Source organism: Telopea speciosissima, chromosome 5 (assembly GCF_018873765.1).
Source record: "Telopea speciosissima isolate NSW1024214 ecotype Mountain lineage chromosome 5, Tspe_v1, whole genome shotgun sequence".
NCBI lineage: Eukaryota > Viridiplantae > Streptophyta > Magnoliopsida > Proteales > Proteaceae > Telopea > Telopea speciosissima.
The window spans coordinates 1,339,817-1,411,687 of record NC_057920.1 but is presented as its reverse complement, the minus strand read 5'-3'; the positions used below and the strand labels follow the sequence as shown (position 1 = coordinate 1,411,687).

General features: G+C 37.5%; 4 protein-coding genes across 8 annotated transcripts in view; all 4 read right to left on the bottom strand.

Moving 5' to 3' along the window:
• The window catches only part of LOC122661587 (phosphatidylinositol/phosphatidylcholine transfer protein SFH8-like), a 15,317-nt gene extending 4,492 nt beyond the window's left edge, over positions 1-10,825 (bottom strand). The window contains exons 1-12 of one of the 2 annotated variants that reach the window (XM_043857032.1): positions 10,650-10,825; positions 10,460-10,570; positions 7,614-7,908; positions 6,481-6,580; positions 4,940-5,206; positions 4,760-4,837; positions 4,546-4,647; positions 4,406-4,455; positions 4,188-4,287; positions 3,968-4,066; positions 3,765-3,875; positions 1,155-1,287 (exon numbers count right to left, since the gene is read on the bottom strand). In XM_043857032.1, coding sequence (XP_043712967.1) covers positions 1,155-1,287; positions 3,765-3,875; positions 3,968-4,066; positions 4,188-4,287; positions 4,406-4,455; positions 4,546-4,647; positions 4,760-4,837; positions 4,940-5,206; positions 6,481-6,580; positions 7,614-7,908; positions 10,460-10,493 — 1,369 coding nt within the window. In that variant the 5' untranslated portion in view covers positions 10,494-10,570; positions 10,650-10,825. The remainder of the gene's footprint in view (positions 1-1,154; positions 1,288-3,764; positions 3,876-3,967; positions 4,067-4,187; positions 4,288-4,405; positions 4,456-4,545; positions 4,648-4,759; positions 4,838-4,939; positions 5,207-6,480; positions 6,581-7,613; positions 7,909-10,459; positions 10,571-10,649) is intronic. The other variant, XM_043857033.1, reaches the window with a different exon arrangement.
• Positions 10,826-16,498: 5,673 nt separating this feature from the next.
• On the bottom strand, positions 16,499-22,366 carry LOC122662481 (bifunctional nuclease 2-like). The gene is made up of 11 exons (XM_043858120.1): positions 22,176-22,366; positions 21,112-21,421; positions 20,639-20,809; positions 20,448-20,497; positions 20,279-20,335; positions 20,104-20,169; positions 19,924-19,998; positions 18,007-18,125; positions 17,405-17,496; positions 16,772-16,830; positions 16,499-16,676 (listed from the first exon to the last, which is right to left on the bottom strand). The coding sequence occupies exons 2-10, from the start codon at positions 21,410-21,412 to the stop codon at positions 16,775-16,777; spliced, it is 987 nt and encodes a 328-aa protein (XP_043714055.1). The 5' UTR covers positions 21,413-21,421; positions 22,176-22,366; the 3' UTR covers positions 16,499-16,676; positions 16,772-16,774.
• Positions 22,367-29,220: 6,854 nt separating this feature from the next.
• On the bottom strand, positions 29,221-35,836 carry LOC122660912 (transcription factor bHLH110). Of its 2 annotated transcripts, XM_043856168.1 has the most exons (8): positions 35,378-35,836; positions 34,347-34,951; positions 34,273-34,292; positions 33,663-33,791; positions 33,504-33,569; positions 32,128-32,193; positions 31,752-31,814; positions 29,221-29,669 (listed from the first exon to the last, which is right to left on the bottom strand). In XM_043856168.1, the coding sequence occupies exons 1-8, from the start codon at positions 35,509-35,511 to the stop codon at positions 29,532-29,534; spliced, it is 1,221 nt and encodes a 406-aa protein (XP_043712103.1). In that variant the 5' UTR covers positions 35,512-35,836; the 3' UTR covers positions 29,221-29,531. The 2 variants fall into 2 exon arrangements, with proteins under 2 accessions (XP_043712103.1, XP_043712102.1); XM_043856167.1 differs by having other exon boundaries at positions 34,273-34,951; positions 35,378-35,832.
• An 8,745-nt stretch (positions 35,837-44,581) lies between these two features.
• LOC122662650 (cyclin-T1-4-like) lies at positions 44,582-66,569 on the bottom strand. 3 transcript variants are annotated; one of them, XM_043858350.1, is made up of 8 exons: positions 66,453-66,565; positions 62,010-62,352; positions 61,615-61,696; positions 59,326-59,460; positions 59,069-59,244; positions 58,818-58,969; positions 45,269-45,825; positions 44,582-45,118 (listed from the first exon to the last, which is right to left on the bottom strand). In XM_043858350.1, the coding sequence occupies exons 2-8, from the start codon at positions 62,252-62,254 to the stop codon at positions 45,002-45,004; spliced, it is 1,464 nt and encodes a 487-aa protein (XP_043714285.1). In that variant the 5' UTR covers positions 62,255-62,352; positions 66,453-66,565; the 3' UTR covers positions 44,582-45,001. The 3 variants fall into 3 exon arrangements, with proteins under 3 accessions (XP_043714285.1, XP_043714286.1, XP_043714287.1); XM_043858351.1 differs by having other exon boundaries at positions 45,419-45,825; XM_043858352.1 differs by lacking the exon at positions 62,010-62,352 and having other exon boundaries at positions 66,453-66,569.
• Between the last annotated feature and the right edge of the window lie 5,302 nt (positions 66,570-71,871).

The following is a 71,871-nucleotide window of genomic DNA, read 5'->3' as shown; positions in this document are numbered from 1 at the left end:
TCTTTCCCATCTCTCCCTTGTTGTCACCGTCTGACCGTCATTCACATTTTTCTATTCCCCCCCCCCAACCAAAAAAAAGAAAGAAAAAAGAACACTTCCTTCTTGCTAACATAACTAAGGCATGAAGCATCATTAGTCCAAAAAATATTTTTCCCACTATTACCCTTTTCCCTTGGTAATACTCTTTTGCTATTCTTGGGTAAAATATGATCCAATTTTTTCATACGTTTTGTATGGAAAATTTTTTTTGCAAACTGTTTCATCTGCCAGCCAAATTCATCTTCATAATAAATGTCCTCAATTATTCTACGAAATTAACTATTAAAAATTTTTTGTTCAATAGCACCACTACAAAGAGCTTTTGGTTTCCTTGTATAGCTGACTCCACAGTTATCTAAATCTAGTTAATATGCACATGCCTCACATTTGGCTGACACTATTTTTTTCCAAAAAATATTTTCGTCAACCATTAAGAAAAATAATACTTTGGAGGCATGGATATTTTTGAATTATATAATATATCTAGTGTAAAACTTAGTCGTCATCCCCATGGCAGGCTAAAGTGGGCAGTCATATTTGACTATCCATTTCTATTTATACTTGAATGCTGAATTTATAGGGGAGAGGGTGTTAAATTTCACAAGGGTTTGTGAACCTTCTCTTCCATCACAACTTGCCACATAGCAAACATGGGTTGCTACATGTAATAGAAAACCCCACTCATCTCAGTGATCAAGTTTCAGCTCAAAACAAGTAGTATAAGTGCTCTACAAGTGAGCAGAAAACTATGAAAACTTGGAATTATTTTTTCATTTTTCAAGGATAAATACCTTAAAACTTACTGTTGGTCCCTTCCTGTGCTTGTTTCAGGCTGTTTGACCAATGAGATTAGAGGATTGTCTTATAACATGCCCCCTTCCCCAGCAGCAACCATTCAAATTTGACACTGGTAAGAGAGCATCACCTCATGGTGTAGACAGTTCACAAAACCTTGTGACATCTAGTTTTTTCCTTATTTCCAGAGAATTTTCACCATGAAAAGAAATTTCTATTTCCCAGGCTAATCAGTTTTCGAGTTTGGAAGGCTTAACAACAGTAGTTCATGACACTTAACAAATTAATCTTTTAATAGAAGCCATAATGATGTTGCTAACCTTTGGAAGAATAGGCCCTCTGAAGGGACACTTGTTTATTCCATCCAGCATCGACAGCTTTGTCAACCATTGGAACATATTCATCATACTCTGAACACCTACCAGCGAAGCTTGCCTTCCCAGCCACTTTGGCCTGTACTTTGATCCCAACATAATTAGCATCGTCAGTAACTGCTATGAAAAACTACGAATTTCCAATCACTCACAATGCAGTCAACATTTTTACGAATGCAAACAACTTAACACAACCACTTCTGACAGACAGTCTGACCACTTCTTGGAGAAAAATAAGAATCCTATTTTACACAAATAAAAAAAAAGAAAGACAGTAGTTGAGGAAACTGCACAACTGTCACATGAATGCATCAGACACTTGATTAATGGTCTTCCTATTATTCCTCCCAACACACAAAGATACAGAAAGAAAAACAGGCAAATGCTAGCATGCGTGTTAGTGTGTAAAAGAGAGAGAGAGGCTGTAATTTGTAAATATGAATTTTGTTATCAGCATTTACAACAGGCATTTTACACACAATATCTATTAATCCATGTTTAACTTTAGAGTTTTGGAAATTCAGAGTTATGGGATAGTGCACAGGCGTGGACGATGTACCGTATACATAGAGATGCATGCCAATACACAAGGGAGTATTTGATTGAATTAGGCTCTAAATGTCCCATCCAACAGTCAAAATTTGATACGCTGCTCAAATGAGTTTTTCCCTTACAAATAATATTCAAATACCAGCAAGAAAAGCAATAAGAAACATAAATCAAGCTGATTACAGTACAGCACATGGGTATTGTTTTTTAGATCCCCAACAGATATAATTGAAATTTGACAAAACGACGCACTCTAACTTAACTAAGTCGACACAGATTTTTCTTTTTAATCTAGACTAGAAATGTTTCCTATTAATTTCTTTCAGAATAGAAGACTAAGCTAAATACAAATAAGATCCCTGCTAAGAAAGCAAGATTTTCAAATAATTAAGACAATAATAATAATAGCAATATGCAATAATAATTAAGGATATTTGCTATACTACAAATTGTAAAATCAGGATAAGTTTCTAAGAAAGCATAAAAATGAATTCAAATAAAATATTTAAAAGCTCTCATTTCCTGGATGGTCCACCAAGCAAGGCCTTCTTATACGGCCCACATGTCAAGTTTCAACCCAAATGGAGTTATTTGCTGGCTAAGAGGCAAAATAAAGCTTTGAAAATTCAGGACCACCAAGAGGCTGCATGCCAATAGATGTAGTATTGAGAGGGTGTAAGCCAATGCATGGAAGGATATTTGATTAATACGCCAAGGGCTAATTCCAGTACTGTCCTATCTATCAACAGTGGAATGCCACATCATCATACCGCATGAAACAACTAGGTGAGCCACCGAGGAACCCCCTTCCAGCATCAGTCATGCAAAAAATATTTTGCCTGACAATGAATTAACAAAAATAATTGCAAAGAAAAAGCGAATCCACACTGACAATTGACTATTTCTGCCACATTAAAGTAATGGCTCATCTCTTGATTCAACACGTCAAATATAATGGCTCATCTCAACTGTATTGCCCATAATGTCAGGGCTCTTCCTCTGGTTTCTTCAATGGTCGAGAATTGAATTTCTCAAACAATTTTTAAATCATTAACCTAACATGTGTAGATATTGGATCAGACTGAAAATCAACATACAATAGATAGTGACGGGTACAAAATGTTCATAATCAAAACATCAACAAATTGTGCCATGCCACGGAAACTGACAGTTTGGCAATCGGGTAGGACCATCGGAGTGGACTCCATCCCCCTAATTACAACAATGCCTCTAAAGCAGCATGAATATATCCAACAATGGATATAAAAGTAGTGGATTTGATTCTTTACTTTCCTGAATGAAAAGAGGTTCAGGTACTTCTTGATATCTTTTCTCACTGTGGTACTTCTTGATATCTTTTCTCACTGTGGTCAAGGTATTTCAGGGTTAGTTTCTTCGATATTCTAGACTTTCTTCATCTATTCTTGACTACGTCACTACTCATTAGTTTCAAAGACGTTACCTGTGTCAAATAATCCTGGGTTGTTTCAAGATCTGATTCTTTCAAGAATATTTATCATGATTGTTTCTTTAATTCTTTCTACTGTTGATCATGAAGAATTTCTGTGTTGAAAACCATATCCCTCCACCAGCCAGCCAAAGAAATGAAAGCAACTTCAGTTCATTCACCCTGACATTATGTAAAAACCTACCGTATTCATGTGTCAAGTTTATATCATTTGAACCACATTTAAAGAAGGTATTTGGTTTCTCCATCCCATATCCTACTTCTCATGTTGCTTACATTCTCTGAAATTCTTTCCCCAGGTTTACCTCGAATATTAAAACCTTCCAACCCTAATTTCAACTAAAAATATCATAAATTATATCCTGGTCCAACAGTCTGCACTGTCATACCTCAAAGTTGTTAGATCTATCCAGCATTATTCAAGTAGAACAATCAAAGAACCAAAAAAATTGGAAATTCTTCCATTGCAAATTCTCCAAAAAGTAACTGATATTCATTAACTTGCTAATGAATCCATCCACAGAAAAACGAGCACCTACTTCTTCACGAACAGGAGTCAAACGAAGATGTGAGTAATTCATTGATTTAGGGGAAGTAATATCTTCAGCTTCAGAGCCTGACTCGGCAGTTGATGTGTCACCACCTCTTAACTGCTCCAACAAGCAAACAGATGGAAGAATCAGAGAATAAAAATTGGCCTCCATAATGCAAAGTGTGAGATGATTGAAAAATTCTTTCTTACTGTTGGGTACTGTGGCTTAGCATAAGCAATAATCTTTCCCTCACTGTTGGAAACTTTAACAATTTGTCTAGAACATCGTGCTTCGCCATTAAGAACCATCTGCATTACAATGCACAAGCAGGTAATTATAACCATTTACCAATAACTAGTAAAGAGACTACCACAACAACTACTCTTCAACAATAAAAGAAGCAAAACATTCCCACGCAGAATACAGAACCTTCAATATGTTTGGGTCTTTCCATGGCCCCTTGTCAGACCTTAAGCAACCCCCTTGATCCACACAGGTACATGTACCACCCAGAAAATCTGGCAACTCACTGGATACATTGCAACACTTTTTAGAAGTTTAAAAATGGATAGCTTAAATACAACGTGTAACAAGTAACATGTTATTATTATAAACCTGAATTCAGTTAAAAGATTATAAGTAATTACCTGGCATCAATTATTTCAAGCAACTTGGACTGGTACTTGTTCCCAATAACCTATGGAGATTTCGAAATACAATTGATGCCACAAAATAGTAAATTAAAAAATAAAAGCACTTTAAATAAATGGAAGGTATTAGTGCGTACATGAATCTTCGAAGATGTCTTGGGGTCAAGGAAAGTCTTCACAGTGTTCCAGAGAAGCCTAAAGCCAGGACCAGCATTGATGATAAACATACGGCAGAGTGTCTGCACCAATGTATTCCCATGTCACAAGAGATTACAGATGCAGTGGTCTATTAGCATTTCAATGGCTGAGGAGCTAGATTGCATTATTTAGAGGGTCTCAATCACTACATACCTCTGGGTAATTGTCACCATCAATCTTCTGTAGCCGCACAATGAGCTCCCGTGCAACCTTGCTGAAGTTTTTCAAACCCTGAAAGCAGATAAATGGAACATGTGAAAATCATGATAATATAGTCCCTGTAATTAAAGCCATGCCAGAAAACTAAGAGAAGGAAGAGGACAGAAGACCTACCACGCCTTGGACATCCAGAACTGTTGTGCTTGAATCAATATGCCTTTTTGCAGCAATTGAGCAAGCTGGAAACTTGACTGCAAAGCTCCTCTCAAACTCCTGCACATGGTATCTGACATACCTATCCATTGTTGTTACTTGCATGAGTTTGTTTGGATCAACCTTTCCCAGTCTTTCAATGTAAACAGGTCTTCCCTCTTTATCCACACCATGATAACCATGAGGATAGTACTGTAGAACTTCATCCAACTCTTTGAATTCAAAATCCTGATGAAAACAACATAGTAAACATGTTGATCAACCTAGCAACAAGAAGGAACCACAATCTGGACTCTGGAGTTCACTTAAAGCACAGGTTAAAGACTGAAAATCAAAGGCACAAATCATGGGAAGAATAAAAATCCAAATGCAGCCTTACCAAAATTCCTCTTTTGATGAGGACATCACTTAGAGATTTAGGACACACTGGAGGAGATGCAGACATACACAACTAAACATCACTTCATTGTGGCTAGATGTCCCTTATTAACTTATGTGGATGCATTTTTCGATTTACTTATGTGTAGTTTGTTTTAAGTTGCTGTGTTCTATTTTATTTGGTATCAAACTGTTACATATTAATGTTGTGATGCTAAGTGGAGAAGTTATTAGGAAGTTATTGTTGGAGTAGTAGTTATTAAGGAATTATTGCTGGAGGAGTAGTTATTAGGAGTTATTTCTCTATTTTTCAGTTTGGGCTTTAAAAGACTACGTATTCTGGGATGGAAGGCAATGAAAATATGTTGGAACATGTGAGATCTTCTCACATGCTCTGCAGCATGAGTGCTTCCCTGGAAACCTTGGTTCTTGGAGCGAATCCAAGTAGGTTTGAAGTTAAGCTCCCCCTCTCTCCCCTAATTCTTCTTTCATAGGCTACCACCCCTCTCTCTCCTATTCATTTCTCCTTGGGCTAGAATAGGGCTGTTTGTGGTTTGATGCAGATTCCTAGACCTGTTTCACCATCTTTTGATTTAAAAACTTCAGCAAATCCAACTTTCCTCACTAGCTTAAATTTGATTTACACCAATTTTCATACTAGTCCCAGTTTTTCCCACTCTAGGCTTAAATTACAGCCCGAAACAAAATGGGGATTCATCAATTAATTAGCAAAGAGGCATTGAGGCATTGACGACACATTCTTTGGAGTTCAGAAGCGACTTAGCACTTGATCACAACTCCAAGTTGAAGGACAGCAAATGAAGATACTGACCTATCATGTATCATTTATTAAATTTCCATGAATTCTCAAAATGAATTTTCTGCACTTGCATTTGAAAATTTCCATCATTTATGGCTGCTGTTAGACCTGATCTTCTGCTTGTCTATTATGAATTTTGTGTTAGCAGACCTTCTCAAACCCAAATTCTCTCAATCCTTGGACTAGCATTAGATTTCCCAAACCTCTCCTACACCATCTTGGGTGGTATCTCAACACAACAGCAGGTATTTTGTTAATAAATATTTCATCAACAAACAAAAGGAAAAACATCGATCAAAATTACCTCCAAAATAGTATCAGTACCAAAGTCCTTCCTCCATTGAATCATTTCGGCCCACATTTGCTTTGCTTTCTCAATATCAAACTTTCTTGCCTTCAGAAATCTGCAAACAAAGAAATTTTAAGCATGTTAATCTATTGACACATATTAAAAGGTAAACAAGTTAAACATAATGACTTAAATGAAACTAGCAAATAAATAATTTAGGTCACTGAAACATTTTAAGAACATCCATTATGTCTCCCCTTAAAAAAATAAGAGAACTCAAAGTCTCAAAGAGCCAAGAAAACAAAACCAATGAAACCAATATAAAGTAATTAGTGTGTATAGATCTTCAATCAGGCTATAGAAAGCAACTAAGAATAATTGAGACTCCATTGATAGACCACTAGGATTGGTGACCTTTGCAAGTTCACAGCTTGCCACTTGGCAAGCAATTGATCAACATTATGGTGTGTCCACGTTATAAAGGGCTCTTCATCCATCACATTGGTTAAGTTTCAACAGAAAATAAGCATGTTAAAAAGTGTATCCAAACCAAAGTTGTAGAAAATTACAAACATGCCAATACAACTCAACTCAACTCAGCTTTATCCCAAGTAAATGGGATCAGCTACATGGATCCTTTTTCTCCATTCAGCTCTATTTTAAGCCATACAAACATTGCACTAATCTCCATTATTACAAATTAGACGTTCATCACGTTTTTATAATTTTTCATAACTTTGAACCATGTCCACCATTCCTTGCCATTGTACCATGGAAACTGATGAACTCTATACGTTTCACCCTACCTTGGTGAATGTTATCATTTCCCGATATTTTTTTAGGCATCCAGAATTCTCAATTAAAACCCAAGAGAGCTCAGTTAGCATAAATTAAATTTTATATGCTTACAGCTAGTAATTTAGAGAATTTTAAGTATTTAGATATTGGTACAAAAAGGCTCACACAATATTTAGAAAAACTGGAACACAGGCTCAATTATATTATGCAACAATTGTTGTGTCCAAAAGATGAAAAAAGCACAAATTGTTCCAACATGTACTTTTCACAAACAGATATCACTAAACAGCTGAAAGATATATCTTATCATAACTATAACTGCAGATGAGAAATAGATGGAAAAGAAGCACCTTAACATCATATGATAATCATCATGCCTTGCAGGCAGCAATTCATCCAAAATCAATGCTTGCCGAAATGCATCAACAGCCTGTAGCTCCTCAACATCACGAACATCTTCAATAGAAATAACCCGGCTATCACTTTTCCTTCTGCCCTTTTTCTTAAGAGAATGCCTAAACTTTGTAGAAGCATTAATAGCCTTCTTCTTCAGAGACCCAATTCTCGTCCTCCTTTCATCCTCTGAATTTTCAAAATCAAATTTCCTTTCTCTTCTCTCATCATTACCTGAGGACCCTTCAAAGCCTGTAGCATAGTCAGCAAATGAAATAATGAATAATGGGTAGTTCTTGCAGTCTCAAATTCATGTTAAGGTACAGTAACAAAAATCATTATGCAGTAAACAATATTTAACAGAAAAATAGTCATCAGATATCCATTGTCTAACAGAAAGCGGCACAGGGAAGTACTGGTGCACAAATCTCCCAAATAAATGAGGAGGAAGACAACATCCCATTTATCTGCACTAATCCTCACTAATATCACTTCAATTGCCATAAGATATACATATTCTTGATAAAATGTCACGAGATATTTATATCTGATATATCGGAAACAAGGAATCTCACCTCTCTCATAAGATTCACAAACTTCAAACAAATTCCATTCCCAAAACAAAGCCAAACCCATAAGCCACAACAATAGTTCTGGTTACAATTACAGCTCGGAAATCAAGAACTAGCAAAGAAACTGAAAATAAAACCCTATGTGATAACTAATAGACACTCCTACTACAAATAACACTTAAAATAAATTACACATAACAGAGTAGAAAAACATCCAGAAATTCCTAATGACTCCAGGACTCAAACAACTCCACTCATCAAAAGGAAAACAGTAACTGACTCAAACTAACCCCACAATGACTAAATAAACTCCTACTAACACCAGGAAAACTAGCCCCACTCTAGCCGCCTCTTTGCTATGGATTCCCAGAAATCATTTTTCCTCTCTCAGAAAGAGATTTTAAAACCCGTTCTAAGTCGGAAGGAGAAATAATTGGCATAGCAAATTCCGACTCAGAAATAGAAGTGAGAACCCCCTCACCACCACCACCCCTACCAAAAAAAAACAGATAATGAAAAAAATAGGCAGAGAAAAGGAATTGCAAGAGAGTGAAGAGCATGAAATCAGTGAGAGATAAAGAAAGGAAGGCGCAGGGTTCACACAGAGGCACAGAGAGGGAGAGCATGATGGGAAGAGTGAAATCGGGGGGGGGGGGGGGGAATAAACAAGGAGAGAGAGGCCTTAGTCAATGGTTTCTGAGAAACCATACCAAAGAGGCCTTTAGTCTTTTTTAAATTCAAGATATGGAGACATCTTCAGCATTCAGATTGCTCTGTTTTCCTACTTCATAACAACAACAACTCAGCCTTATTCCAACTTAATGGGTTCAGCTACATTGATCCTTCCAAAGTCAATAAAATAAAATTAATAGTAAAAAAGACGAGAGATCAACAACATTAACAAAAGCTCGGGGAAAACCCACCTAAATGGAGTCAGCTACATGGATCTTTGCCCTCCAATCAGAGCTCTATTCGAGGCCATAGTTGAGACAAGGCCCAAACAAAGCATGTCTTTCCTCACTACTTCTCCTAGGGTCATTTTAGGTCATGTTTTCCCACTTCATCATCAATCAAATATTGCTGTTTAGGACTAGAATTCTACTGTTTACTTTCAGAACTGTGTTAGACTTCACAACTCACACCCATTCATCTAACTTCAGAAACCAACACCCATCCACTTTAAAGGACTCATTTATCTTCCTTCCCAATCTTCCTGACGTTATCCAACCTGACCCCCTAACCCTAGAAAGCCCCAGCCTACTGCCATATTTTTTGTCATTTTTTTCATATTTGAAGGTTGTACATCTCAGACCGGAAAGCCAAAAGCCACCTAGCAGCATCACTTAGCTACCCTATCCCATCACTCAACAATGTCCTCTACCCTAATCCCCAATATCCAAGAATGTTACAGTAATATTCTTGTTTACCCGCAGCACAGTTTTCTATCATCCAAAAACAGGAAGGACTAGGCCCAATCGGTTTAGCGGTTTATTTCACTTTTTGTTTGACTGATTTTAGTAAATAACCTCTTACTATGCCATGAAACTAAACACATACCCTATCTAGTTCATCATCGCCCACGACAAGCCTAATGGAATAAATTTTCAGCTCCTACTAGAGTGCAAATATGCATATAAAAGATCACAGTAAAGCTTGGCTATCAACACCATGGATGACAGAAACAAATCAAAAGGCCCATGTCATGTCTAGAAGAAGAGTATTATTCACTTGTAAATATTTTGAATCCATGCAACATGAAAGAGAGAATGGGTTACTAAAGCATGATTAAGATGATTGAAAAACAATGCTCATTGAGCAGCTCAAATTCATGGTGTGTGAGGTATTGTGAACAATATAGCAATCGATTATGTACCTAGTACCAAGTCCCCATCGAGATCAATTCCAAGACAACCCAAGCTTCTAAAGATTTCCGTTTTTTCTAATTTTTGGTAGGGAAAAAAACACAATTCGTCATATTCAGAAAGCTTGTCATCGCGATATTTTAATCACAAATCCTTTCCAAAATGCAATCGAACGAGAACCTCAACCAAATAACAGCTTCTAGTAGCCAACAACAATCAACAATTCAACAGAAACAAAGTTTTTTCTTTTCTTTTTTGGGGGTTTGAGGTGGGGGGGAGAGTAACCGTTTTCTCACAAAATCAGGCGAGAAATCGGAATCACCAAAATAAGAATCACCGACACAGAAGGATCAAAACAAAAATACTCACAAGGCCTCGCAAATCGATCAAGTGGTCCTGACATCTCCTCGAACTCAAACCGTAAGAGGAGATCTCAAAGCTAATACGATCAATTAAGCATCACCGCACGAAGCTGAAACCCTAGAAAACGTTCATTCTGTTAAGAAACTCCGAAAACCATCACATTAAACATAAATATCCAAAAATCCACAAAAAGTACCTCGAATCGCCCGCCCCTCAAGATAATACGAGCAAAACTATAGAATAAATTCCAAGACTTCGATACGAAACTGAACCTCACAAAAAATCAATGGCAGGCAACTCCCCGTATGCGATCTGCCCGGGGAGCTGGTGAGATTACGAGGATGGAAAAGGATTTATACACAAATTAATAAATAAAAACACCGCTAAGCTAAGCAACAATGGCAAGATCAAGGGAGGAAGAAGAGATGGATCGTGAACTGTGAAAAAAAGAGAAAGAGAACACGGAGTTTAATTTTTCATCCAAAATAAACACGGAGTTTAATTGCAAACTTCGAGGTGTTCTACAGTATTATTATTATTATTTTTTATAATTTATTTATTTATTCCTTGAAGTGGGACATATCTCGGTAACGTATGCCACGTGGAATACGCCGTCTGTCAGAGAATCTTGACTGTTTTTATGCAAACGGTCGATTTTATTTTATGGTGCTGCCACTCTTGACTATACATTCTATAATGAAACAAGCTATCATTTCGAGATGATGGAATGGATCATTACGATAATGCCGCCAAAGATTGTGTAATCACGTGCGTCTCTAAGAAGGAGATTCTAATTCAACGGTCATTCCTTGTAGAGTTTAAATTCTTTTCCATGGGGCCAGCTGTACATGGAAAATGGGAAGGAAAAGGAAAAGGAAAAGGAAAATGGAAGTCCTCGTTGTTAATTTAGGTATTTTTATTGAAAATTAATTTAGGTATTGATATCTGATTTGCGGATGCATATCGGTGTGGCCGGTACAAGATCTTTAGAGTTCACTGCCAGGGTGCATGGCCTGCACTAGCATGGGGCCAATCAGAGATTCAGAGCACTTAATCAGTTTAGCTATCTTCTATCTTCGGACTCCGGTCTCCTGTGAATAACAATATTGGGGATGGGCTTGCTGCATTCTGCTAGAAGGACATATTGTTTTGGTTGTTATAGGTTGTTTGGATACATGACATTCTTTGTAGTCGACGATTATAAACATGTTAAAGGGTTTTGATCTTATTGTAAAACTAAATATGAAGATTAAGGAGGTTTGGTGCTTGAACGAAGGGATGCTCAATCTTCTTCTTGTTCCCAAATTCCTATGACTTTGGCATTTGGTTCCATTGCATTTTTTTAAGATCTCAGATATTACCTTAGGAGTTCCTTTCTTATTTCATTAGAACCTTAACTTGTTGATTCTCAGTAACTTTTTGATTTATTTTAGCTTAACATACAAGCAATAGTTTGTATTCTAAGGAGACAATGTAGATGGTTCTCTTGCTTAATCTATTTACTTTCTATTATCAAATAAAATATATTTATTAGCGATAGGTAAATAATGGGTCAAGAATGACCACTCTTGTAACCTGATTAGAACTCAAAAGCTTACTTACGCTTGCCAGTCCCATAAGAGAATGAATAATAGAATAACTGGCCAGTACTACCATACACTCAAAGAGGTCTCTGACCAATGAAAAAACTCCAACAACACAAGCCAGTAACAACGGAAGAAAGAGACCGGGGACCTTCCAATAACAGTGCCTCCTTCTTCGATTGCCAAATAGTATGTAAAATCCCCTGTCACTTCGATCCCATTGGTCGTCCTAAACGAGTAAGGTCAGATTTCATCTTCTATACCTTGATTTACGATCAGCCTGTGATCGAACTAGTCTTCAAAGACATCAATATGTGGAATTTTCACATTTTCAATGATGAGGCTATCATTTTCGCCGCTTGACCCTTGTGTCTGGGCACCTGTGTTTTTTTTTTATTTCATTTGATATTGGACCGATATGGCTTGATACCAAACCGATACAAACATATCAATATTAATATAATCGAAAACCGATACAGCCTTTGGTACCAAATACCAATACCCATAACCTTGGTTGTTCCTCTCTGGATCCATATCCTCTATGGTGCGCTGCCCATAGCGGCCTGTGCGGCACAGATTGAGCCGTGCGTGCAAAGATTGTCTTACCCATGCCCAAACACCTTACCCGAGTAGAGGTAAGGTGGTCATTACGTGCGCAGCCCAGTCTGCACCGCACAAGCAGCTACGCCATAGACGATCTGCATTGGTTCCTCTCTCTCTCTCTCTCTCTCTCTCCCTATTAAATATACTCTTTCGTGCTATATGTACATATGGTGGTACTATGCAAATCATCTACGAAGGCACGGCACGCGGGTTGACATAATATTTGGGGCATTGTTATTTTATGTATGGTACTACGCATCCTATTATTATAATCAAACCCCAAGGGCACGCGTGTAGACATTTTTATTGTCAATTTAATAAATTTTAAGAGCCTTGATGATGTTGTCTTGTGTCCATTGTCCAGCATGGTCTTAAAAATTGGGTCGGAATTGATTTGATGGTGTCATGGATTCAAATTGGACTAAGTCAACCTTGATTTTCTGATTAATGTTGATTTTTACAACTTAAAATGTTCTTAAAGTTTTATTTTTAATTATTTTTGTAAATAGTGAATAGTAGAAAATATGTTTACTGAAAAGAGTAGAAAATATAAAAAATAACTTTTATAGTAAAATCTACCCGCTTCTCATTTATAAATCATAAATTTGTAGAAATTTTTGTTTTTTTCTTTTCAATTCTAATTTCTAAGGTTCCAACTGATTTTGATCTAATTCGCATCAAAATCAATGGAGACTAATCCTATGTTCAATTCTAGGGTTTTAAACTGATCCAACTATCCTCTTTTGGTCGAAAACCCAAGATTGGTTTTTCGTTTTTGAGAAGCTCTCAATAATTGTATGTGGAACCAATTGCCTTGCAACGATTATTTGATCGAATACCATTAGACTCTATGTCAGCAACATTTTTTCTTCTTAAGATATCATCTTAAAATTTTATTATGTTTTGATGACATGTTTGCAACTCTAAATATCATCCCATTGTTTCTTGGTTAAAATTTTCCTTCACTAGTATAAAATTTCTTTTTCACGATGACCCTATGCTTGTACTTTGGATTCATCGTTAACCACCACATCCTATTATTTATGGTCACAAATACCCTTCATAAGAAGCGACAAAGGATTTAGATGCTATAGTGAGAGGATTCCTCATTCACCGTGGTTAAAAATAAAAACTTGATCCTTGCTGTTTTTATAAAAAATAAAGAAATTCAGATTTTTCAACGGATTATTATTATTTGTTTTTGTTTTTGTTTTGGCCTTAATGGGTGCAAGTAACAGACTAATAGGTGGAGTAGTGGTAGCTAACCAGCTGGCCAAATGCGACAGATTAGGAAATTTGGGTCAAACGTCCCATCATAGGTGAATTAGTCTTTCCCCTTTTTTTTTTATATATAGTTTCTATATTAAAATCAAGGAAACAAAAAACCAAAAATTTCAAATCACTAAAATCACATTTGGAACTTGAAAGGTTGATTAACCCTTATAATAAAACCAACCAAACAAAAAACAAAAATTTCAGATCATTAAAATGACATTTAGAACTTGAAAGGTTGATTAACCTTTTTGAAGTGGCGTGTGCACTTGAAAAAAATATAAAAAATAGATATTTAGAAGAAACAAGTTAAATTGAAATATGATTATTAAATAATTAATTACATTGACAATATATTCACAAAATTTAAATTCATGAAACACTATATCATATAACAGAAATTGCTTAAATTGGAAAATCCACTTACTTAGAAAATGGAATTTAAAGAAATAAAGAAATAGCCAAGAAGATTGACGATTTTTTTTTCTTCTTCTCTTCATCTCTTTTTCTTTCAACTATAAAGATTCCATAAAGGTGCAAGTTTGGCCGGCAAGCCCGCCCAGCTTGTAAAGGGCTTGAGTTGAGATCCCTTGGCTGTGAGGGCAGGTCATGGTTGAGAATTTCCGATCCTGAGTTAGTGTCAAGTCGGGTTGAGGCCTCAAGATGAGCCTAGCCTGACCCAACCTTACCCTATCTTCTTCTTCTGTTTTTGTTCTTCTTTCTTTTTTCTTCATCTTCTTCCTAGTTTGGCCAGCCCATGCATCTGATCTTCCTTCTCCTCATGATCAGGGCCAATCAGGGTCAAATCAGTCCAATCTAAGGGCAGACAGGTCAGGGTTGGATTTTTTTAGCCCTGAGTCAGGGTCGGGTAGGGCCTAAACCCAACTAAGGGGACTTAGGGTTGGACTGCGGTTTTAACAGACTCGGCCCAACCGGACCCTATTGCACCCCAGATTCCAATATATTGACTTCTATTCATGAAATTAAGTCTTTTTTCTTTAACATTCGTCCTTTTATGAACCATACATAATATAATTAGGGCCAGACTGAGGAAAAAATCTAACCACATGATGAGGTTGATATCCTCCATAGATGGCAATTGCATCATGCGCCATGATGTTACTTCTTTTAAAATAAAAATTAACCATCCAAAAATTTTGAGTGGAAGCCAATTTGCAAAATTTTGCAATATATTTTTAGTCAAATATCTATGGGGAAAAGATTGTTAACTGGTCGTGTGGCCTCTGTACCTAGACATAAGAGGGTGTGAAATGACCGTCTCACCCTCATGGAAAGGTGGAAATCACATCCTTCAAAATGCTTGTATGCATGTTCTCATTGGCCGCTGCATTGGCACAAGAACCACGCGATTAGATAGTATTCTCTTGCCCAATAATTATAGATTTTATAAAATACAACCTTTTTACATTTAAGCAATTCCTATAAAATAATCTTTCTATAATCCAAGTTTTCCTTCCATTCTCACCTCCGAGATTTGTTTAGTTTGTTTCGTTTGGACTTTGGTGTATATTTTTCTTGTAAGCTGGGGAATGGGGTGTGCTTGTAAGTCAATGCGTTTGATTGTGGCCTCTACTGCAGTATTTTGTAGAACATTGATAGGTCAGTAATCTGTTCCTGTCTTTCATGTAGAATGTGAAGTTATCCTGTTGAGGTTGATGGCCGGTGGGCCCTTGAATTGCAAAAAAAAAAAAAAAAAAAAAAAAAAAAAAGAGAAAGAGAGAGAAGAAGAACAAGAAGAACAAGAAGAACAAGAAGAAAGTAAGTTATGCTGAGCTCTTTTAGAAATATCTTGCCACCCATTTTGCGGTTGGGGTAGTAATAAACCCTTAAACTAAATGTAAAAATATAAATTCAAAATAAAGGTATTTTGCGATTTTTTATTCATGGGATATAGGGCGTTACTTGCACAAGCTCCTTTGTCTGTGCTAGCTACAAGACCAGGATGCGTTCTTTTTTCTTCCCTCTTGACACATAATATTGGAGACATTATTTTCTGGGGGGGAGGGGGGGGGGGGGGAACGCAGGAGCCACACCCCATGCGGTGGCACAAAAAGAGACAGAATTTCCACCATATATGGGGGAATGGCGGTCATTCCAGCCCCTGTTGTGCGTGGGTATGGACCCTGCACACCACGCATCAAACATTCTCCCTATAATATTTAATCCTTTTGAGCTGGCTTATGCCTTTTTTTGAAAGTTGAGAGAGGCAGTAGGGTGTGAAGGCGCAAAGGCACCAGATGAAGACAGCAAAGTCAAACCCGTTGCAAGCAGCGATAACAATTGTCCTCTTCTCCCGAGTACTTTAACCATATGGAAAAAAGATCCCCACGCATGGGGTACCTTTGGTCTGGTTCATGACGCATAAACAATTCAATACCAAGTTACTATTTAAGGGAAAATAGGATTACTGACAACTGAAATATGAAACAAATAAACATAATAACGACCAAAGACAACAGAGTACAAGTAAGGCATCCATCCATGTGTGTGACATTCACAATCTTTCTACTTGTTGAGAAATGGAGACTATGCACGGTTTACTACAAGAGATCGACAGGGTAAGGGGGGCAAAACAAAAGATATGTTCATGTTCCAACATTATATAGATGTGTACCTATACATATATTCACAAGCATCCATACACAACACAAGGCGACCGGAAGATGCAATGATACATCCTTGCTAATTGGCTGATCTTCTCTGCTTTGAACAGTAACTTCTATTTACATACTTGCATGCCCCCCACCCCCCGGGTCAATTGAAAAAAAGGAGAGATGGTCCGAGTCCATATGATTCTGACAAAAAACTGAATGGTGGGGAGACGATGAAATTTCTCTACCTGTCATGCCCAGTTCTTCTTTCTGGAACGGAGTTGAGAAAGCTTGTCCCTCCACTGAGCTGTAGTACACAAGTATGACATCAGAAAAAAACCAGACTTCTTCTCTCCCAACAAACAAAAAAGAGGGCAGGGGTGGGAAGGGTTTGGGGACATTTCAGGCCTCAATTTAACCACTGCGATGTCAAGATAAAAAACTCCAACTACTTTCCACGTGAAATTAATAAGGTCCAACTGAAACAATGAGTCACAAAGATTGAAACTCCAACTACCTGAGCAATCCAGTGCTGCATTGGTGGGCTAATTGTAATTACTAAGTTGATCATTCATTTTCATATTAAACAAGAAGCAAAATGAAGAGAAGGAAAATAACTCAAATGGATCAATTATTTTATGGGTTAGGACCAACAATCATATGATTTTGAGGCCACAGAACAGGCCTTCCTGTTAATGTGCACCAATCGTGTGCACAGAGGCAGGGCCCTACCATAGAGTGGTTGGGGTACAGGTCTGGTAATACTTCTTGTTCCTTTTCTGCATACAAATCAAACTACGCTCCTGAACACAACTCAAGAGTTGAAGGTTAACAACCCATGTAAAGGAAAAATGTGGCCAGTAAATGACAACAAAGCATACCTGCATCTCTGTAACGTTCTTCGACAGCAGCAATTAGCATGTTGCGGACCAGACCAAACTCCTTGGTTTCAACACAAGGCTGCCCATCAGGCCTGCAAACATCACTCAGATCAGAGTCCATTTTCTCCAACCAAAATCTAGGCATGATTTGCAAACACCCAAATAGACACAGTAAAAAAAGATAAAAGGGCCCCCCCCACCAAAAAAAAAAAAAAAAACCAAAAAAGGCGCAAGACTAGAGTGATTAACATTCTACAGTAATGACTAATCACAAGTGTTATGGTCCAATTTCGTGGCATCCATAAATCTTAAAATCCGACTCTATGAAGATCTAGTTTGAAACTTTTTTGCAAGGGTTTTCTGAAGGATAACTTGACGGATCTTAAGATCTTGGAACAAATAGTTTATATGCCAGGTTTAGGCACCTTATATTGTAAGAAAATGACCCCCTTTTTCCTTTTATGTGTGCTCACATATGTCTGTGTATGACATAAGGTTTGATTTAGACAGAAAAAACAGGGCTTCCCCCAGCGATTTACAAATTTATATGGTAATTCCACGTTAAATGCAAGCTTTTGTTCTTATATCATCCTCAATTTTACCTATCCAGTTCTGTGAACAAGAAGCCATCTGAAAGAGGGGGCTGTGCTGCCATCTTTGCAGGTTCAACAATCCTCATTCCATCACTGGATGCCAAGTACTTGTTAACTTGTATGGGCACCTGCATTAGATCTGAAAAATCAGCCCTCGGGAGCAAAAAACAATTAAATGCGTAGACAAGCTTTGAGTACCAAAGATAGAAAAAAAAGGAAAGTGGAACAATAGAAGGGTGGGGTATGGAACAAGGTTAATGTATGAGACCTGACAGAGATGCAAAAATTGATTTAGGAAAAGAGGATGATACGACTCATTTTTTGAAATCCAAAACACTTAATGTAAGACAAAAACCAGTAGAAATAAAAATAAAAAAGAAACTCCAGAAGATCCTGTACGGTATCTATTTCTCTGCTCCACTTAATATTTGTATATAAAAAAAGCGCGTACCTAGAGCATGAGGCTCCTGCCATTGTGGGGTCTGGGGAGAGTCATACTTTAATATTTGTATATGTACATCATAAATGCAGGTACATTGAAAATGTCAAAACATCCATGTAGTATAGTGGGTAAATTAATTTGCTTGCTCGCAATTACCTATGTTACATAGACTGGTTATCAAATTGAATGGGGCAAAGGAAGCAAAACAATGAGCTTACAATAATTTAATGACATTGCAAAGGCCTGACAATAATATGCCACCTCTTTGAAAGCCAACAGGCAGCCTCCTAATTTGGGTCCATGGCTAGGTCCAGTTAGGGTTAGAGTAGGCTTTATTTTCTTTATTGCCATGAATGTCTATGCAGCAGCACTGCAATTTTATTTTATTGTAAAGGGAGTCTATGATCCTGATCTGGGTTGTGTTGTATAGGTAACGTTCCTCTCTCTTAATTCCGATTCATATTCACTTCTTCCTTGAGTCTTGCATCCATTTTCTATTCTTTACTTACTTGAATGTGCTGTTCATCTTCATCAGTCCACAACCTACCCCTATATTTTTTCATTCCAATCTTTGTTTTTCCCTAATTTTATTGTCCTTTAATATGTCTTTAATGAGGGATCTCATGAAACAACTCGGACTCTCAAAAAACTGTGGTCTTAAAAGTAAACAATAAGTCTCAAAAAACTGTGGTTTTAAAAGGTAACAATAAGGAATGAACTTAAGTGTAGGTAAAATTCAAAAGCAATTGGAGAAGACATAAAAGTACAAATCACAATTTAGATAACTAGGGACGCCAAAATGGGTGAAAATGTAAGGTACATGCAAGGGTGATAAACCCGGGAAAATTATCAGGAGCAGCTTGGGTAGATTGGGAAAGGTATGGCAGCAGTAGGTTTGCCACTCCAAGACTTTTGGGTTGTGTTGAGGCTAGAATTGAATTGGCTATGAAAATTTTGATGAACTCGAATAGGTATTTTTAAGTTATAATGAAGAACAGAAGAGGTTTAAAGGCACTACACAAGAATCTGTAAAACAGAAAGAAGTAGTAGCAGCAGCAGTAGCAGAAGAGGAATACCTAAAAAGTCAGAGATTATGTTTAGATACTCCATACTAAGAAGAAAAGCATGAACTAACACACAAAATGGCGCTAGGATTTCTCAGATTCGTAGTTTGGCAAGAAGGAAAAGAACATGTAATAAAATTTCCCCCTTGGATAAAATTGGTAATCCATGATAATTTTCTTCAATTAACCTTGGGGTCCAGACGGCCCGGACCATTTTGACCCTTTAAATTGTTCTTACTTACATTGTCTTTGCAGCTACTCATTCTACACAACAATGAAAATTATCTAAGTTTTTTAGTATACTAATAAATGGATGCCAGTCTACCTGGATTTCAACAGTCACACACATCATGTACATGAAATAATAAAATAAAATAAAATAGAAGATCATGAATGCATCTGGATATACCAAATGATTACCTGGCATCTTACTGCAATATTAATAGCATCTGAAGGTCGGAGGTCAAAGCTGACACATTCTGTTTCCTCGCCAACCTGCGAAATCATCCGAAATATTGTCAATCAGAATTTATTTAATGTCAAGTTCTCTTAACATACTCTGCAAGCTAGTTAAAAAGCACAGGAAGGTTAAGTAAATGCCTTTGTAAGGTACAACTGAGCAAAATATGCCTCATGAACCCTCTTGGTTACTCGAACAAGTTTTACCTGCAAGTAAATGACAATATCACAATCAAAATCCAAAATGGCAGAAGACCTTATACTGGTAATCATGCTGTAATGATGAAAGTGAACCGAGAAAACAGAACAAACATACTGCATATCCCATCTTCTCGATCATTTCCTTCACTACTTGATATAAAGTGGGCCTAGCCTGTGGTACAATTATAAACAATTGAATTTTTTAACAAGAGATTTCAAGATAGTACTAAGTTTCAACTTATCATGAGCAGAAGCAAGACTGTCAAAAGAAGAAGTAAACATACAATTTGGACATTGCGAACTGCAGCCATAAGTAGGACACTCGGCATCTCCACTAGAATCAAGCATAAACCATCAATCATTACAAAATAAACCCAAAAATAGAAAATAAAATAATAAAGAAACCAATGTTGGACATAAAGAAGAAAATAATCTGACAATTACATGCAGACCACATCCAAAGACATATACGTACAGACAATTATAGGAAGAAGAAGATCACTTCCATCCTCCATCTTCAGTACAATAGCAGGATGTGGAGCATAATCCGGTAGATGACCACCTTGAGGATTGTTATGAACACACCTTAAATGCCTTCCATCTCGCATTTTTATCATGAACCCCTCTGGGCCACTTTTTACCTCAACTACATGAATGTAAGTAATCAGTTTAAGGTGCACTGAGCATCCCAAAACAATTAGCAAAAATCAATCGGCATATGTGCAAAATTTGTGGACAACAGTAAGATCAACAGTTTGCACAAGCTTTTATTTGAACTAGAACAAGGACACTTATAGGTGAAAACTGTACTCCCTGGGTAAGTTGTCTGATCTATAAGTTAAGACCCACAGACGAATATAAAAACAAGAAAAAGAGAACAGGAAAACAAATGCCTTAAGGGATGAAAAGTGAAAACAGAAAAATAGGCCACCTATTAGGAAAGCATACCGGCTTCAACCACACTGGAGTTTACATATTCTTCATCTTTCTCGTTGAAATTCTCCGCCATGCTGCCATTTCCATTTGAGGAAGAACTGAAACTGCATTGTATTTTCCAGCACTTCTCAACTTGGCCTTGTTGGAAAAATGTTCTCACCTTAACCCCATCTCTGCATCTTCCTTTAAAACCCCATAATCCATTTCTTAAAGACCTAGCCTGCATGAAAGGCCCATTCACTGGCAGAGTACAAACTCCAATTTGCTTCGAACGAACTGCAGGGCAAACAACTGGACCTTGTAGAGTTCCCATCCGGCCACCTTTCATATTTACACCAGGATAAAAGATTAAATTGATTTAGAAATATAGAATGCGGAAAAGAGATTCTAGAATTCACACAGTAAACAACAGAGAGACACGCAGACAAGGGAATCGACACACACCTCTATACTTCAACAGTGTTAAAGTGGGGGTGGATGGAGAGCTGTGAGGGCAAGAAGATTAAGAGGATTGAAAACAAATCTTCTAAATAAAAACAACAGGTCAATTCACGCATCAAACTTTCAAGTGGAAACGATGGTTTTATCGAGATTCCCTTAACACTGTGATCAGTTAAAGGACGCTTCACATAACAAGGTTCCCTTCAGATGAATGAGAAAAATCCACACATACATTCAACCGAAAACACACTAGGAAGTGTCTCGGACAGCACAACGATGTCTGGTTGATGGGTGGAAAAATGACGATACGTTGTATCAGCAATTTGAACTTTATAGCAACGGCGATCGAATTCCCACAGTAGCACAGCTATGTAGAGAGCAGAAATAATTTCGCCGAACAAAAAATTGACTATCGAAGTTAAAACGGGGGAACTCGAAGTGTATATAGTGCATTTAACATTGAAGTACCACAACTAAAGCATGGAATCGGAGCGATGTCAGCAGAACATTTAACTACACAATGAGTCTCCAATGTATTCGTAGTTTCGCACCGAAACCGTATAGATAGCGGCGATCATTACTTTGGACTCATTCACAACAGTTATGCAAGCAATCGTAAAAAAAAAGCAACATACCTTAAATGTCAAGACCTCCACAAGCTGTGAATCTCTGGAAATTTCAAGTCCGCCGCTCTTCGTCGAGGATCGCAGGAAGAACGAACGATTTCTTGAATGGCTCAAGATATTTCCCGCAGAATTTCTCGAGACAAAAAGAAATTCCGGCAAGTCGAGTTGGATATCTCGAGATTAATATCACTAGGGTCCACGCAAATGATATAAAACCTAATAAATTCTACTTAATAACAACCGATCTGCATCAAATAATCCTACAAAGCGACAGATCTCGCGGAATTGAGCACAAATTACGGAAGCAAATAGTTTGCACTTTGCAGAGAAAACAGTGGAATCACAGGAGATTAAGCTTGGAGTAGAAGAAATAGGGTAATTGAGCTCCAAAGCGATTGATGAAATGAAGAAGGGAAAAAAAATTAGATAGAATTGAACTATTTACTGACTGATAACATAATTTAAGATTTGAAAGAAACAAAATGAAAACCAGAAACCTTCAGAGGAAGAGGGAAGGCCGAGGAGAGCCGAGACACAAGAGGAGTCTGAGTGAAGTGGATGAGGATAAAGGAAAAACTGAGAGAAGAGAAGATATTATTACACGTTGTAACTGTTTGTTTCTTAAGTACAGAAAAAGGGTATACTCCATGGTCCATGCTCCATGTCTCCATAGGCCATGGAAATTACATGTATGCCCTTGTTTTCATCGCAAGCCATGTAGGCGGTTTTGGACTTTTGGATAAACAATGAGCTTATAATTTCTCTCTTTCTTCTTTCTAGAAAGAATGTTCTCTCACAGGGAGGTTTTGGTAAATGCACAAAACTTCACCGATACGTCAGAAGTGACGTGTCTCTTTAAATGGTCTATTCTTAAACGTCAGCTTTACTAAATAATACCCGTTCTATTATTGGTCACAGAGCGGCCCACTAAAATCACCCAAGGGGAAAAGCCGAAAAGGTCTCAAAACGGTCGGTTTGGTCTGGTTGGTTTTCTTTATTCAAATCAAGAACAGACCGATAAGGTGTTTCCGAGCCGGTTTATAGGCTAGTTATTGGTTTGATCTCGATTATATATGTATGTGGATATATATAAATATAAAAAAGAAATTGATTATCATAGAATTTATTTTTTTTTGGGTAATACTTTTGATACAAATGACCAGTTCGATCTTATCGATCAAATTGATCGTTTCTGTTTTATTGGTCTCTAAAATTCAAAATTAATACTAAACCCATGAGGAGTTCGATGGATCAAATTTGATTAATTAATCAGGTCGATCTAATTTTGACACCCCAATCCTTACGGAAAGGGTGGAAAAGGTTTTGGGTTTGAATTCTTCTTACGCCCATGTTAGAAGTGTGAACAACCGTTAGTTCGATTGATTGGAGTCTTGCCTGTGAAAGTTCAATTAGAACACGTAAAATTAAAGCACTTTCACTTCTCCTACGATTAAGAAAAACTTTTATTTCATCATGGATGTGTTGAGAGGTGTGGCCTCAAATTTGTATGAAACCAATGAAAATGTGCACACCAGTATTCAAGGGGAAGGACAGGGGTCATTTCATTGCCAATGTGACTATGTGAGAGGGCACAAGGAGAAATTACTAGGCAAAAAAAATTTTCCCTTATTTTTTATAGGATAAAAGTTTTCTGGTCCGTTGATCAACTTGGGACATACCACTGAAATGGAATAAATTCCACCCCTATAAGGACGAATCATCGAAACTATCCTCATTTTTTTATTTTTCTTTCTCTTTTATCCTTAAAATTGCATGATGTGCTGACGAGTGAACCCTTTATATATATATTATGAGATTTTTTTCATTTTTATTTTACTATTATTTTCATTTTAATGTTACTATTATTTTCATTAATATAATGTGTCATTATGAAAGTGATACATTTGCAAATGGGAATATCCATAGTCTGCAATTAATTGCAAGGGCAATGGAAAAGGGAAGTAAAGGGAAATATTTGCATTTTCTATAAATTATATGGGTTAATGTTCTCTGCGTCGCAGCGCAGGCCTGCCATTCAGGGGGTAGGATGATCATTTTGCCCACTCCCATGTGTCTAGGCATAGCCTGTGCCTCCGACACATAAAACATTCTTTCAAATTATATTTTACTTCTTAAAAAAATATTTGTATTTCTTTTGTAATTAAACATAAAATTATATATTTAACTTTATAACAAATATTTGCATTTTCCTTGCAACTAAACGGCTCTATAAAGACCTTATGCCCACATGGTCATAAATGACAAGTATCTCTTGGATCATGAGTGGGTCCCACCCAAATTTGGCAGCTTCACGGCTTCACCACACCAAGCCCCAAACCATTGTCATGGTCACGAAACAATGGTGGGCTAGCTAAACCTCAGTTTTTCAAGCCCACAAAGGGAATCCCATCGGAGAGCCAACAAGGAATTCCATTAATAATTGGCCGTTTTGATCCTTTGGCACAACTCGATGAATTTAGTAGATCCTTTTAGGAGGCCACAATGACCATAGATCGAACCTATCCAATTTTTACAGTGCGATGGTTAGTTGTTTACGGACTGGTTGTACTTACTTTTTTTTTTTGGGGGTCAATATCCGCAATGCAGTTCATCCAATGATAAGCCTAATCCGAATAATAGAGCTACGACATAATCAAACCCGCATGAACAAAATGCTGAATTAAATTGTATTAGTTTCTAAAAGGGAGGTTATAAATGTAATTGTAGATGCCCTGGCAAGGAAGGCCTGTCTATCTTGTGTATGACAGATTGGCCGATTAGCACTCCGTGACTTGATGATCTTTGTTTATCTGAAGCCTCTGGCTGTACACATGATTCTCATCAATAAATCTTCATCGTACCAAAAAAAAAAAAAACACACACACACACACATTTCCTCCTTCAGTGGAAAATTAATTTCATAATTAAGCTACAAGTCAAATTTATTGGATGATCTTAACCTTAATTATGACTCACAATCTAATGGGTTATTTCTCTTATTATTATTTTTTTAAAGTTATCTATTTTTTCATAGAAAAAGGAAAAAAGAGAATAAAATTCTCAACGATGCATTCAATCAATTCTGACTCAAATGCAACTTGACGCAAGTAAAGGATGATTTCATCTACAAATTTTGGGCTTCAATCAAAATGTCCATGATGAAAAATATCATGCATTCGGTATTAGAGAAATATTCTTATTTATTTAATGAAAATTATTTAAAATCCAATAAATAGTGAACCTTAGTGGATAATCTGATTCAAATGGCCCTTTCATTTTTGAAAAGTGGCTATTCTGTCTAACATTGGATTGACAAAAAGGAACGGCACAAATGTGCTTTTAAGGAGTGACGTTTTTCCTTATTTTATCTACAAGAAGTGTGTTTCCTTCCCTAGCTATTAAAATATCTAAACATTTAAAATAACAAATAATGTAAACAAATCCAAAACATAGAACCAAAATTTCAAAACATTAAATTGACAAAAGACGTGCTTCAGACTAACTGCCGCTCCATTTTAATAATTTAGCATACCATAGGTTCTATTATTTATAGTAGAGGATAAATTATTTTATCCATGATTCTTAAATACAATAATTACTATGTAGGAACTGAATAGGAACCGGAATCTAATTGGAACCGTACAGGTTCGGTCTGAGTATCAAATTTCAAAATCGAGGTGGGACTTGGTTCAGCTCCGGATCATACAAATACTCCTTGGAACCAAATCGAATACTCAATTCCAGACCAATTTACACTCTTATATCAAAATACCAATATTTTGGTGTTTTACACTCTTTGTACTGATACCACCGCTATGGTATTGAATTAGTATTAAGTACTAGCAATATCGATACGGTTAATCCGATACCAATAACTTGAATCATGTCAGAGAGGAGCTGGGGTGGGTGTTTGACTTTTGAGGTTTTGGAATTGTGTGTGAATAGGGTGTTCTTTTTTTTTTGGGGGGGGGGGGGCTGGATGTGTAGGATTGAGCTCCTCTCCAGGGAGCCCAGCACGCCCAGGGGGCATCCAGTTGTTGGGTTGTGCTACACACATCCCTAGGTGTGCGCCAAGATGTGTTTAACCCTTGGATGCCCCCTGGGCACTCCCTAGGCGCTGGCTCCTTGGAGAGTAGCCGGATCCGAATGTGCATGGATTGAGTTGTGGAGATTCAGACCATTGCCGTCACTTGTGTGGCATGCAACCGTCGCATGGCGGGATCTGAGTGCGGATTTCAAAACTTGGGCTGAAGTTACATATGTATAAGAAAAAGGGAAAAAGAATACCACGTGGTTCCTGCACCCAAACACAGAAGCGTATAAAAGTATCGCTTTGGCCCCTCATGAAATTGAAAATCACATCATTGTTGATGCTTATGCATGCTTTCTCATTGATCCCCCCATAGTGGTGTAGGCACTACACAACTAGACAACAATCCCTTGTCCTAAGAGAAATTTAAAATTTTTTTGGTTTTATCATACTTTGATACTTAAGCTGATCAGATTGAGCTCACACAACCGATTATATTATTGAATAGGATCAAAATCTCCAAATTAGTCTATTTAGGGTTGTCAACCGGTTGGTCTCGGTCGGGCTTTAACTGCCCATTAATAACCTAGTTTGAAACCTCAATCATCTCTCCTCTTTATTTTAAATTTCTAATGTGAGACAAAAAAATTTCTTCTTTAACAAAAGGGTTTCTCTTGTCCTTTTTCCTCAATTAAAATATATTTTTTTTAAATCTCCATTCGAAACTTGTGAGAGAGGAAAAAAGAATGAAATGCTTACAAATAAGGCTAGGAGTCCTAGCCCACTTACAATATTGTTGGTTTTAGACTAGGGCAGATAATGGCCCAACAGACCAAGACTAATATCCAATTATCCTTGATCTTAGGTCATAGGGTTGGGATTGATAAGCTTATCACGCTAGGTTCAGTCTTGGGCAAAATGGGTGGACCCTTAGTTCAACTTTACAGAATCTGACCCAGCCGGACCGACCGATTTGACAACCTTAATTAAATGATTTTATTTTGCTTTGTGCTTTTGCTCTCTTCATAATGTGGAGTATCTTTGTAAATTCTCTAATGAAAGCCATTAGTCATGTGTCACGTGGGCGATGAAATATGTGGATAAATTTTTGTTTTCTCTTATATATTTTTTGCTTAAAACATATTTTCCTTATTAAGAATCTTTATCATTATGGAAAAGCTCACATTTTGTTTCTTACACCACATTAATCAGAACGTAGGACCAATTTCATCAACAAGAAAATCTACTACACACATGATTAGGGAGAAGAAAAAATATTAATGCGAGTCTCACATGGTAAGTATGTCTCACACGAAAATCTATTTCCCTCCCATTAAGAAGATAGTTAAGGTGGAAATGTTACTCCACCTTCTCTTAATCAATCAAACTGCTTTTTTTTTCTTTCGTTTTTTTAATATCGCTTGGATAGATGTGTTTGTCCACATTCTCTTGACCAAAAAAATAAAAAAAAGAACACAATTTATTCATCGTTAAGAAAAATGTGATTGGATTATATATATCTAGCTCTTCTTAATTACATCCTTACTTCTTTGCAATGGTCTTTTGCTAGTCTGATCAAATCAAATGCGAATCCAACTCTTTTATTCTTGTTTGATTAATCAAGTTTAGGGTTTATTGTTTTCTTGAAAAACAGAAAAGAAAAAAAAAATGATAGGAATTTCCTTCATTAATTGTTTGGATGCACTAAAAAAAATCAAGAGATGACAACTTCATAATTACGATTATTTTGCTTGCAAAGAACTTTAATTCTTATACCTTACTCTGTCAGGGAAAAAGAGATGCTAGCTAGGCATGACCTGCTTTCCTAAAAGCTGTTTTCTTTTTCCCAAGATTTTCTCCCTCGGATGCTATCAAACAATCGCATCCCTCACTTTTCACTTGATTTTTTTTTTCTTTTTCACATCTTGAGCATCGCAAGGGAGATGTCGCGATGCTGTGATACTGAAGTTTTTGAAGTAAGCAGCCCATCTATAAACTAGTTTAGAGCTTAAGGATTCATGCTATCTCAATTTTGAGAAGTAGTTTTCTGTCCGGGAGTGTGGCCTACACCAGCACTCTCATGTGTCTAACTCTCTCCTCCTCAAAATAAAGTGTCAAAGGTATCTTTTCATAGGAAAAGGAGAGAGATAGACTGATATATGAGAGTGCAAACGTAGACCATACTCCTGGACTAAGTTCTTTTTCCCCTCAGTTTATTTGGACTCCAAAAAGCTTATTGACCACCATATCACTCTTCCCGTGGCCATGGAAATCTGAAAGTTGCATAACATCAGGTGTTTGGTGATGAGGTAAACATTGATGAAGACACCTAAACTACTATATATAAAATAGGGAAGAGTTTTTCTCTTTGGTAGCATGGCTTCTGCGCCAGCACGACGGCTAATGTGAGCGCACACAAAAGCATCAATAGGAGTGAGGTGGTCATTTCACCCATCCTATGTCTGGGAACAGGGGCCACATTCCTAAACAGGCTCCTTTTTCCCATATAAAATATTGATACCCAGAGCTTAAAAGAAAGGAAGAGAGTTTTCTATCCGAGAAAGTGGCCCCTACGAAATGTGAACACATGCGAAAGCATCAACAGGGATGAGATTTTCATCTTTCATGGGTGCAGGACGGTCATTTCTTGGGGGGCTAGGTCTGGGTGCCGTAGCCATGCTCCAGGGGATTTGGATCCTCTCCAACACGGGGAGTGGTTGGGGATCTCCTAGTGAGGTCTCCCCATCTGATAGGTGTGCTGGAGAGGATCGAAGGGCTTCCCTCTCACTCTCATGTGCTCACCCAATTACTCTTTCTCTCTCTTCAATCACTCTCATGTGCTCTCCCAATGACTCTCTCTGTGTGTCTCTCTCTCTCTAAAATGAAAGTTTATTAAGACTTCATTTAGCTTCCATTACTTTGATTCTATCCACGATTGTGTTCCATCTCAATTTCTCAATATAGAAAGCAAAATTACAAATGGTGAAACATTTGAGCTAGCTAGCACTTCATTAAGCATTATGAGTTTATGGAAGAAAAGGGAAAGCTAATATTCTCAATAGAATTAGCACAATGTTGTTTGTTTTGTAATGGAGTCCTAATTTTAATCAATAATGAACATAAATCTTACAAATTAGGATAATTAATGGATCAAATTTGGTCTATCCTGGAAATTTTTTACTAGATGACCAAATTTGCTCCACTAAATGATACTTGAGTTGGGACATTACTGCTTAAAGTATGAGCCAAAGAAAGATAATGAAGGTTCAAAGCTAGCCAAGGAGGAGAAGGCTGAGGAACAAAGAGTCATTCATGTTTCATTCTAAATGCCTCCATTAGCTGAAGTTAGGAGGTGGCCAAACACCTCCAATGTCATGGGTCAAGTAGGACGTACATGAGAGCGGCACCAAGCAGAGCCCTCGGCTTCTAAGATCTCGCTTTGGTTCTTCATTTCTGTCTTCCTCGCTCGATCCCTGTGGTTAATTTGTTAGTATACATGACATATGCACATAATTAGTAAAAACATTAGAACCCTAATCATATAAATGAGGATTTTTCTTCTATCTTTTTTCTCCTATTTGGTAAAGTTTAATTTCGTAGAGAGATATGGTCCACCTAGTTGTACCACATGGAATGGTGATTGGCAATCTGACCATTGGATATCTAGCGAATGATCTAGTTGTACCACATGAAAGGGTGTCTCAATTTTCAGTTGGATTTTCAAAGGTTTATTTTTCCATTGGACTCACTCTAATTGGGTTAAAACTTGACATGTGAACAGGTGACCCTAAGATATACTTATCCACAAAATTTCAGCTCCATCCAATCTATGAAGGCCTTACTAGATGGCTCTCCCGAGGAACCTTCCTCTTCGGATTGGTTCTAGTAGTGGATCGATGGGCTCCATGGGACTTTCTTAATGGGCCTTCTCGAGAAATATGGGCCTATTAAGCAACATATTTTTTGAGGAGGGAGGGGGGTAAAGAAACGGAAAGTTTGTTTTTCCCCTTATTATTTTTGCTAATCACACTAATTCGTGAAGGGGTAGGGTCTATGAGTTGACTCATGATTTCACGAGGCCAATAGCGTCCAAAGACATTCCTATACATTGGTAGTTATTGCCACGTGACTTGCCAGTTTATGCTCAAACTAGGTGGCCATGGTATCCATGTCATCATGTAACCATGTGTTACTTATTTTTTTTAACCTCAATCCTATTTAACCACGTGATAATATAAAATTTTGAAAACTGTTTGAAAGTCAAATTTCTATTTAGAAAACTTGGAGAGTTGAATAAACAAATTGAAGACCCTAGGGAGAGCCATACGCCCGAAATGGACTACAAAGTTTGGAGTGTGGCTGGCTGATTTGGTTAAATTTTTTATCCATTTAATGGTTAGAATGTCTAAATCATCCCTCCACACGATAGAAATATTTGTGCTATTGAAAATTTTGCGATACTATTAGGGGTAGAAATCTTTTTCTATATTTGCATATGCAATGAAAAGGGAGCAGTCTTCATGGTACATACAAGACCAAAAAAATCCAATTAATCAATGCAACCAAGCTTTCTAATTAAAATGAATGAGGTCGGTTACATTAATCCAATTTTCCCTATTCACCTTTGTTTAAACTCTCTAAATATGAATCATCTTGATTGTCTCCCTTATCTAAGTATTCAATGATCTCCATATATTGCATATACTCATACTACATCAAACACCTCACCTTATCTTAATTTGATGCTCTAATTAAGAATTGTTTGACAAAGCTGGTTCTATTTGGGACCATTTGCAGAATAGGACTATTGAAGAAACAAGAACACGACCCCATTAATTGTGGTCCATCTAGGCATCTAGGGAATTCCTTGTTTATCCATACGACATTTACAAGTTTATGTGCTGGACTCACTTCGAGTTCAGGGAATCTTCATGTATGTGAAGTGATTTTTTCACGTCACGTAAGCAATTTGTTAAACAATTATACATGTCATATACATGAAGATTCCCCTCCCTCGCCACAAAACTTTCAATTAGTATTTGACAAATGGCGGGTTTGGTTGAATCTTGCTCACCTACCCCATATGTGTATGCTACAAGTACGGTTCATATGTTTATTTTTTAATATTTTTTTAAATTTCCATAAAGAGTAAATGCCCCTCTATGCATTCTTAATAGAAACAGATGAGACAGATGTCATCACATACACATATCGTTAGGGATGTAAACGGATCGAATTTGGCTCGGATAGTGCTATATCCACATCCGCATCCACATCTGATTAGCTATCGGACGGATTCGGATAGTGCTAAACGGATACAGATCAGATATTTTATCCATTTACATGTAAATATAACTTTTTGGATAGCTACATATAGCCTATCCGTATCCGCATCCGTTTAGCTTTCGGACGGATTTGGATAGTGCTAAACAGATACGGACACGAATACGAAAACATATTTCGGCTATTCATTTACACCCCTACATATCGCAAGAATTTCAAATTTAGATTTCAAGGGGAGAAGGGATTAAAAATACTTGAATTCAAAGCCTTACCCCATGCGATATTGTTCTGCAAGTCTTGTTGCGAGATGACTTTAAATAGGGTAGGCTCAACGTCTGCAATATAACAATACTTAATTAAGAATTGAGCTTTGCATGCACCATCAGGATTGGATAGAGACCTGAGAGGTTTATTAATTTTTTCAAACTAATAATATAAACAAGTGTAATTGTGAAAAAAATAGAAAATTTAAGGGGTGCTGTTCTCTGTGCCACAGCATAGACTACGCTCAGGCACATAGGAGTGGGCGCAATGACCACCTTGCCCCCTCGAATGATAGACCCATGTGCCTGGTACAGCATGTTGGCACAGAGAACATTCTCCTAAGATTTAAATAACCAAGGGAATGTTTGGAAAACAAGTACGTACCTCAACCTGTTCTTGCAGGAATTTGATGTACCCAATAGCTTCCATTAATACTGAGGCTGTGTCAGTCTGCAATCACCATATTCCCAAATAAACATAATTTACATTTGCTTCCCAAACCCCCAAAATTTAAAATTCAATATTTAACCCTCACCCCTAGATTTACAATATACTATGCCAATTTTCCCACCTCCGTACTGCCTCTTCTTATATATATAAAATTATGAATCAGAGCATGGGTTTTAGCAAAGAAAATAAAATAAAATCTTCATATATAATAATAGAAATAGAAAAGTTTAATAATAATAATAACAATAGTGACACATGAGTACATGGTGCATTTACGTGGCTATGATCAACCCTAAATATTCTTACCATATCTTGCAGTCTTGGACTCAAATTTTTTTTTTTAATGGAAGAAAGAGTATTGTTTTACCCCACTTGGTAGGGGTTATGGGGCTAATACTTGTAAATTGTGATGTGAGCAGAGAGCCAGAGACTCGTAAGCTGTGATGTGTTAGATTTTAAATAGTGAGAATCCCAGATTGATAGATTTCTAGGGATGTTTGTGCACCTCATTTTATTGGTGAAGCCTGATCTCAGTCCAAAAAGTGTTGTGATATTCTTGATCTCAGTCCAAAAAGTGTTGTGATGTTCTTTGACGGACGTTTCACCTTTGAAACGAGCGTAAATGACCTAAAAGTACATATGTCAACGTTGAAGAGCTCATCGAGATCTTCGATTTGATATGTATTCCACCTTATTTTGGTTCAAATCTCGAACCAGACCAGGTGGGTCTCTAGGGGTAATTTTGTATTTTCTGGGTTAGGATTTTCCAATATATTGTAGTTATCTCTTTTTTTCTTTTTTTTTTTTTGGGTGCAGTTGTCAAGGGCCTATTGGCTATCAGGGCCCCACAAGGAGGCAAGAGAAGACTCACAAGGGATCAATATGGTACCCACATGGGCTCCACTTCTTGGAAAGCAAGTAAATATGGACTTGTTGTCGCTAAGGAGACTTGAACCACCAATCAAGCTCCTGACGCAGTTCTCCCAAGGGAGTAGTGAACCACCAGGGCAAGCCCTAGATTGATAGATGTGGGAGAGGATTTGTATTATTCTTCATTGAAATATTGGATTCGTACTATAGCTTGGCCATGGATGTAGCTTCCTTCTTGGGGGTGAACTACGTAAAATCATGTCTTGTGTGTATGTGATTTCTCTTTCCTTTTTCGTTTTCATTTGCAAAATCGTTATTCTGCTAAGTTGTTATTTTCTAACATGTCTAATATTGATCATAGCATGAAGAAGAAAAAGAACATAAAGATTTCAATAATGATGAAGATGATGAAGAGTTACACAGGAGATCGATAAGATTACCTTCCCAAAAGGTGCCACTAACTGCTGGAGAGCTGCAATTCTGTCTCCTAGTTTCTCCTTTCTAACCTGGTTGATGGCAAATCCAAAATTCACACAAAGTGAAAATGCAGGAAATAGTGGACACAATTAAGTGACATTTTTTACTGTAATTTAATGCACCTTAAAGGGTGGGAAAGAAGAGCGGGATTCAAACCGGCCCTTCTTGTTGGTTGCTCCATGAGATGCCTTTGCCTCTGGAAAATTGCTTGGTCTCTTTGTTTCTGCAACTCCATTCTTGAAGGATGATATCTTTAAGATGGCCAATGAAATTAAAAGGTAATCAAGATTAGTGTCCTGAATTGATAAAGGAAGAGAGATTTCCTGAAGTACAAGCATATCAATGCATAAAGCTGAAGAAAGATACTACATCTAAGGCAAAAAGGGAAAAGGAACAAAAAAAGAGAGAAAAAAGGATTCTTGCTTTTTGGGTTCAAAGAAGTTGGACTAAACAAGCAATTAATGATTCCTGAGGAGCTAATCTAAAGATCAAATCAGTTCACAGCATTGCAAAGGAAAGAAGAAAGGGAAATTTTTTTACTCATCAATCTAACACAACAGTAAATCAATTGAAATAATAACTAGTTTTGTTTTGATTTAATGATGATGGTAGCCATTTTCACATCCGATGTGGAATTATTATTTCCGCCTTTCGCGTAGAACCCCAATATTACAGTGAGAAAAATAAACCAAAATTGATATGATGATGAAGAAGAAGAAGAAGTGTACTCACTTTGTTGAGGTTGTTTGGGGGTTTATGACAGGAATCTTGGAGATGGTCTGGATTGCAAGAGAACCTTTCTTTAGATAAGTCAATATTATTTTGTGAAAGCTGGCTGAAACTCCCACCAAATTTTGTTGAGTTCAACAGATCCAAGGCTTGCAAGTTCATATCCAAGGAACTCGAGAATGTCGAAGGCGGCAACGGATTCATGTTCGATGAAATATTACTAGTTGGAAAAATCTGGTTTAAGTTTCCTCCAAAACTGGTACAACTTTGAGGAGCATTAGAGTATAGGTCTCCAGCTGAGAGCTGTGGTCCAATATTGCTTTGGCAATTACCAGATGAGAAGTTTTTAAAGAAGATCTTCCCACCTAGTTCATGGAAATCTTGTTGCTCACCTTTAATGTACCTAGTAGAAGGCAAATGAAATTCTTCAAGATTTGATGGATTGTTAACTGAATCACTAAATTTGGGTAATGAATCTGAGAACTCCTCCTTGATTTTTGCCAGTTGAAGGTGATGTGCTGAGTGGTTTGTGAAGCTCCCTGCATTATTAGCCCAATTAAACCCTAGTTCTTGAATCATAGAAGCATTGAGAGGAGACTCTAGACTGCTATTGTTTTGCCTTGAATCCCTAGGGTTTGAGAGAAGTACTCCACTGACATTTGGATTGAAGTCACCATCACTCCTGCATAGTGATCAGTTCAAAGAATTAATAGTAATAATTTGAAAAAACCCATTTGAAAAAAAAAAAAACCTTATAAACATTAGAAGGAGCAACATTAGAACCCAAGAAGAGTTTCAAAAACCCTTGCAGTGATAAAAAAAAATATTCATATATAAATGAAACTATGTATTTCCTCATAGTCAATGAGAACCCAAGAAGTAAAATCCCATATTCAAGGTCTTTAAGAAGAAGGAAAAAAAAAAGAGTTTGAAAAATCAAGTCAAAATGAAAAGGGGAGGAAGCAAAAAAGAAAAAAGATTCCAAATTCTTGTGATTATTCCTCAAAACTAAAAAATTCCTACTTACTTCTAAACTAAAAGAGAAGGCAACTGCAATATCCATATACTTGGAGAGAGAGAGAGAGAGAGAAAGAGTTAATGAACTTACAAACTGAGATTTGAGTTCCAAGAACGGGTGGTGGGAACTCCATAGAAAGATGGGGTTGATAAAGAAGAAGACCCAATAAGCTGATCTTGGAGCTGATGATGCTGGTGATGGAGATTTAGATTTGCAGACTCCATGGATATATTTTAAAGGAATTGAAAATCCCAAGATGATCGAGTAGTTAAAATTAAGATTTAACTAGGCTCTTAGGAATCTCCCACTCAATTCGGATCAAGGAACAGTTCAGGTGACACCCACAAACCCTTCTAGCTTTTTAGCAACTTTGGTTTTTTTTTTACTTAAGTTTCTTCTTTACTCTCTCTTCTCCACTTAAAGAAATCATGAAAAGAAAGGGAGTTTGAATTTAAGAAGAGAAGAAGGAAGGATGAGGAGAGAGAGAGAGAGAGAGAGAGAGAGAGAGAGAGAACAAAAGAAAGCTGAATACCACCTCAAAAAACCCCTCTCTCTTCCTTCTAACTTTTTCTTTTCAGGCAACTTTCTGTAGCTCTGCAATTATAGATAGAAAATACTCTCTCTCTCTCTCTCATCTCAAAATTTTCTTCTTTTTTTTTTTCTTTCAACTGAGGCTTTTGGTGCTCACTGCAATTACAGGGAGATGATTATACTTCCTCAAATTAAATGCCATTATTAAAATTCTGCCTTCAATCCCAAGGTTTTCAACAAAGTTCTGATGAGGAAAGGAATGATAACAGTCATATCCTTTCTCTCTCTTTCTTTCTTTCTTGCCCATAATACACTGAAAGGCTTTATATGATATTTGTATAGTACTGTCTGGGATCTAAAGGTACGATTTATTTATAAATATATACTGAAATTAAGTAGTAAGAGGAATGTTTGTATGTACACTTTGTATCTATTCCAGTCCACAAAGCTCTTGGGTGGGGTTGGGGTTGGGGTTGGGGTGGGAGCCCTCATGACCCACCATACACATGCTCACAGTTTCATGACTTTGGAAATGGAAATGCAGAGACTTGACCTGTCATTTTCCTTTGGATTTTTAATCATATAGCTCCTCCTGCCTTAGATGTATCCGATCCAGCATGCCTGTAACAAACTGCAGGAAGCAGCTATAGGAATCTAATCTCATGGCCCAGTATACAGCTCTATAATAACCTTCATTTCTCTACTTTTTTCGCATGTTGACAAAAGAAAGAGAGAGAGAGAAGTGTTAGGTCTAATTCCTAGGTCTAATTCCTATTACTTTGGCTGGATTATTCGTCACTGCATATTTACAATACAGACGCAGAGGGAGAGAGAGAGATCATCATGAAAATTTTGCTTAAGTATGAATATTAGTTCATTCTCTCTTCCTTCTTTCCTTTTTTCCCTCTCTTGGGTTTTGTTATTTGAGGAGCCATTTTCATCTTTATAATTTTCATTACAGTTCTCAGCAATTCTCTCAATTATATCCCTTAGTGGGGGGAGCAAGAAAACTCAAACCCTAGAAGATAGATAGAGATGAATGGAATTCCCCACCTTGCCCTCAATATAGGGTTCTTATATTGAGGTTTGAGACATGGTGGAAGTGAGACACTAGATTTAGAAGATAATTTAAAGAGGGGTAAAAAAAAGGACATGGACCAGACGGGTTAAGAGGGCATTTTATGCAGACAGATGAATATATCTAACAGTTGAGACGTGTGAGCTTCCTTCTTGAAGAACCTTCAACCTGCATGCACATTGTATAGGACCCTGATCCTCTACTGCCAAGCTGCCCGGTAGGATCCTACTGCCAAGACACAACAAGGCGATAAATTACCCCCTTACCCCTGCCCAAGCGCCTTGCCCGAGTGGGGGTAAGGCGGTCATTTACTGCCTTACTGTGTCTTGGCAATAGGGTCCTGCAGAGCAGCTCAACAGTAGAGGATCCAAATTGGTAATATATAGGGCTAAAGATGGTCAAAGTTGGTTAGAAGCTCTAGGAGTAAGTAAAATGGTTCATCGGGACAAAACCAAGTACAAGGTAGGGTATATGGTTGAGTTGGACTGAAAAAATTTGAAGTGTGATGACCAATCGATTGTAAAAAGGTATTACAATACAGTCTTACAATCATATTAAACTCCATCCTATTGATAGGCTTAGGACCTTAGTAATTGGCTAACTATGTGATTTAATGACCTATCTCAATCATATGGCGTACACTTTGATTTTTCATCGTTATTGTTTAGTTTAATTTTTTGAAATACCTTTCTTAACTTGCTTTGAACCTTTGTAATTACACTTGGTCTCTCAAATTGGTGAGTAAATTTGACCGTGTGTAAATTATGATGTGCATAACATATCCACCAAATCTAAAGCCCAACTGAACTGCTATAGGAGGTAGCAATAAGGGTGTGATGAAAAAGAAACCCTAAGTGGGTGTGATAAAATTACACCCCTAATTTTTTTAATCCAATTCTAGGGTAGGTTTCCAATCCACAAGTTAAAGGAATGTTGACCCATTTCAAAAAATTTGTGGTCATATTGTCAACATCACCTTTGACTCATATGGTAAATTTCAACACAAGATAAGAAAATCAACTTAAGATAATGTGACATATAGTTGAGATAGACAAACCCAATGCATGGATGTTTCATTAGCCTGTAGTTTGAATCATCACAATGAATCATGTAGGAAAGCTTTCAAAACAAGACCATGAGACACATATTTCCTTATATAATTATTATGTTTATAAATACCATATAGAAGTTGTTGACTAAGGACCCCCATTTAGTGAAACAAGTTAACTATCAACATCATTTTCTAGTACTCGTGGGGTTTAAATTTTAGACAAGTACCACTTCTCTACATGTCATTATGTAATGCTTCAATAGTTTTTTGAAATCAAATTCGATCTCTTAATTTGGACATAATGCCCCATACAATGAAGATGGATAACCAAATTTGGCATGACCCATTATTTAGAAATTTCCTATCTATCAAGTAATTGATACGCCAATTCACCATTCCACATGGCAAACAAATGTATGACATTTAAAAAAAATTATTCTATCGCTAGTAGGATCTCATGTGGCACATGCCATGCATTTGAGTTATTTTCACTGGAGGTTTTAGGAGGGTCATAATGTATGCAGTCTTACCCTTGTTTTCACAGAGAAACTAACCCGTGACCACTTAATCACAATGGAACAACCTTAGCGTTGCACCAAGGCCCGCCCTCTAACAATATGTACCATGCAATAATTTGATTAATGTTCATATTTAGAGAGAGAGAGAGAGATGAATTGGGGGCTGTGGTGCGAAATTAAATAATTAATAATAAAGAGAAGAAGGTGTCCTTGGTGAAAAGAAGAGATATAATAACAATAATAATAATAATAATAATAATAATAATAATAATAATAATCAGAAGAAGAGCCCCACCAGTTAACGTCAGAGGAAAGGGTCATGGGTAAGACTGGGAAGAGTATGGGCACTTTTGCCTTTTGCCTTTCTTTACCTTTCTTCCTTCTACTCTCATCCAGCGTGCCGATCCATCTCCGTCTCTCTCTTTTATTTTATGTATTTTTTTCTAAAAAATTTCTAAAAGTACTGAATTCTTTTATAAGGAATATTAAAAAAAAAAGACGACTCTTTTCCACACCTCATGTAGGGCTGGTTATCTACATGAGGTGTTTCTGTGGTTCTCATGGGTCTTGGTTTTTTCTTCATGCATGGAGATTATGGGGTCTATATGTGATACATTTGAAGTCAATACAAATGTATATTTAGATATATCTAGATTTATGGTACCATGGAGAAGATTGTCTGTTCGAATGCTCTCTTGTTTGTGACGGTCGAGTTGGTCTTGTTTATCTATTTTTTTTCTTCCAAATTTTAAAGTTTCTTCTTCGTACATTTAATGGGTCAATATTTACTATATATAAAGTGAGGATAGAGACCAACCTTGCAAAAGAAAATAACATTTCTTTTTCCATTAACGAATATCAAAATTAGGTCCACGTATATGTCATAAATTCATATCAATTAAGTGTGTCAAAAAAAGCCTAATATTCCAATATGTGATCACTTTCTACTGTTGGACTTAACTAACTCAATCTACCAATAATCAATACATAAGTACTAATGAAGTTTTATACAATCAAATCAGGGACTATGCTTCCCACCAAAAAGGAAACATTATAATAGGAGCATAGGTTTTTTAAATCTAAACTGATCAATGGGATCGAGGACTCTGAGTTTTTCGTTATTTACCATTATATAATTTTCACGACTTGTGATTGAGTATACATGTGAAATTACACTATTTTCTCTTTGTTGACAAAAATTTATTAAACTATATTAAAGGAGCAAATAAGCAAAGTTACTAACTTTTTTTCACTAACTTTGATTATATTATTTTATCTCTGTTTACATACCCTTGAAGGTAAATGATGTTTGAGACCATGTTGAGTATATTTGATTTTGATTTGCATTTTTGTGAAGCTTAAGAGGGACCTACCTGGCTAGGCATCTAGGCCAAGTCACTTGTTCATATCATGTAGAAAAGGGTATGGATGTTATACGCCCGGTTCCTCTTTATTGTACCACTTGATTTTCTTAGCAACTTAAAGGCAGGAAACTAAGGGGATCCATTTAGATGTTTGGGACCCTTGATCGTGTAATTTTCTGGCTCAAGGAATGACAAGAAAATAAAGAAAGAAAAAGGGGAGGAGATCGAGGGGTGAGGACAGCTTTTCAAATCAAATTAATTGTACTTTTTCTTGTGTAGGCTAATAGAAGAAAGGGTTTTCTTCTACGTTACTGTGCCTAATGAAATATAACGCTTCATTATTTGCCACATGGCCGTACATGGGTTAATCCATGTGATAGAGGACTAAACAAGCTTCTCATTGGTATAATTCTAGCATAAAACGTGCAGACGAAATAGCTAATTAAAGTTACAAAAGATGCTATTTTATATATATTCATCTCCATTTGATGGCATTTTAATAATTTTACTGAAACTTTGAATCAGAGTTTGAACAACTTTCTCCTTACTTTGGACTAAAATTTGGTCATGCAGATATATGTGTGGTCCTCTATCACATGGATTAACCTATGTATTGCCAAATAGCAAATAGTAAAATAGTATATTTCACTAAACATACTGAAACACAGAAGAACCCTGAAAGAAAATATAACCAATTGAACTAATATGTCTACTAAATTTGGGCCTAATAAATAACTACTATGTGATAGAAAAAAAAACTATTTTTAAAATGTTTTCTTATTGCACTTTGATTGGAACAACCCCTCCCCACCAATGAGAAGTAAAATATCTTAATTGTTGTAATGACAAGGACAGAATCCTGCCTTTCACGAGGGGCTAATAGGATTGGGTGTTTATCTTGTACCCAAGTAAAATTTTAAGAACAAATAATTAATTAGCATATATACCAGAAGAAAGTTAGAATTTGGATAATAGCAGAAATAAAAAGTGAAGCAAATTTTCTTTCTCAATTCATCATTCTTTGAATTCCAAGCTTGAGATTGAGAGAGAGAGAGAGAGAGAGAGAGCATTCAATTCAAAAACATTTTTTATGTAACAAATCCCAGATATAGGCAAACCCACTTGCTACCTCAAAAAAAACCTAGTTTCCTTTGTACATACACCTAAGTAGAACTGGGACATGAGAGCATGAAGATGTGTGCTTCTTTACTTCTTTCACTGTGGGTGGTTGTGGTTGTGGTTGTGACATTGGAGATCCCACTTTTAAAGCAAAGAATGCTGATTTAAGACGCATTTGTTGTGCACATTGCACGTGGACCAAGTCTCCATCAAATTATCATGTTAATGGTGACATCAGGATAATCTAATTTAATTTTTTCCCTTTCTTTTTCAATCTTTTTTTAGGGGGAGGCATCATTTCAAGAACTAGGGTTCGGGCATATTATGGTCGATTTTGATCAATTTCTCATCAATTCTTACTGATTCCAATTCAATTTAGATTGAAATCAGCCGAGACCGATCTAGATTCCGATTCTATGTTCACACACATAAATATCCAATGATTGCTAGAACATAGGGTTTCCAAGATGCCATTTGTCAGTTCTTGATCCATTTTGTAATTTTAAATCTTTTTCTTAGCTTCAAATACTCTATCCTAGCAAAAATAATGTCATATGAGAAAGAAAATGGATAGAAAAGAGAAAAGAGGAAAGAGGAAGGGGAGGGTTATATGATATAAAACATTGTCCATAGCCTCTTTGTGTAGACCATAAAGTAGAATCCTTGTTGGTTGCATTATGAGCAAAATACTGTTTTCAAAAAACTTAAAACCCCTTACAAGTAAACTATCATTGAAAACTTTTGGGTCCATCACCATCATCATATAGAAATAGACCTTCCTTTTGTGATGTTGTAGCCAGTCAACCCTAGGGGTCAAACACATCTTTAATCTCATTTCTGATTGTTGGCTTTTCCATCAAAACAAAACTCTTTTTGAAAATTCTTTTTCACTAATCCAAATGATAGTTAAACAGATAGATTAAATTAATAATGACATAAAACATGGTCTTTCACTTCTTTTTAGGAGAAGATAAGGGATTGAGTCATTGAGAAGGTTCCATCTGTAAGGAAACCAAACTCCAGATTATATTAGAACTGCTAAGCTCTTTTTTGAGTAGTAGAAATTATTGTGAAATTTAATTAATTGTGGGCAAGCTGATATACCTTACATTATTGATTGATTAATTAAGTAATCTAGTGCTCTTAGTGGTAGTAAAATTAAAACTTTTTTTTCTAATGTGTTTATGATAACTAAAAACAAAATATAAAACTTGATATCAATTAAAGTAGTCTTATTCATGCCAAAAAGCCCTTGAATTCTTGAAAGTGGGTCTAAAGTTGAACAGGGTTTAAAGGTGTTTGAGAAGAAGACAAAGCAAAGAGAGGATGAGAATATATGCTTTCCCCAAGCCCAGATTATGGAAATCCAGCACTAGGGAGTAGGGCAAAGGGCCCATGTTTGTCTTTTACTTTATACACCCACTAAACCATTATACATATTTCCTTATTATTTTGAAGAATCTACAGCTCTCCCTGACCCTGTAGAGAGTATATATATATATAACCCTCCCAATGTGGACTGCTGAGCTGCACAACAAAGTTTAAGGAATCTAATATTCTTTGCAACTTGTTATCGTTTATGTTTCTCATTCATGTGCATCCCTTAGTATCATCTTATACGCATGCCCACATAACCATGTGAGAGAAATCAGAAAAGTGTATTGATGTTTGTGTGGATTGGCATATGTGAGATGGGGTCATGATGATATGATTGTATGATATATGAGTTGTTGAGATGTTGGGAGTTATAGAGTTGTAGTTTTATATCAGACTGTTTAGGTCTTCGATGCTTCATATACTTGAGGAGCTTTCTCCACCTAATACATTAAAGTTTTGGGTTGCACCCTCCAACATGGTATCATAGCGTAGATCCCTTTGTAATCCACCTTAAGTTGTTTAATCACGTGTTTTGCTAAGTATGTTGAAGCCACACATGAGGAGAGCGTTAAGATGTTGGGAGTTATAGAGCTATATAGTGCCACATCAGTTTGTTTAGTCTTTGGTGTCTTCATGTACTTGAGGAGTTCTTTTCACCTAATGCCTTATTAAGGTTATGGGTTGGACCCTCCGATATCTTATTATAATCATCCCATTAATATCCTCGGACCCAATAGCATGAGTAGTCTCTAAGTTGTGTTATTGCATGATTTAATGTATGAATTGTATATGTAACACGGTGTTACACATACTCCAATCATCACCTTGGGTCGCCTTACCGCCTTGACAACTAACACCAATCACAAATTTAGGCAGATGAGTTGTAGACAACAAGCTCTTCGTCCATTGAACACTATTATTTTGTGTGGATGATTGTGTTAATTATATTATGAATATTTGAAATAAAAAAGATCTTGGTGGATTCGAACCATCATCCCTAGGAACATGTTTGAGACATGCTCATGTTCCAAGTGCTCTACCAATTTGAGCTAAAGACCCATTAAAGTCATACCAAAAGAGCTTTTTCCTTATCTAATAAAGAGTTTGCTTCCTCCTTGGCACTTGTAATTAATTTCAAGGATATGTTTATCCAGACAAGTAAGAATTCATAGATGTTATTAGTTTGATCAATGATTGCTAAAGGCCTTCGACGGTTGGCCTCTTCTGCTTCATTTGGATCCCGTCTAACAAAAACTTCAGAAGAAAAGCTTCCAGGGATTATGCCTTTACTAAGAATCTTGGACAGCTTTAAGTGCATACCACCAAGGCACCACGTATAATTTAACAACAACCAGATTTGCCAAACGCATTCATGTTCCAAATTCATTCGTGCACAACACAAAAACACCAAAAGCGTTCCCGATGAGTGCAACCAAACGAGGCATTTGGGGATGGGCAAATTGACCATCCCACCCCTTGAATAGGCCTGAATGGTGGAAATACCATCCCCATGTGTTTGGACGCAATCTTCGCTGTGACATAGAGAACATCAACACTTCAAATTATTTGACACCTTAAGGAACATCAAGAAGATAAGATTACAAATTATTTTACTTCAATATAGGTTTTGTTAGACCTTTACAATGAGAGTTTTCTATTTCTATTTTGAAGTAACCCCACTGCAAAGTCCTTAGAGCTAACTAATTCGATCATTTCGGGACAATCCAAAACTATGTTAGCCTCCACGTACGAGTGTCAATGCCTCTTTATTTCCATTTAGTTCCTGGCTTCCTGCATCCTATACTGAGATTCTCTGTACTAACACTCTTCAGGATGTAGAGGCACCCTCAATAAATCTCCCACACGGTGATTCAAGATCACATCAATCCGGGAATTCATTTAGTGTTCTGTTCACATCGTGGCTTCCGCCATTGCCAATCAACATGGGCAAGCTGCCAAAAACAAAGTCACCCCACTCCACAGGTTACAACAGCCCATCAGATATTATTTGGGAAGAGGATATTGTTGTTAGCTATTTCTTAAATAGGCAGAGCATAACAACACTACTGAAAACTGATTAACCAGTTTCAAGATTTCAATTACAGGCTAAATTTTGGAGGTTTGAGATGAGTAGACTTGAGGCTCCACTGATTATAAGTTCTAATAAACGCCAAGCACAAAACTGGCTGAACCCAACGGTCACATGAAATTAATTCTTTTTAACAATCGATGAACAAATATAAATTTGGAAATGAGTAACCATGAAAGAGAGCTATCATCAATCAAACTCCACGATACAAGAAGTAAATTGTTGAATGATCAATGAATAAAAATGAATTACACAGAACCATAAAATGTACAACTATAAACAACAAAGATTAAAATGCAATAACTGGAACATAGGTACAAAAAAAAAAAAAAATAGTATAACTATGTTAGAGGAAAAGATAAAAGAAAGGAATCACCTCCAAAACTCACCCCCACATAAATTAGTTTCACATATGGTCCAGTATTCCAACCAAATAGAGTTTCCAGTTGATGATCTCAATAACCATTTCCCTCCTTTCTATTAGGATAGGTAAATAGACTCTTCAATAATTAATTTGAGCCTAAGTTCAAAGGCAAACCTTCATAATACCAACTTCCGTCTCCTTTCTGCAGATGCGGAGTCCACCTCTACACCCTTTCTAGTTCTCTCTCTATCCAGGAATCATCATCATCATCAATGGCTACCACAACTTTCCTCGTAGCTCTATCACATCTCCTCCTCTTTAATGCCTCTCTAATGCGAACCTTATCAATATCACTGAGGCCAACATTAACAGACACCATCTTACTACTTGATATCTGATCTGACTCTGGTACTGTTGCCTGAACCTTACCCACTTCAGGTGTATTGCCATCTTCACATCTCCTCCTCTTTAATGCCTCTCTAATGCGAACCTTATCAAAATCACTGAGGCCAACATTAACAGACACCATCTTACTACTTGATATCTGATCTGACTCTGGTGCTGTTGCCTGAACCTTACCCACTTCAGGTGTATTGCCATGTTCACATCTCCTCCTCTTTAATGCCTCTCTAATGCGAACCTTATCAAAATCACTGAGGCCAACATTAACAGACACCATCTTACAACTTGATATCTGATCTGACTCCGGTACTGTTGCCTGAACCTCACCCACTTCAGGTGTATTGCCATCTTCGACAATACTGTTCATGCTTCCAGAGTCACTTGTCCGACAATGTGACAGTTCCCCTTTTCCGGCAACAGAGCAATCTGTATCTTTCATACTTGTGGACATGTCACCTCCACCACCATCTCCATCAGAACCTTGGCTTGAAACAGAACCTCCAATGGATGCACTTAGAACACAAGATTGTGAACTGCAGGAAACAGCCTTTTCAACAACTGCAGCATCAGCTGCTTTCTCACTCACAGAAGGAACTAAAGGTCTTTTTTTCTGCTCCAACAATCCAAGCATCTGTTGGATAACCTCTGGAAGAATTTGAGACAAGAAAAATGAGAATACACCAATGACAAAAGCAACAAACTGCTTGATGGGTTAATGTTCACATTAATATAGAATATAAAAAATAAAAAAAACCTGAAGGAATGTAGGGTAACTGGTTTAAAAGGGTCACACCCAAAAAAAAAAAAAAAAAAACCCTTAATGTAGTAGCATCAAAGTATGATCCATATTGAGGCTTAGGAGCAGGCTTTGGGAGGCCCACACAGTGCTAATGACAGTCGAACGGTCTGAAAATAAGCTTTGGGTATTTATATTATAGGTTAAGCTTTTATTTTGATGGATTTCATTGTAACGGGCTATGGCTGACCCCATATAGTTGGGATAAGGCTATGTTGCTGTATTTGTAACGGGCCAAATTTATAAGCCCATAAAGAGGGGGTGAAGTTATTACACAGGATATTAGTATATTAGGATGGTTAATAGCTTTTAAGAGTTCAATTTTGAGTCTATTTACTTTCAGTCAGTATAAGATAGTAATTAGGAGTCCTTTTATAAGTCAGTTGTCAGTTTAGGAAATTTAAAAGGGTTAATAGCTTTTAAGAGTTCCGTTTTGAGTCTATTTACTTTCAGTCAGTATAAGATAGTAATTAGGAATCCTTTTATAAGTCAGATTAGGAAATTTAAAAGGTTATACACACACACACACACACACCCCATCAATTGGACATGTTTTTGATTAATGAATTTTGGTGCTGCTGAGCAGTGCATATGGGATTGGTATTCCAGATCTGATCTTCCTCCTCCAAAATCTGTTCATCTCTAAGATCAAGTGTGATATTTCCTCTCTTTTTCTCTGTTATTCTTATACTCTAGTAACTTCTTCTAGATCTTCTACTTTCTTCTATAATTTCTTCTAACATCTACTTTCTTCTAATTCACTTATCTCTCCATATATCATTTTTCTAGTTCTAATCTCCAGTTAAAAATTTCTAGAATTTTGCATCCATTTTCGTGATTAAGTATAAGTCTACAAAGAAACTGAGAAATTAGATATGGAATAGGACACTGTTAAACCAATAGCAAAATCAGATTTTGAAACCAGAGGGGTTAAGAATCAGATCCGATTGATGGTCTAGAAAACAGAATTGGAATCATATTCAACCCTAAGGGGGTAGCTCAGTTGGCAAAGACCAACACCTCACAATTAAGGGGTCATGAGTTCAACTCTCCCTGGGGCGAAACTATAAAAAATATATATTTGAAGATTTCAGAAAATCCTACTGTGGGAAGGACTCCTTGAAATAGATGTGAAAATAGGATTTTGGAATGCTGATTTTGGAAACAGAACTTAACAATGATTAACTGAATTAATATTTTAAGTTTAAGAACTTATAACAACTGCCAACAGAATAATATGGATTAAGAACAGAAATACAAAATAAATAATGGGATCCTGGGCCTTCCAAAGTGTTAGGTTAGGATTCCAAGATAAAACCAGAATCTAGGGCAGAAGTACAACCAGAATAAAAGATTTTAATATCTCAGATTTGATCAATCTGATGGGGCTAATATTCTGGCCGAGTAGCAACGAAGAGGTGGAATTAAGTCCTCAGAATCTGGTTTCCAACCAACAGTTAGATCTGAAGATATAAAACTGTCACAGAAATATAAAGTGTACAAGCACACAACTAAAATCTGAACCAATCAATACAAGAGCATTCCAGAAATATAAACCGACTTTTAGAAGCCTGCAGAACAGAAGACTGGAATTAGAAACAAGGCTGAACAGAAATAGTGTAGACACCCCAATTTTGTCATCAATTAAACCCATAAGTTATAGGGCCATTTTGAATATTTCTTGGGCCTAATCTGAGACCCAGAAGAATGCAAGGTACAGGAGAATGCTGCAAAGGGCAAAAAAGTCATTTTGAAAGAGAGTTTTATTTCTTTTTCAAAAATAAATAAATAAGAAAAGATAAAAACAAGAAGAGAAAAATAAAAGAGAGGATAATAAAATTAGTTAAATAAAGAAAGATTAAAAAAACAAAAGAAACGGTACCAAAAAAATAAAATAACAAAATAAATAATAATAAAAGGAAACAAATCAAAAGAACATAATAAAACAACAACAAAAAAACTCAGCCTTTTCCCGGCTGAATGGGGTCGGCTACATGGATCCGTGCAAACAAAGTAGGGAAAACTGAGGTCTACACAAATAAAATGAAAGTAAGACAAATGAAGAAATGAAGAAATGAAGAAATGAGAGATGAGTAAAGATAAGTGAGCGTAAGAGAGAAGAGGCACAGCCTATCACGTCAGGAGAATCTCACCTAAATGGGGTCAGCTACATGGATCCTTGCCCTCCAATAGGCTCTATCCGAGGTCATACTTGGGACAAGACCTAGACTATATATATAAATAAAGAAAAAAGCGTAAGAAGAAGAAACCAGAGGCAAAGCCCTGGAATCTTCTACCAACAACCCGTATTCCAGAACCATCTACAGATGGTTACTCTGCACATGGCCTCTCCAGAATCTCCTCCGATCAGGCATATGGCCATGGTGATCACTGCAACGGTCTCAACTGTTCATGTGGGTGCATCTTCCTCCCCCAGGGTGCGGGTGATGCGGATCCGGGGTCCCAAAACCCTGTTTGGATCACCTATGGGCCCACCCGATTGAACAAACGTCAAACAATAAAAGGGTAATGGCAATTATTACCAAAATTTTCTTAGGGTTAAATTGGTAGGTAATGAAGATGGGACCTTATAGTAATTAGATTTATTGTGTATGGATGAACTTGGAAGCAAAGTTAAGACATGGGACATGAGGGAATAAATAATAAAGGAATGGGTATTTTAGGAAATTCAGCAAATAAAAGAAAAAAAAACCAAAAAAAATCATGGACTGAGGGAGTCTTCTCCAACCTGGCAAATAGAGGCAGTTGAAAACCATGGAACCAGACCTAGTTCGAGTGGAAAATCTCAATCGATAGAGCTCCTGGCAACCTGAAATTCCAAGCAAGGCATCGTAACACTTAGGCCTCTTGAAAAATCATCCAATCACAGCCCCAAACAGTACATGGAAAAGAAGGTTTAAGACCTGCAACTAAGCCTGGCGGTAACTACAGGTTCAAATCTGAAAGTTTGGTTCGATTCTCTCAGGAAGAAAAGAATCTGGAAGAGATACTCCAAGGTTTGGGCAGCCTATAGAGTGTCAACATTCGCCTGAAGTCTCAATTAATGTATGAAATCTCAACAAAAAGAAAATACGAAAGTGAAATAGAAGCAGCAAAGGGATGGGAAAACAGAGGGAACTGGGAAGGTTCAAACCTGATCTGTTACAGGCTTATTCGCACTAGAACAGGGAAGGTTTTAGGGCATGTGACAGGACTCTAACTTGGACTCAAACAAACTCTCAAACAAACTCTTTTGATGCTTAGCCGACTAATACTAAAACTAAAACTAAAATCAAAAGATAAACCCAATGAATAAATCTAAAATAAATAAATAATTAAAGATCCTATTAAACCTAAAAAACCCAAATGGACCTGGTTCATCCTCACATAGATACCCAAATGGGTTTGGGTCGGTCCAAGGGAGTGGACCTGCATCAGCGGGTACGGCACACAGTGCATCAGAGAAGGCTATAAAAGGTAGGAAGGTTTCCTATGAGGTTTTTTCAGCTGGTTTCGGGGTTTTAGGATTTCAACTTCTTCTCTGCTAGGTTCTGGGTTTTCTGGTTTTTAGGGTTCCGGTTTTCTTCATTTTTCGGTTTTAGGATCTCGTTCTTCTTCAATTTCTCCACCACTAGGGTTTGTGTTGCAGGGAACCCTAGCACCAGCCATAGTCTCCTATTCGATTCTTAGATACTCAGTTTCATTACCGGGATTAAGAAGACAAGATCGAGCATGTTAAGGAAAGTTCGAGGATCTCAGAATCGTGTTTCTGTTAAGTTCGCCGGCCTTTTTGGAACCATTAGCTCCTGATATATTTCTTTTGTTCGATTGAAGTTGAAGTCTGGAAATCTGAGTTGTATACACCAAGAGGATCTTACTTCTAGCTTCATCGAAGGTAAGTTTCTATCAAATTTTCATGTCAATTAAATGAGAATTTCATTTCCTATTTCCTTATTTCAATTCTGAAGTAGTTGAATGTTAGAACTTAATTCATGGTTTGAATATGATTCTTTAATGGTAGAATTCAACTCATGTGTTTTCTTACATACTTTCTTGGTAAATCTCTGTTTTCAATTTTTTGTCCAATTTTTTTTCATGATCTTTGTGAATGGCTCAGTTAGAGGTGTTATGATGGATTTAGTGGAAATCTTAGGTTTGATAAGGATCATGGACTCTGGTGATCTCTCAATTGATAATGTTTCAGATTTGATCGCATTTATCTGTCCAAGAATCAAGGTTTGAGAATTGATTGCATCAATTTTATTTTTCTATGATAAAGTACTGAGGGGTTAGAGATTCCAAATCGTTTGAAAAATTCTCCCATTTAGCTCTAATTTGATTGGAAGTGGGGATTTAAGGTTCTTCTAAATTTAAGAGGTTTGAGGGGAAGAGACCTAAACTCTTGCTATCATCATCAAGTCTGGCGAGTTTTCCGATCATTACTGCAACTACAACCTTAATGGCGATTTCCTTTTCCATTTTTTTTTTTTTTAATTCAATTATCTACTTCTCTGTAATATACTCCTACCCCCATGCCTTTCTTTCATTGCATTGTGCTGATCTTGCTGGGAGCTCTAGGATTGTGGATTATTAGCCTTTCTTGGGTTTGGGTTTCATTTAAAAAAAAAAAAATGGCGAGATTCAAACATTGATTTTGGTTGTATGGATAGTAGAAGGTCTAGCCATTTTGAGAGTCATCACTTGATCTTGTTTCTTGATCCGAATCTCTCCCTTTGGGTTCAAATGTGGTTAAATATTGATCGGTGATTGTTGAGATGTGTTACCCGATATTATAAGGGTATTTTGGGCTTTTTATTTATGTACTTTTGAACAAGGGTAGGATTGTAATTTGGGCTGTGACACTGTTCACGTGAACAGTGTCGTAAATAGTATCGTGAACACTGTTTCCCTTTGTAATCTCTTTTATTATTATTATTATAAATAGAGAGCTTGACTGATCTCATTGATCATTCAAGCCATTCACGTAATTCCTGTTTTGTTAACATGGCATCAGAGCCAAATACACTCTGATCTAGGTTTTCAAAACCCACCTCCCTCCCTTCGATTTTTTTCTCCTTCCCTCCATCGAGCTTCTTCCCTTCTTCTTCTTCCTTTCTTTTGCTTCTTCTTCTCCCATTAGGGCAGCACTACTGAGGTGATCGTAATGATCTAGCTGCTGCCCCAATATACCTCCTTTTTTATGCCTCTTTTTTGGATCGAGTGGAGCTGAAGCACTGTCTGCGATTTGAAGATTCCTATTTTTTTTGGAGATCAGGCCTCTACATCTGTTTCGGCTGCATCTTCTATTGTGGGATCTTTATTTGATATTGTTCTCAGCCCCTATGCACTTCATCAGATTGGTTGAAGACTCCATCAGACCAGCTATGTTGACACACCTGCCCAGAATGGGGTTGCTGAAAGGAAAAATAGACATCTCCTTGAGGTAGCCCGGGCCATTATGTTTGCACGGCAGGTTCCTTCTCACTACTGGGGTGATGCCATTCTTACCGCTGCTTTCTCATCAACCGTGTGCCTACCCGTGTCCTTGATGGTCGTTCCCCCGTTGATCTCCTCCAGGGTTCCTTCTCCTTTGTGGTTCCCCCCAAAGTCTTTGGTTGTGTTGGCTATGTCCGCAATCATCATCCTCATGGGAAATTTGCTCCACGGAGCATTCGGTGTATTTTTCTGGGCTATTCTGCGACCCAGAAAGGATACAAGTGTTACCATCCACCTTCTCGTCGTACTTTTGTCTCCATGGATATTGTCTTCCATGAGTCCTTGTCATATTATTCCCAGACACCTCTTTAGGGGGAGCAGGATCAGGGTTTTGAAGATGTGTTTGCTATTCTTCCGGCTTTTATTCAGGGGGAGCCCTCTGTAACTTCAGCTCCTATAGTGGCTCCTATTCAGGGGGAGCGTAGACCAGTCAGTCAAATCCCTGTTGATAAGGTATATACCCGGGAGCGCACAGGATAAGTTGAGACTACCACCACCACCATACCACCTCCACAATCGTCTGCACTTGATCCAGATCCAGACCCTACTACATCATCTGGTAAGGATCCTTCCCTTGACTTACCTATCGCTGTTCGTAAAGGCGTTAGGTCATGCACCCAACACCCCATCTCCAATGTTGTTTCCTATGATGCTTTATCTCCTTCCTATCGTGCATTTGTTTCTTCTCTTTCCTCTGTTTCTATTCCTCAGAAATAGCAGGAGGCGATTGCAGATCCAAAGTGGAAAGCAACCATGATGGAAGAAATGACGGCCTTACTTAAAAATGAGACATGGGAGCTAGTTGTTCTTCCTTCGGGTAAGAAACCAGTCGGGTGCTAATGGGTATTTGTTGTCAAGCAGAAGCCAGATGGAACAGTGGATAGATATAAAGCCAGGCTTGTGGCCAGAGGCTTCACTCAGACTTATGGGATCGACTACCAGGAGACATTTGCCCCTGTTGCAAAGTTGAACACTGTCCGGGTCTTACTGTCTTGTGCTGTCAACTTTGGTTGGGACCTACAACAATTGGATGTAAAAAATGCATTTCTTCATGAGGAGTTGGAAGAGGAGGTTTATATGGATGTTCCTCCGGATTTTTCCTCTGACAAGACCCATGGGAAAGTTTGTAGGCTCAAAAGGGCACTCTATGGGTTGAAGCAATCTCCACGGGCATGGTTTGGTAGGTTTCATAAAGCCATAGTCTCCTGTGGATACAAACAGAGTCATGCTGATCACACTCTGTTCATCAAGCGAAAGGGAGAAAAGGTCACTCTTCTCATAGTTTATGTTGATGACATAGTTGTGACTGGTAATGATACAGATGAAGTTTCTCACCTGAAGGCTTTCTTGGGACGGGAATTTGACATAAAAGATCTAGGATAGCTAAGATATTTTCTTGGGATTGAAGTTGCCCGTTCTCCAAGAGGCATCTTTCTCTCCCAGAGAAAGTATGTTCTAGATTTACTATCAGAGACTGGTTTGCTTGGTTGTCATCCTTGTGACACTCCCTTGGAAGCTACTACCCGTCTGCAAGAGAAGGATGGTGAACCTGTTGATAAGGGCAGATATAACAATTGGTGGGCAAGCTAATTTATCTCTCCCACACCAGACCAGATATTGCCATTGCTGTGAGTCTTGTGAGCCAGTTCATGCATGATCCTTATTCCACTCACATGGCTGCTGTTCTTCGTATTCTCCATTACTTGAAGTCAGCTCCAGGAAAGGGGATCATTTTGTCTCCTCATGACCATCTTCGCATTGAGGCTTACACAGATGCTGACTGGGGTAGTAACCCTGACAGGAAATCTACCTCCGGCTATTGTACTTTTGTTGGAGGAAATCTAGTCACATGGCGGAGTAAAAAGCAAAATGTTGTGGCAAGATCTAGTGCTGAAGCTGAATTCCGTGCTATGGCCCAGGGCATATGTGAGAGTTTACTCCTTGATATTCGTGGTTCTGTTCATCTTCCAATGATGTTGTCTTGTGACAACAAAGCAATTAGCATTGCCCACAATCCAGGTCGAGCATGACCGTACCAAACATGTGGAGATTGACAGACACTTCATCAAGGAGAAGTTAGAGAGTGGGCAGATTTGTATTCCTTTTGTGAAGTCTGGAGATCAACTGGCTAATGTCTTCACCAAAGGGTTGCGTGGGAAGTTGTTTTATCCTAGTCTAGTCAAGTTGGGCATGTGTGATATCTATGCCCCAACTTGAGGGGGAGTGTTGAGATGTGTTACCCAATATTATAAGGGTATTTTGGGTTTTTTATTTATGCTTTATTTATATACTTTTGAACAAGGGTAGGATTGTAATTTGGGCTGTGACACTGTTCACGTGAACAGTGTCGTGAATAGTATCGTGAACAGTGTTTCCCTTTGTAATCTCTTTTGTTATTATTATTATAAATACAGAGCTGAGAGCTTGACTGATCTCATTGATCATTCAAGCCATTCACGTAATTCCTGTTTTGTTAACAGTGATTCATGCACTGGACCCTAGATCCACTCATCCACTTTGGCCACATGAAAAATAACAGGTTAAACTGTTTAGATCTATTTGGATGAGACTTTTGGATTTTATTTTTAACCTGACTTTAGGTCAATAGATTTCTGAGTTTGGGCTGTGTTCACATGATTCACGATTTGGGCTTTGCACTGGCCCATATTGTGAGCCTCAAGTTCGGTTGATTTCCCCTTGGACTTTTGTTAAGATTGATCCATGAAACAGGACTCCAGCATGGTTTAGTTTTGTATGTCCTCCAGAACTTCAGAACCTTCGACAACTTAGGCAAGATACTTTAAGAAAAGTACCTGAGATCAGAGGTAGGTATTGAGCTGTGTGTGTAATCAACATCAGAAGTCAGATCTGAGGTATGAACTGAGGAGAGAGAATAGAAACTGAACACAGAAAACAGCAGTATTGATTGAAAGGAACCAATGGATTAAAACCCAATCAATGCTACCTAAGATACTATAGATGGAAAAAATGAAAGAATTCTTACCAATAGTGGATTTGAAACTAGAGAACAGGCCTGCAATAGTTGAAGAAGAAAAGAGAAAAAGAAGCAGAAGATAGATGAAGAAGAATATGAACTAGACTTCCCATCTAGAACTTGACTAGGATCTCATCAGTCTAACTTGGCATTCCACCAAGGGCAACACTACATCTCACAGTAAAGTAGTTTTGATTCTCACAGAAATCAGCAAGCATAAGCTTAATAAATTGTTCAAATCATTGGTGGTAGTATCGAATATGATCCCCTACTCTCTAATTATAACTTCAATGAATTAAGTAATAGGAACCCCCTAATGCATGGAAGGAGGAATCCCTTACAACCTAAGTTTTCCACAAAATAGAAACTCTTCTAGAACTTGACAAAATTGCAACTAACAACTAATTCAGTATAGGATTCAAATCCCTCATATTTGAGCTGATAGAATTAGACATTACAATAGTAAACCCAAAAATACTTAGCCCATGAACCCATACAACCCATTGGACACTGAAAAATTGAACATTTTGGTCCATTCTTGATCCAGTCCAATGGCTTGGGTTGCTGCTGCCTTCCTGCTCTTTTGAACTGCATCAAGAAACTTGCGTAGGAATGGAAGAGGTAAGATCTGACCTGCATTTGATTAGAAAGAAGATAAGAAAAGGAAAGGATATGACCTGTAATTTCCAACAGTGGCCTCGATTGGAATCACCACCAATCAATGGTATCAACCTACTGAATCACTACAATGGCTGGATCTGAATCATCACAGACCCAAAGGCGACAAGCCAAATTCATACACAAGGCTATAGCCCTTACAAATGTATATAAAAGACTCAAAACTCAAAAGAGGAAAGTCTTAAACCAATTCTAAACTGATAAGGTAACTTATACTAACTAGGAAACTGAAATAAGGTTGGACTCTTAAAGACCTATCCCAGTCTAACTAAAACACCAAATAACAAATAAATAAAGAACTAGGACTCTAAGTAGATTAACTAATAAAGTAAATCCTGTATTCAAAATTAAGGCCCCAAACATGGACTTATAAAAGAGGCCCATTACATCAATAAATCATGGGCCAAAACAAAAGTCTTCTGAGGCCTGATTGGCCCAATTGGACAATTGGAGCTGCATCAATGTATGGTAACTGAACTGAAAGCATAGCGAATATTAACTGGGATGAGCTTATTTCCAACCAAAGAATCAAGTAGTCTAATAGAGTATCCATTAAGGCCATTATTCATAGACTTGGGAGCAGAAATACTATCAAGAATTTTGATTACTGGCTTCAGAACTCTGATTCAACACAACTGGTAAACATTTGCCCATATCAACATGCAACGCTAAAATAACCACAAAACTCTAGAGCAAGCAACTGTAGCCAACAGTTATATGTAGTTGTCACTTGTCACCCAAGGCTTCCAAATCACACTTTACGAAGAAAGAAATGAAAAATATTTTATCCAACTGCTATCTTTCAAGTTTCAAGTTCCAACTCCAAGTACTAGTTATCTCTTAAAATCAGAACTTTCAATGGCCTATGCTGTCAAGAAGATGATCATAATTCAGATATTAATTCTCCATCATATTTGAAACTCGAAGGGTACAACTGTGTGTAGACATTTACCTGACTCCAAATATTTTGGGCTAAACGAGTCCAAAGCATCCATCTGTATGACTATCTGATGTAGATAGACACACAGGGTTACACTACAGCCGCAGGAAGAAGAGGGCAGCAGCTGGACCTTGATCCAAGGTCCAATTTTAGACCTATCTGAACCAGCCGATTTATCCCAGCTCGAATAAGCTATTTAGTTCTCTATTTGGTTGATTTAATTAGCCTTTTCTTTTTAATTCCTGATTGAAGTAGGACTGCAAGGTTTAGAGTATCGTATCGGGTATAGTATTGGAAGGGTGATTTTAAGAGACGTATCATATCAAATCGGAGAGACGCAAGATAAGCTAAAGATATGTATCAAAATAGTCAAGAAACGTATGGAAACGTTTAGGATTATATGCAAAATACAGTTTTAAAGTGAAAAACACATAAATAAGTAATAAGTAAAATATATAATGTATAAAAAGAAGAACAAAGTACAACGAGACAAGTGCATTCAATTGATTATATATAAAGGATGAAATTTCTTACATGTACACAAGCCTTGGCGCAAACGGTTAAGTTGTGCTATTACAACCATCAGGTTGTTGGTTCGAAACATGGAAGGACCTTCTCTGCGAAGTGGGGGTAAGGCGTCATATATTTGCCCCTCCCAAACCCTGCAGTAGCAGGCGCCTAGTGCACTGGGACACCTTTTTTTTTTTTTTTATCGTATCGTATCGGTAAACCTTAAAGATATGAAACATGTCGGTTAGTATCAGCGGATACAGAAGAATACTTAAAACCATGAGTAGGAGTTTGGTTTTAAGTAGTTTTTAATGTCAACAATGTAATACTCCTTATGATAGGAGTTCCCCCCCTCCCCCCCCAGTTTTCCTAGTTGCTTTGAAACTTATAAATACAATGTAGGCTGTTCAGCCAAGTTTCAGATTATTGAATTGAGATTATTGAGTGCTGTTGAGCCTTAAGAGAACGTGTGGGACAGTGGGTGAGAGGCCCGACCTGAGAAAAGTCTAGTTCTTTGAATTCTTCTTCTCCCATGTACTGTTTTACCGCCAGCCTTGGATTGTCATTGATTCCTGCTCGATAGCTTAAGTTTTGTTGGTGATTAATCCCAGATTTCAATAGAGTATATTGTCCCTAATTTGGTGTCAATTCCCAGTCACAAGTGTTAAGATTAAATACATTTTTTTTATAGGTAGAGATTAATTACATTCTAAATCAACCTGTGGCATGCTCTGTTTTTAGTCTATTTCCAGAATATAGTTGATCTTCAATTAAACCCAAACCCTTGGGCTGTTCGCTGTGAAACTTTGGGAAACTAAAGCCCTGCCTAAAACCATGGTTTAAAGTATTGACTGATACGATACGATACGGACCGATGTCTCTTTTTAAAAAAATGGACTGTCTCGAAATGTATCGGCTGATACGATACGTCCAGTAAAGGGTTCTGTGGATGGTTTAATACGTACCAATATGTATCAATATGTATCGGCTGATACAGCTCGATACATACCAAACATTACAGATATGTACCGATACCATCGATACATTCCATAAAAAAAGCCACTCACAGACTCGATACAACTCCTAATTTAACAAAAAAATGAAGGAAAACTCTCAACCAAGAGTCTAAAATCTTGCATTTAATCTTGTTTTTTCACACTTTTAGACTGAAAAACAAATCAAGGAGTGCTACAACATCATCCTTTGCATCATCCAATATTCTTCATGGCTATAGACGATTACAACATGAACCTCATCTTTTATAACAATATCAATTTAATGCACTTGTTTGGTTATACATTATTCACCATTTTAGTGTTTATGCATGACACTTGTTATATATTTCTTATTTATATTGGTTTTTGTTCCAAAAGTGTATTTCCAGGTGTATCTTAACCATTTCTATATGTAATTGTATTGTTCGATACGTATCCGATACAATACATTTGTTAAAATCACCCAACCGATACGATACCCGATACCGATACTTTAAACCGCGCCTAGAACCCATACTCGACCAGGTTTTTGGGCCTGAATTGCTGTTTGCTTGCTACTTATTTATCACTCTGGACCTGCAATTTTGGATTTCAGAAAATTTGTTTTTCAAATTAATTTTAATTAATCCAGCCTTTGGATTGTTTAAATACTTTGGGGGCTTGGTTTAGAGTGTTGAATCCTAGGTCTAATCCAAGTTTAAGGTCAATCCGTTGGTTAGATTAGATTTAATTTCAATTTCACTGTTTCTTGGATCTCCACCCGTGAGATCACTGTTTCCTAAATCACTACCAAATCACTCATCGGATCAGTCGCATCTTTTGAGGGGTTCTTATCCTTACTATACCACCACCACTACCATCCCTCAAGTATACATTCCCTCTTAACCCTCCAATTGATGTTGATCCCTAACATGTCCTTCTCAATGCACCACACTTACCAATCCAATAGCTTTCTTTGACCTGTGACCCTCAATGCCAAAAATAAACTTCTCGAATATCCTACAACCTGCCTCTACGTACCAATTACTTAATACATTATGTCCCCATGTGTTCAGAGCTTCTGCATCACCTACTTAATTTCACTGTGACTTACTGTCTACCGCATTTATTTCTTTGTCGTACAGATAAATAAGTTTTATTTCAGTATCTTGATCATATAATAAGAAGAAAGGTAATTCAAAAAGAAGAAAAACAAGTAAATAAATAGAAGGAAAGTATAGACTATACTTTCTAAGTGCAGAGGTGCAACATCAAACTCCAGCCACCAAGCTTTCCCTCTCTCTGCAGACAGCTTCACTTTATGAAATTTCGCAGCAAGGAACAAAGAGCCAGCTGCTATGTAATGCGGTTTGTATTGCAGGCACAATGTTGTCCAAAGCCTATATGTCCAGTCCCCATCAGATTTTAGATGTTCAAAGATAGATAATAAGAACCAGCAAGATGGTCGATAAACAAATGAAATTTAAAAAAAAAATTACCAATCATTCACAAAATTCCATGCCACTTTTACGAGTTCATTATGGGAAATCTTTAATCTCTTTATAGCTGCGACAAGCGGCTTGTACGGATGTTGGATATTGAGATCAAATGCGACAGTTGTAAGTAGAAGTCTCTCCCCTATTACAATTAGTTCTTTCTGCTTCTCAAAAACTTCCTGTACAAAATAGGAAGCATAAGCCAGTTTAAACTACACAAGAGACGCATCCAAACACATAAAAGAACATATCATCCACACCTTCTGTTTAATTCTTTGTGCAGCAGCAGGATCTCTTCTGTTGATTGTCTCATAAGCCACAGCAACAACATCCTTCAGCAACCGAGGTGTTTCTTCAACCTTGCTTGCAAGAAACATGCATGCTGAAGCAATTATCTGGGGGAAACAAAAAAAAGGGAGCACTGTCAGTTCAAAAGGCAAGGAAGACCAACCCATCTGAATTGAAGGAAACAGTAATATCCAATCATTCGGTCATACCTTTTTCTTTTCCCCCCAAGATAAACAAGAGAACTTGTGTTTGTATTGGTAGGACATAGGTAATAATGTAGGATAAAAGAAAATCTCAAAAGCATTACAATCAGAATAATTACAGCAATAAAACAAACAAATACAAACAGTGAATTATATGTATTAATACAACATACACATCAACCCACAAGACAATCCACTGGTCTCTAAAGTATAAATAGACTGATTCTATCCAACCAAAACTCTCCCTTCTTCCCCCCCCCCCCCCCCCCCCCCAAGAAAAGACCCCACTTCCTAAAGTCTCTCTATCCCCATATTTCGTAGGAAAATTAGTTAAAGAACCCATTATTCCCTTAAGTAAAGAATCCTATTGATGCAGAGCTGAAGGCCTACATCCGCAAGAAGAAGAAGAACAAGAAATAGTCCAAGTGTTAGAGTAGTAGGGATGCCTATGTGCAGTAGGACTCCCAACATAGTTTTTATTTTGTGTTTTAAGTATTTAAGTTATTTTAGAATATTCTGCTTTAGGAGCATCATTTAATTTTTTAAGTTGTCATGTGACTGATTAAAAGTCACATGACTTCTCACTCTTGGAATAGAGCTCAGCTGGGGGGAAAGTCATTCCTTTTCCTAGGCTGAATAGGTGTTGTTTTCTCCTAGCAAAACTGCTGCAACCTCTCTTCTACTGTGAAGATTGCTTCGTGTATGATCAAAGCTGGTGGGATTGGTGTTTGATCCAATCGACACTTTGCGGTGTGAAGCCCGGGTGGTTCTTCTTCAGTTCTACTTCAAGTTTCTGTCCAAGATCCAATTTTTACACAAGCTACTGCAACTACAAGCTGCTGCCAATTACTTTCTACCATTGCACGTAAGTTTGGAAGCATCCCCAACCCCATACTTCTTCTCCTAACCCTCCACAGTCCCAACCCTAAGGCCCCATTTGTTTAGAGGGGTTTAAGGGGTGGGAGAGTTGTGGGATTACTGACGGGTGGGTCCCATGTGTTTGGAAAAGTAAAGAGTTGATGGATTACTGTGGCATTCCATGGGAAAGTTGCAAAATCCCACGTATTTCGTAGAACTTTGTAAAGCCAAGGGGTGGGAAAATTATGGGATTTGCAATGCCATGTCAGCAGGCAATGGTAATGATTATGTTTCCTCCATTATCTCAACATTCCCACCCCCTTGCAAACAAACAGCTTGGGGTGGGATTGTTGCAATGCCATGTCAGCATTTTACCACAACTTTCCCAGCCCTTGCAAACTATTCCGCTAAACAAACGGGGCCTAAGTGTACCCTTTTTGTTTTCACTTTTCCCCACACTCTTTATTCTGTCCAGACTTATCCCTCCATCAGAAATCCACCAAACTTAAACCACAACACCCCCAGCCTACCCCTTAACTCGATCCTCACTTCTGCCCCATTCCACTCAACCTAACCCTAGATTCCACCATTCCTTTCAAAACCCAAAACCCTAAATTCTGCTTACCTATTTCCAGCCATAAAAAACCTTTCAAACTTTGATTGAGTGTACCTTTCCCTACTTGGAAAACTCGGACCAAACCCACTCCTAAATTCCCCCATTAAACCCTAAAATCCCTTAATTTCCACTTTTAAAAAACCCAAAACCCTAAAGCGAAGTTGGTGCCTATTCAAGTTTACACACTTCCATCCATCAAAACATCTCAGGACCTTCACTGATAGACACCCCTACACCTACTTGACATAACCAACACATCAAACCCTAACCCTACTCAAACCCTAACCTAATTTGACCAAAAATACTATTTTGAGCTAACCGATACACCTATTCAGATCAGATCCTGGTTGACTGGCTTCTAGTTGGTCTCCTACCAATCTAGAACTACATTACCAATTTTAAAAACTTGTTATCTAATAGCCCTCAAAAGTTTATTTCATGATCTCTTATACTCTATCTAAGACATAGCCTGTCATAATTCATTTTACCAATAAAGATGTAAATGAAGAGAGGGATGGGGAGGATGTCCTAACCATTAAAAGACAAAATACAGTACAAAAGAGCATAAGATGTGTAACATGCACCTGCCATTCATTCTTTGCATGAGACTGGCGCAAATAAAATCGGTGGCATAAAATCATCGCTGTCGCAATTGTTAATTGGGGTCTGCAATATAAGCCATCATTCATAAGTTCCTTTTGTGCATAGTGCTATTGCAGAATATCTAAGTGATAAATAAAGCCAGAAAATGGAAGCAAAAGGTTAACATCAAAGCAAAATAAGATGAGATAAATGCAACCAGAGGCACCCCAAGCAAGATAGAGTTTGGACTTAGAAGACTTTTGGATGGTGTACAACCTTTAAGATTACACAAGGCAGGGAGGGGGGGGGGAGTATCTGTTGCTTAGACTAGCCAAATAACACAGGTGGTTCCATGAAAATTGAAGCATAACTTAATGGAAAAGGTTTGCGGTCATACACTTTAAGCTTCATGCCCAATTCCTGAATAAATGAACAGTAAAACTTGCGCAGTTGGCTCTCTTTCTTATAATCAATTTCATCCTCTCTAGATGGAGAACACTCTTCTATTTCTTGTCTACTGAAGTACCACTTGGGTGAACAGAAGTGAGGCTCTTCTGATGTATTTTGAAACATCATAGAGGCTCCATTTCCTATAATTCCATGCCCATGCTGAGAAAGATTCCCTGGCAGTTGCCCTGCCATGGTCACCCTCTCTTCTCAATACAAATAAATATGAAACCTAGAACTGCCAACCAATCCCCATTTACTATAGATTCGATTGTGGGGCACCAACCAGCTTCCTGTAAAAGGAAAGTAGAAATGTGGTAAGAAAAAGGAATATTGTAAGAAATTTGCACTAAAGCAGACAGTATAAACAATTAAATTTGATGTCCAAATACTTAAAACTGCATAATAGAGGTATGCTAGAAGGATATTGTAGTGCATTTGTGCAAGAGCCAACAATAAAAGCAAACAGATTAAATGTCCAAATACTATACTTGCACGATTGTGGTTTACGAATACAACAGATGCAAATCGTACGTAGAAAGAAATAGAGGCAATTGTTTGGTTCATCATTGAACCTATTTCTACCTAAACCATTGGAGATATTTTGTAATTTCTTATGGAAGTTTTAGATTGGATTAGTAGATTACGTAGAGGATTTGAGAGTTGCCAGTTTCCTTTTCCTGGATTGATTTAGTTTCCTATTTTGATTGGAGTTTACTAGTTTCTATTTTCAATAGTCTTTATTTTTTTTTATATGTGCTTACAATATGATGGAGAACAGCTAGAATGAAATATGATGTTTTAGTTTTAAGTATGCTTGCATGGCTTGGGCATTGGCTGTGGGTTCCCTCCCCCCCCCCCCTCCCCCTCCCCCTCCCCTTTTTTCCTGGTACAATTTTTCTCTTATATTCCGCTTCAGTTCTTCCTAGTCTTCCTTCTTCTATTCCTTTCCTGTTCCTCCTTCCTTTGCTTCTTTATTTCCCGCTATTCCCTATGCTGGTATGCCCTGTTTCTGGGTAGTATCCACAGACCAGATAAGAGTAGATTTGAAGTCTACCTGCAAGATTTGGAGTCATTATCTTGCGTGGTCTGTGGGTTCATAGTAAGTTTCTCCAGGTAGCGGCTTACTGTCAGATCCGAGCATAGTTGTCAAGGCGTCGCCTAGGCGTCCAGGCGCCTTTCTCTCGCCTTGATTTCTAGTGTCGCCTAGGTGATGCCTTGTCGCCTTGTTGGTGTCGGCTTGGTTTTTAACCCCCTCAATCGCCTTGGTTCGCCTAAGCGCCTTAACAACTATGGATCTATTTTTATTCCTTTCCAGTTCCTTCGTTGTTGGAATTTCAGATCCAACCATGACCATGTGAGGGAGTTTGAAAATCTAATCCTTGCAGGTTTTACGCTTTGGTACGCCGCTGGTTTCCCTGTTTTATCTTGAGGTTGAAGAAGATAATGGTGATGTGGTTTTAAAGGTCACCATTTTTCTTCCTTTCCCATATTACCCCTCCCTTCTTCCTTTAATCTCTTCAGCCCATATTTTTATGTTCATTCCAAGTCTACCCTTACCCAATAAATCAAATTCCCTTTGCATTCCTACCTACGTATATCTTACTAAGTAAACCATTTAATCTTCTATTTATTTACTAAACTGCCACTACCCTTGTAAACTTGGGAATATTTACAGCTTTGCCATTATTTTGGATATCGTTCACTTGGGTGGGCCCATAGTGACCAAATTTTAGTGTTTTCGAACCCCGAGGTCACATCACAGACCAAACAATTACAATCCAAGAATGAAATGATATCTGTGGTTAATTAATGTACCTTACCATGACTTTTTGGGGTGTAAAAATACACCGCAGATATGAGGAACCATTTCAGTGTACTTGCACATATAAACCAGTTACCGCAGAGAAAATAAACTGAACTACAGAACTATCTTAGACTTCAAATGTTTCCAAAACTTGCATTGTTTCCTGTAGCGATCATGGAAATTTTTCCCATTTGAAATTTCAGATAGCTACCAAATGGTCCAAATCTCTAGTTTCTCGGTAATTTTCTTTTTTTTTTAAAAAAAAAAACATATTTCCTGTTCAAAGGGCTAGCTGGTTTCAACAGAAAAAGAGAAAGTCTACCAATTCCATAATGCAACCATAGGTTACTACCTTGAGATTTTTTCAGAAGAAAAAAAAAGCCTACAACAACCGGGCCAAGAGTAGACCAATATATTAAAATTTTGCGCGTCCAATGAGTTATATGGACTATGGGTTAAGTATTTTTGGGTTTACTATCATAGTGGGCCAATTCTATAAGCCCAAACTTTAGGGATTTAGGTCCTATACGGGATTAAGTAGTTAGTTTTTAATTTGTAATAGTCTAAAAGCTTTCTATTTTCTTTTCTCTAGAACTCTCTTGCTTGTGCATGAAGAGTTACTATTTTCCAACGATTTTGACAAAAACTATAGCTCTTTGCCACGAGATGCAGTTTGTTCTAGTGAGATTTAATGGCAACCTTGGTGGGGTGCCACATTGGACTGGTAAGATGCTAGACAAGTTCTAGGTGGTAAGCCTAGTTCATTCTCTTCTTCTTTTATATTATATTTTCTATCATTTTTTCCTTCATTCAATCAAAGTTTTAGATCAGATTCTAGTGTTGATTACAGTACTACTTCTACCATTACTTTCTATTTTTCTACTACTTTCTAATTCTAATTCACTCACTATTTCTTAGTAAATCTATTCTGTTTCTATTTCGAGTTTGACTTGCCATTTCCCAATAGATACTAAATCTGAAGTATCTATTTCAGTTACTTTTTAATTATGTCCCATGTTTCTAATTTTAGTAATTTAGTTCCAGTTTCAATTTTCTACCTCGAGGGCGAGCCTTGGTGCAATTGTAATGTTGCTCCATTGTGACCAAGTGGTCCCGGGTTCGAGTTTGGAAACAGCCTCTTTGTGAACGCAGGGGTAAGGCTGCTTACATTATGACCCTCCCCAAACCCACAGTGGTGGGAGCCTCATGCACTGAGTACTTTTTTTTCCTATTTTATACCTCCTAAATCTATTAGTTTCTATTTCGATAGCTATTAATTTTGCAAAACTGCTATTTTATGAGTTTCTAAATCAAGGCTGCTATTTGGGAAGTTGCTAAATTCTGGTTTCAATTTTGAGTCCCTAATCTCTAGGGTCCTAGATTACATGAGATTTTCTAACCCTAATCCCTTGGGTGATTAAAATACCACATTGCCTTGAAGAAGGCATTATATGGAATTCATATTACTTGCTTCCTCATAGCAGAAAATGGAGTGGTAGGAATTCGAGCCCAGATCTCTGTAGTCACTATGTGGAACCTTAACAACTACAGTACATCTCACATGATAAGAACTTAATAAAAAATGACATGAGGGTGATAAAAGCTTGCTTGCTCATCCTGTAAAATATAAACTGACATGAAAATACAGTCATTCACTAAATCTACAATGTAGAAACGAGAAAGCAATGTCAAGCAGCAATTTATCAACAAGAGTGAAAACATGTAAGAAATGAAGTTAGATAGCAGAGTTCAATGGGAAGGGGGAAATTTTGAACTCCCATACTGTAGCAACCCAATATTATTATTAGTAATTTCTAATGAAATAGTTCCCTTTCACCAAATATTTGTTGGTTCTACATCGAAATCAGATATCATGAACCAAAGCTTTCTGCCATTTGATAAGTGAGAACCATGTAAGAATGCAATTCGTTTTATGACCTTTGGCGTGAGGAATCACCAGCACTGAATTATAAATTTGGCAAGGAAAAATTGTTACTTCCCCTAGAAGCTTCTGATTCGCCCAGTGTTGAAACAATTAAGTTCATGCATGATAACGAGAAAGAGTAATGCTCAATACAGACAGAATCAGAAGTATCTTAATACCCTATAACTCCGATCCCATACAACGGCAAACCAACAAAAGGCATTAATATCTTCTTGCATTGTGCGAAAGGAAACCACTACGAAGCAGTTCGGTCAGGTCGGAAAAGGTTCACTCATGCTAAGACCGCACACTTAACTTCGGAGAACTCTCTCATATAACTCGCTCTTACAAGGTGGGAAGCCAAAAAAAAACTAGCAGCAATATACGAACTTGAAAATTGAGCAAAACACATGAAGTCGACAACAGACAACTATTAGGCGAGTCCAAATAAGTCCAATTAAATAGCTATCTGTGATCCTTAAAACAGATTCTGTGTTCACAATATCAAAATACTTCGCGGAAGAGGAGAGGGGACCGCAGGCGTGTTGGAAATTCGAAGTCGGAATTTTTACAGAACAACAATTTCAACGAATTTCGAGAAGAAATAAGATTTTACAACTCCATTACCAGGATCAAGCAAAGAACGGAAGGAACATACGAACCTGAAGCTCGTAGATACACCAAGCAATCAGATTGAAGTCCTTTGCGAGAGCTCGGAGAGCTCTTCCTGACGATAAACCCTAAACAACTGCCAAATTTGTTGACTTGACTTACGATGATATATAACAACCGCGATAATTCCTTGTCTTTGATCGGAAGGGCGGACGAGCCACCGTGTCCTTCCCTTGCCTTATTTCTCCTTTTTTCCGTTTTATATTTATATGTTTGATTTAAGGAAATATTTCATTTGGGCGGGCCAGTTTCATGCTGCGTTCAGTACCGACACGTTTTTTCAGATTTTGGTTTCTGTAACGGCTTGCACCAAAAAATAAATAAATAAATAAATTCTGTAATGGCCGGACATTCTAGCCATAACCCCTCAAAGGCTAAAAGACGACAAACCAATTCGAGGAAGGAAGAAAGAAACCATTCTAGGGGCAGTCTTGTACATTGTGATCTTTTCAAACCTAATCAAATTACTAAAGATTCCAGTTAGGGTGTAATTGGGCTGGGATGGGATGGGTTTTGGAAACCCAGGCCCAACCCAGATTCCAAGGACTCAGCCCCATGTCCAGCCCAGCCTAAGGTAGGGCTGTGAGATATCTCACCTCAGGCCTAGCCGCCTAGCTCTATTAGCTCAGCGCTGGCTGAGCATTATTTCTGTCATTTGAATGTTGTTCACATAAAAATTTCTTAAAATTTTAAAGGAAAAGAGAACGCTAGCTGGTCATGTGTGGTGGGCGGTGAGCGGTCTCTGTGCCTAGACACAAGGCCTGCGAAATGACCGTCACAACCTTAGAAATTTTTGCCTTTCTATGGGGGCATGGTGATCATTTTACACTACATGTGACCAAGTAGGCGAGTAGCATTCTTTCTCCCAATTTTAAGTTATACCTAAACATTTAATATATTACATCAATGATATGTATTGAAGGACCGAGTTTCCCTCCACCCACGGTGAATGGGATCTCATTCATCGAGGGGCGGGAATGGGTATCAACAGGATATTTTGGAACATACTAAAATCTTAGGAGGGGTTTATGAATCCTAGGATGGTGGGTGAACTGTCTTCTATGGTGGAGGAAAACTTTGTCCAATATTCACGCCCCCAGCACTGTGGGTGGAGGAGGGAAACTCAGTCCTTGAATATATTTCATGAAACTATCCATGATCCTAATTCAGCCCATGAGTAATAAATATAAAATTTTTCACTTTCTTTCCCTTTAATTTTCCTTGCAACCAAAAAGAGAGCTGAAGGGAGCCAATGACCCCAAGTATTTTGAAAGGACTTCCATGATAATATGGACGCCTTATAGCTGTTTCAGCCATGGACTTTTAAAACCGGACTAAAAGATGGAGGTCGAATAAAAAATGCCTTGATCTAGTTTTATCCATTTTTTTAATGGTTTTAGAAAAAATGATTAACCTTGTAGGGCAATATGGGAAAATTATCTCTTGCGATTCTCTACCCGGTACAGTTCCCTAGTGCCTTAAATAAGAGGGGGTGGACCCTCCATCCGGGCAAGGGGTAAGGTGGTCATTTTCACCCCCCCTATGAGAGGAATTGCAGGAACTGTACCGGGCAGGGAACCGCAGGGGATAAAGATCCAGGCAATATACCCAATTCTTAGCAGTGTGACCGGGCTGGACTAGGCTAAGTTTATTAAAACCCCAGCCTATTCCTAGGTCCCCTTACTTAAACCCAAGCCCAGACCCAGCCTGAGGTTGGGTTGGGATATATCAGTCCAGGCCCAGTCCTATTGGGCTCAACCCAGTTTTGATTGGGCCAGGTTGACCCTGATTGACCCTAGCAGTCCTTTTTTTTATCATTTTAATTAGGGCTAGCCAAGTTCAGACTACCCCTGTTTTTTATTGAATAAATGATATTATTACAAAAAAATTTATACTATATTTTTTTTTTGGTAGAAATTTTATACTACATATTAATATATACAAGACTGGGACAGGTCGAGCTTAGCCTAGGCCAACAAGACCCTACCGGGGTTTTGAAGTCTCAACCCTAGTCCAATCCATCCATGGGCTGAAAAGCCAACTCAGGCATTAATGAGAGAATAATTTTGGAGGGATAAATAAATAAAAAAGAAAAAAACAAACTAATTTATAAAAGGGAAATAGTTTTCTGTCTGGGAGTGTGGCCTATACCAGCACTCCTATGTGTTTATCTCTCGCTTCCTCCAAACAAGGAGGCAAATGTGTCTTTTCATATGGGGAAGAGAAAGATAGATTCATGGAAGTGCTGGTGTAGGCCACACTCCTGAACAGATAACTTTCTCCCTTTATAAAAATGAGATGGGACAAATCTCAATTTTCAAAGTCTACAACTTAGATGACCTAAGTGTGCCTATTTGTGATCCTTAACTATTTAGAGTAACAACTCTTTGGAAAAATGTTCTCTTTAGGGACAAGCCACATTCAGACACAGTGAGGGATGAAATGACTGCCTCACCCCCATGAAAGGCAGAAATTCTACCTTCAAAATGCCAACATGCACTCTGATTGGCTTGCTGCACACGTGTGGCTCCTCTGCTCCCCAAGAGAAAACACTCCCCCTAACTCTTTCTTTCCATGTAACTGATATTTTTCTAAAATTAAAAACCTATCCATAAAGGAAAGATGCAGATATTCCCGTCTAAAAAAATTGTGCCCATGCAACAAAATAATATTTGAAGGTAAAGTCTCTCTGAACCAACATTATCTTCTACTATTAAAAGCATGAATTTTATTATTTATTTATTTTTGTCTTTCTCTCTCTATATCTTCAAAAAATAAATAAATAATTCAATGTTTTAAAGCAAAAAAATATTTCAAGTTATTATTGTTAATCAAAACAAATCAAGGGAATTTTCTTTCCCATCAAGAAGCAATAAGGGCCACGATACTCTCTCCAACCACTTGAAAGTATTTGTTTCACAAAGCAGGGGTGGGGTGTGTGGGACCCAATCCCACTTTATTTTGTTTCACCAATAATACATTTTCAATTGACTAGAGAAGAGGGAAAATTATCTCCTAGTTTGCTGACCGGCCCAATCCCCCCGTTCCTCTAATAGGGGGATGGTGGACCCCTCTTGGGCAGAGTGTTTGTGTATGGGTAGAGAGGTCATTTCAACCCCCCTTTGTTAGAGGAACTGGGGAACTGGGCCGGGCAGCCAATTGGAGGTGATAAAGATCCGGAGAAGAGCTGTGCCTGACAAGAAGATGGGAAAGACCAATTAAAGATAAAAAAAAAAAAAACCAGTCAAAGTTATCTGTTCTTCTAAATATCATTATCTCAATTGTAGGGTTGGGGTTGAGACGTTGAGTGGGTGACTAGCTATCATGTAGAAACACTAGTAAGTGGAAAGCTAGTTGTAACTTAAAAAGGATTTGATTCTAATTAGAAGACAAAGTGTTTCTTTTTTAATGATTTCCTTATCTACTTGCACTATATTGATATTTTACTGAGATTAAGCATCATGCTTTGGCAGCAAAGCCAAAGCCAAAGCCAAAGCCAAGCCAAAGCCAAAATGTGGTGACTCAACATCCACAAAACCACATAAAAAATTTTTAAAGAAGAACATGAGTGATTGTTTAGAAAAGAAAGTCATATCTTTTATATTCATTTGTCACATTTCATTCTAGAACAACTTTGACTCATGGCATAAAGATTTTTTATTTTTTTATTTTTTGTGTTTTTTATTATTTTAAAATTAAATTTAAAAGAAATAAAATATTAATATTTTAATTATTAAACCCCATAAAAGGAAGAAATATAAACATAATTATACATAAAATGATTGGTTAAGTCTGAAATTTGACATGTGCTTGATGCAAAATCAACTATCTTAAATCCACCCAAAGAAGGAGAATGAGGAGAAATTAAGTAAGGGAGCAATTGAAGGTGTAGTTGATTCTTTCACTTTTAATTAGGAACAAGTTTTCCTTCAACTATGGTGAATGCATGAGATCCCATTCATTAATGCGGAGAGGGAGAGGGCTGAAAAAGGGTATAATTGAGAGGGTATTTTAGGAAGATACTAAAACCTAGGAGGACTTTATGAACCATAGATGGTGGTTCACCGGGTGGTGGAGGGAATTAAACTTAGTCCTAAAAGTATTTTTTGTATATAGTTCATAAAGTTGGGATTAAAAAAGTATTCGTGAGTTAGAATGGAATCTGAATTTTCATGTTGACAGATTTGTTTTTCTTTCTATGATCATTTTCATATTTTAGTACGTAAAACTTGTATTCTTTGATTGAATATTTATGTATTATTAACTATCAATAGTATTCAATATTAATTTATGCTTTGTTTGGTTGCAAGGGAAATGAGGAAAGGAAAGTGAAGAGAATGGAAATATTTGTATTTCCTATAAAATACATTTCACTTCCTTGAGAAATGTCTTCAATTCCTTTTGCACAATCACCAAAAGTGATCCTTCATGTAAAATATATTTCACCGTCATGTGGAGGAAATATTTGCATTTCCCTTCCAAACAAACGAATTAAGTAAATTTGCTGAAAGGAGATCAGAGGGAAGGGAAATATATACATATATTTTTTGACTTCTTAAAAGTTATGGATGATTTTACCATTTAGGAATCAAATTTCCTATGAAATTAGGGTTTCCCTTTTAGTGAATGGCTTTCTTGGGTTGTTTTCCCAATATGATTCCCATGTTGTTGTGATCTTTCTCAATAGCTGAGTAAAAGCCTTGTGTATCTTTATATATATTTTTTTTGGAAAAAAGTTCTCTGTGGGAAGTGTACTGCCTACGCCTACACATTGAGGGGCCGAAATGACCACCCCACCCCATGAAAGGAAGAAATTCCGCCCCCCCTCCCCATGATGCCAACACATGTGCTCTCATTGATCTCCACACACACGCAAGGGCCATGCTCCCCCACAAAGAACGTCAACTCATTTTTTTAATGGGAAAAGGTTTTACATATTGTGGTGTGTTTGATCATCTCACACTCTCTTCCTCCCTCACATGAGCCAGGTCTTCTATATTTGAATTGCATTGTGCATCCTCCTGGGCTCCCATTGATTAGGCATGATAGAAATTCGATCCCCTCTTTTTTTTTCATTATCAACAGCAAATTTTCTTTTATGCCTTTTCATTTAAAAAAATTTTGTTTGAATCCTATTGTTTGTGGCTAAGGTCTCACGCAATTAGTGTGGAGCGGGGAGGGTTTTCCATATCATCACACACACACACACACACACACTCTCTCTCTCTCTCTCTATCCTTCTAGAGGAGGCTAATCAATTGAAAAAATCGATCCTCATGTCCCTATTGGTGTGACATGGGAAACACTCCCGGCATACCATGTAGTGGCTCCCTTAAATTATATATAAGAGAAAAGATTACCGTCCTCCTAAGATTCGCTCTCACATACACTAGCACCCTACCTTGACAT

Coding starts and splice junctions, on each gene's coding strand:
- LOC122662481 (XM_043858120.1), bottom strand. CDS start 21,412: ATGGGAACTCTACAAGGTCCAGTTGTTTGCCCTGCAGTTCGTTCGAAG. Junction 19,999..20,103: donor CTCAGTTGTACCTTACAAAG/GCATTTACTTAA, acceptor ATGATTTCGCAG/GTTGGCGAGGAAACAGAATG. Junction 17,497..18,006: donor TTGTTCACAGAACTGGATAG/GTAAAATTGAGG, acceptor TGATGTTTGCAG/GCCTGATGGGCAGCCTTGTG.
- LOC122660912 (XM_043856167.1), bottom strand. CDS start 35,511: ATGGAGTCTGCAAATCTAAATCTCCATCACCAGCATCATCAGCTCCAA. Junction 33,792..34,272: donor CCCCAAACAACCTCAACAAA/GTGAGTACACTT, acceptor GCCATCTTAAAG/ATATCATCCTTCAAGAATGG. Junction 32,194..33,503: donor TAGTGGCACCTTTTGGGAAG/GTAATCTTATCG, acceptor TGGTGATTGCAG/ACTGACACAGCCTCAGTATT.
- LOC122662650 (XM_043858350.1), bottom strand. CDS start 62,254: ATGGCAGGGCAACTGCCAGGGAATCTTTCTCAGCATGGGCATGGAATT. Junction 61,697..62,009: donor TTGGGCATGAAGCTTAAAGT/GTATGACCGCAA, acceptor CTTATATTGCAG/ACCCCAATTAACAATTGCGA. Junction 59,461..61,614: donor ATGCAAAGAATGAATGGCAG/GTGCATGTTACA, acceptor TGTTTCCCCCAG/ATAATTGCTTCAGCATGCAT.